The sequence below is a fragment of the Cottoperca gobio genome, chromosome 4, assembly GCF_900634415.1.
Source record: "Cottoperca gobio chromosome 4, fCotGob3.1, whole genome shotgun sequence".
Lineage (NCBI taxonomy): Eukaryota > Metazoa > Chordata > Actinopteri > Perciformes > Bovichtidae > Cottoperca > Cottoperca gobio.
Window position 1 is genome coordinate 4088580 of NC_041358.1, and position 68295 is coordinate 4156874.

At 40.3% G+C, this 68295-nt stretch overlaps 5 protein-coding genes across 13 annotated transcripts in view; 1 reads left to right on the forward strand and 4 right to left on the reverse strand.

The window, feature by feature from the left end:
- Nucleotides 1–4291: 4291 nt before the first annotated feature.
- On the forward strand, nucleotides 4292–16018 carry LOC115006713 (glomulin-like). The gene is made up of 18 exons (XM_029429140.1): nucleotides 4292–4330; nucleotides 5095–5220; nucleotides 6056–6166; nucleotides 6243–6351; nucleotides 8857–9103; nucleotides 10031–10121; nucleotides 10218–10384; nucleotides 10504–10557; nucleotides 10649–10679; nucleotides 10790–10879; nucleotides 11546–11587; nucleotides 11687–11760; nucleotides 13795–13879; nucleotides 14044–14153; nucleotides 15125–15188; nucleotides 15263–15395; nucleotides 15492–15586; nucleotides 15670–16018. Exons 1-18 carry the CDS (start codon nucleotides 4292–4294, stop codon nucleotides 15763–15765), a joined length of 1764 nt encoding a protein of 587 aa, XP_029285000.1. The 3' UTR covers nucleotides 15766–16018.
- c4h1orf146 (chromosome 4 C1orf146 homolog) lies at nucleotides 15975–17878 on the reverse strand. Of its 3 annotated transcripts, none has more exons than XM_029429143.1 (5): nucleotides 17812–17878; nucleotides 16956–17049; nucleotides 16471–16642; nucleotides 16273–16351; nucleotides 15975–16160 (listed from the first exon to the last, which is right to left on the reverse strand). In XM_029429143.1, the coding sequence occupies exons 2-5, from the start codon at nucleotides 17029–17031 to the stop codon at nucleotides 16053–16055; spliced, it is 435 nt and encodes a 144-aa protein (XP_029285003.1). In that variant the 5' UTR covers nucleotides 17032–17049; nucleotides 17812–17878; the 3' UTR covers nucleotides 15975–16052. The 3 variants fall into 3 exon arrangements, with proteins under 3 accessions (XP_029285003.1, XP_029285002.1, XP_029285001.1); XM_029429142.1 differs by lacking the exon at nucleotides 17812–17878 and adding an exon at nucleotides 17398–17795; XM_029429141.1 differs by lacking the exon at nucleotides 17812–17878 and adding an exon at nucleotides 17287–17793.
- A 48-nt stretch (nucleotides 17879–17926) lies between these two features.
- btbd8 (BTB domain containing 8) lies at nucleotides 17927–41563 on the reverse strand. 5 transcript variants are annotated; one of them, XM_029429137.1, is made up of 20 exons: nucleotides 41113–41480; nucleotides 40862–40958; nucleotides 40405–40523; nucleotides 37535–37714; nucleotides 35504–35628; nucleotides 35032–35146; nucleotides 32672–32761; nucleotides 31821–31901; nucleotides 31644–31740; nucleotides 30680–30768; nucleotides 29521–29623; nucleotides 28851–29033; nucleotides 28592–28762; nucleotides 27387–27561; nucleotides 26433–26494; nucleotides 25078–25615; nucleotides 24346–24433; nucleotides 23050–23174; nucleotides 21081–22964; nucleotides 17927–18866 (listed from the first exon to the last, which is right to left on the reverse strand). In XM_029429137.1, the coding sequence occupies exons 3-20, from the start codon at nucleotides 40506–40508 to the stop codon at nucleotides 18367–18369; spliced, it is 4710 nt and encodes a 1569-aa protein (XP_029284997.1). In that variant the 5' UTR covers nucleotides 40509–40523; nucleotides 40862–40958; nucleotides 41113–41480; the 3' UTR covers nucleotides 17927–18366. The 5 variants fall into 5 exon arrangements, 4 of the variants coding, with proteins under 4 accessions (XP_029284997.1, XP_029284999.1, XP_029284995.1 ...); XM_029429139.1 differs by lacking the exons at nucleotides 40862–40958; nucleotides 41113–41480 and adding an exon at nucleotides 41509–41563 and having other exon boundaries at nucleotides 27387–27516; XM_029429135.1 differs by lacking the exons at nucleotides 40862–40958; nucleotides 41113–41480 and adding an exon at nucleotides 41509–41563.
- Nucleotides 41564–43053: 1490 nt separating this feature from the next.
- On the reverse strand, nucleotides 43054–54773 carry ephx4 (epoxide hydrolase 4). Its single transcript, XM_029429787.1, has 7 exons — nucleotides 54169–54773; nucleotides 52145–52230; nucleotides 50041–50198; nucleotides 48421–48549; nucleotides 47967–48070; nucleotides 46325–46473; nucleotides 43054–43942 (listed from the first exon to the last, which is right to left on the reverse strand). The coding sequence occupies exons 1-7, from the start codon at nucleotides 54409–54411 to the stop codon at nucleotides 43702–43704; spliced, it is 1110 nt and encodes a 369-aa protein (XP_029285647.1). The 5' UTR covers nucleotides 54412–54773; the 3' UTR covers nucleotides 43054–43701.
- Nucleotides 54774–55851: 1078 nt separating this feature from the next.
- Nucleotides 55852–68295, reverse strand: part of brdt (bromodomain, testis-specific) — a 17912-nt gene continuing 5468 nt past the window's right edge. For 2 of the 3 annotated variants that reach the window (XM_029429910.1, XM_029429911.1), the window contains exons 2-20: nucleotides 67974–68241; nucleotides 67633–67770; nucleotides 67151–67289; nucleotides 65027–65148; nucleotides 64292–64642; nucleotides 64080–64208; nucleotides 63458–63655; nucleotides 63179–63360; nucleotides 62790–63079; nucleotides 62557–62664; nucleotides 61842–61973; nucleotides 60128–60183; nucleotides 59863–60040; nucleotides 58836–58906; nucleotides 58376–58439; nucleotides 58176–58282; nucleotides 57278–57486; nucleotides 56824–57049; nucleotides 55852–56726 (exon numbers count right to left, since the gene is read on the reverse strand). In XM_029429910.1, the coding sequence (XP_029285770.1) occupies nucleotides 56661–56726; nucleotides 56824–57049; nucleotides 57278–57486; nucleotides 58176–58282; nucleotides 58376–58439; nucleotides 58836–58906; nucleotides 59863–60040; nucleotides 60128–60183; nucleotides 61842–61973; nucleotides 62557–62664; nucleotides 62790–63079; nucleotides 63179–63360; nucleotides 63458–63655; nucleotides 64080–64208; nucleotides 64292–64642; nucleotides 65027–65148; nucleotides 67151–67289; nucleotides 67633–67770; nucleotides 67974–68165 (2958 nt within the window). In that variant the 5' untranslated portion in view covers nucleotides 68166–68241 and the 3' untranslated portion in view covers nucleotides 55852–56660. The remainder of the gene's footprint in view (nucleotides 56727–56823; nucleotides 57050–57277; nucleotides 57487–58175; nucleotides 58283–58375; nucleotides 58440–58835; nucleotides 58907–59862; nucleotides 60041–60127; nucleotides 60184–61841; nucleotides 61974–62556; nucleotides 62665–62789; nucleotides 63080–63178; nucleotides 63361–63457; nucleotides 63656–64079; nucleotides 64209–64291; nucleotides 64643–65026; nucleotides 65149–67150; nucleotides 67290–67632; nucleotides 67771–67973; nucleotides 68242–68295) is intronic. The other variant, XM_029429912.1, reaches the window with a different exon arrangement.

Below are 68295 nucleotides of genomic sequence, written 5' to 3' on the forward strand. Positions count from 1 at the left end.
CTTGCATAACTAAACATAACTTCAAATACGTTTTCCTGATGATATTTGTGCTGAAGTATTTACATAGAGTGGTATTTACTACTGAATCCCAAATTCAGACTATGAAACATTTTCAGTAATTTGAGATGATTTAGATCAAGTAGTAAAGCAGCAATCACAAAGCAAATCTGGACTATACAAAACAATATATCTTAAAATCAAATTCATGTGCCGGGCTCAGAAAGCAGCGGTGCAGCTGAAGCAGGACCCCTGAGAGAGGCCCTAAACATGGCAGTGTTTCTTGACAAGCACAGCAGGGCCTGGGGAGGTTTTGGGCAGACAGGAGAGCTTGCAGCAGCGTGCAGAGGGAGGCCTCCGGGGAAGCCGCCTGGATAAATACTTCACTTAGAACCTCTTGCTCTCTAAGAGGTCACCAAGGAAATATGCGATGGAAAGGGAAAAATGGAGAAGCTTTATCTCGCTCTCATAGGATTGCTGCTTGTTTGTGTACTAGACTGCTCCATAAATAAATACTGCACTATCTGCTGCATGACTGAAATGATACAGGCAACCTTGTTCATTCCTGTTTTTTTTTCTTCTGTCAATCAAAGAACAAATAATGCCACTGTAACTTGTGTTCTATCAGGACATATCAAAATGTGATAAACCTTAAGCTACATACACAAAAAGCAGATAGTGTACTATCAAAGTTTCAACAGAGAAAAGAACATTTACAAATGAATAAACTATGATCCTAAACTCATGTATTGGAACTGGGACTTATACAAGACCATCCAGCAAATTAAATATAAATGGAAATGTGATATCAGTGACCTGAGATACATGTATGCCTGAACACTGCCGACCGCTCCCCACATGCCTTGACAGCACACAGACTGTCATACAGTATCTTCACCTAACCTGAAGACTGCTCAGGATAATTATTCAGGGAAATGGATACTTAAGTCAGGGCTTACAGATAAATGTACTTGCTCCTCTAAGATAAATTACAGGTGTAAAGCAGCGGATTGTGGGTCACATTTCCAAAGGAATATTGTATCTCTTGAAACAATGATACAGGTTGCAATATAAATTCAAAGCCTCACTATACAGTATGCCATTAGCCCCTGCTGTATGTCATTTAATTATCAAACCAAGAGAAAACACCTCAGCCAAACCAACAAATATAGTAATTAATTACATAAATAAATAGAAATATATAAATAAAGTATACAACAAAGTAAAATAACAGAGACATTTCAAACTCAGAAATATATATTTTTCTTTGCATTGTTATAGATACTATGGAAGAGTATTAGTGCCAGGCAAAAGGGAAAACATGAGAGGAAGAATTTCTTTTGTTTTTTGTTTGTTGTTGAAATGTAGTATTGTTGCCAGGCATAAGAACACAGAAATCAGAGGAGGAGGATTAGTTTGAATTTTGTTTTTGACAATAAAGTTGAAATGACAAGAATATATACAAACTTTGGACAATAAATGAAACTACTAGCGTTATTATTATTCTTGAAATGCAAAATCAATAACAAATGTTCCTCCTCTAATTGTTTCCCTTATGCCTGGCTCTAGTACTTAATTTGCAGTAGTAGTGTGTAATGTAGATTTAAAGTTTAATTTACTGGTCACAGAGATTAAGATTTTACAAACATTATCATAAGGTATCAGTAATAGTAATATAACAATACAAATGTGACACTCTGGAGGTGGTCATTCCGCATCCTGAGCACGTTTACTTTGATTTCAAACCCTTATATTGTCAGTCAATACTCCGTGTGAGTGACGGCGTCCTACATTAACACACAATCGTCTGCAGAAGTTCAAAACGTTTGGGTTTTTTCACATAGCAGATTTCTCTATTCATTTGTTTTCTCTACGCTCTTTGCAGTGGTTTGAAGTGGGCGGGGCATAGTGGAGGAAAGGTGACATCATACTTCCTGCACTAATCAGGGTTTAGCAACATCTGAATCTGATGACAGTTGGTGGGTTGTTCGGTCAAACTATCTAGTCATGAATAACAATGTTACAGAGAAATACTTTAATTATATTTAGCTAATAATTCTTCTGTGCTTTTAATTTATGTATAAAATCTTAAGTATTGTATACTTTAGTATAACATCTGAAGACTTCTTTTACGACTGTCTCTGTATCATAAGGTGTTGAACCCACTGGTCTGGCCCTCCAGACGAACAGTGCCATCCTGAGTTGGAAAGTGATCACTGCTTTTTACTCACTCATCCGGGCATTTGGAAATTCTTTACTGAAAAATTAATATCAGCAAATCAAGCATCCGACATCTTTACTAACATGGAGCAGTGATCTGTCATGTAAAGCTGAACTTGTTTTTTCTGGCTTGTTTTCAGTGTTTTAAAAGATAAAACAATAAAAGCGGAATTAATTCCATTCCAATAAAATGTTTTATTTTTAGACCTCAACAGTCATTTAGCTGTAAGTCAAAACTGATGGTCCTCCCTACACATGGTTGCTTTCAAACTATAAAATAGAAATGAATTTGAGTGTGAACGTTCATTTTCGACCCTGGACACAGTGGGGCTGTTTAAACTCAAGGCCCACTTACTACCTTCACCTGGAGCTTTCAAAAGTCTTCCTCTGTAAATTCAATGAGCACAATTTAATTCAAAATCATTAGTATTTCAATTTCCTTCAAATAATTAGCCTCCAAAATCATTAATCTGATTTGCTGTATTAGATGATCTGCTGTATTTCAGCAATAGAGAATATAGAGGGACATAAATAATATTATGAACACATGCTGATCCTAGATGTTATTTACTTTTGTATTTCCAGTACACAGGATCCACTGTCAAGCGAAACCTCGTCAGCCAGCAATTAAGAATGACAAAATCAGGGACAAACAAGGAGAGAGCTGCAGTGTGTACGGTGTTTGCTCTGTGGCTTTTGTCTAAGGCTTTCATCACACAGCAATACAGAGAGCAAACCTGAGCGGCAGATGTCGGCTAAATCCAACCGTTCAAACACGTTTCTCTCCCTATTCATCTAAAATCAGGACTTGAGCTGCTTCTTTACTGAAGCTGTCTGGCTGGAGCAGGAAGTCAGTGATTGTACTTCTATTATATTACACACACGCAAATGGTGGGGGAAAGGTGATCCGAGCCTTTGAAGCCTTTGTGCTCACACAGAGGAGCAATATGTTGTCAATAAGCAATCATGGTAAGGCATTCCTAATCCATGTGCTTCTCTGTACAACAGGCTCTTCCATTTAATTATGAAGAAAAGTCCTCACAGGTGGATTTATTTGTCTACTATACTGTCGAGTCACAATGTGGCTCAGACCAGTGCTGCTCATGGTGCTCAACAACGGTTAGCGCTCATGTAAAGTTTACTTGAAAAACAAAACATTGGTAAACACAAGCTCATGTCAAGGTGCTGACAGCAGGGATCTTAAAGGGATCATTCTGTTAGTTTGAAGAGGGGTTGTATGAGCTACTTATCCATAGTCAGTAGAGGACGGTGGGCACGCCCCCAGTTTGGAGACGCAGACAAGAGGAGCAGCTAAACAATGTACTGCTGTGGACGGGGGCAGCAGCACAACTTCTTTGAGCCACATAATTAGTTTAAGTGTACGCTACATTTAGAGCATTTTCACCGTGTTACCTTGCCGTCAGACAGCCCTTTCTGACGGGGAACTGAAGATGTCACCTGTGCTCTCTTTAAAGCCACCAGACTCCTTTGACAAAAACATTTAACGTGGAGAACACAGAGGTTACTGGTTTACGGCTGGCTCGTTAGTTAGTGTGTGACTTTGGTAAATCCAAACTAACCCTTTAAAGCACCATTTTCCTATATGTTATAATAATATGAAAATATATGAATTTCTATTTTGATCACACCCTGTGTTTAATGGCATATCTCCTCCTACTGTGCAGGATATTAGACAAATATGTCAATGAAAAGATGTGTAAGTGGGTAGGAGAGCGTGCCAGATAAGCACAGGCAGGGTGTAATAAAGTTGTGGTCTTTATTACTATTCATGCATTTGACAGAACTGAAAGTGTTATTGGACTGGGTCCTTCCAGACGGTTCCACGTTTTCTGTCTCCACACACAAGTGCTCTGGTTTAATCCTATTACACGTCGAGCACAAAGGGAGATAAGAGGTTTATGTCGGGGTTCTTTACAGAATCTCTCTCTCCCTCGAGACAGCAGGAGCTACACATTTGGTCATTTTGATACTGGTGCCGACACTATAGCCGTCACAGAATAATAAAGACATACTGATAATGGGATTGCCTGCGAGGACTGAGGAGACACTGACGATGAATGAAGATCAGGTGAATGACATAATTCGGAGATGGGTAAGTCAACAATATTCTATCACTCAAATACAATTTAGCTGAGGCCATCATAATCATTGTCACCTATCATGATAAGGGTTAAAAAATGTGGACTTTGACTATTATACTTTTATATATTATGTCATTTGATTTGTATTACTGATGCATTAGTTGAAGAATGATTTCACTGTTGTAGTTGGTTGAGGTGGAGCTCATTCTGAACAATTACCTTTTTTTGTATTCATTATGGATTATGCTGATTATTTTCTGCATAAATTATTCAATTGTTTGGTTTGTAAAAACTGAGAATAGTGAAAAATCCTTTCAACATTATTATTATTTAAAAATAAATTAAAATAAGCAAAAATAATTTTAAGGAAAATCTGCAAATATTCAGAATTTGGGACCATGACATGTTTTTGCTTTTTAATGACTTTACTGATAATCTTATAGTTCAACTCTGTTTTGTGAGCATAAATCTTTATTTGTAAAGTAAGTAGTATCTAAAGCTGTAGTCAAGTATAAAGCATAATATTTCCCTCTGAGATGTATTGGAGTAGAAGAAGAAAGTGGCAAGAAAAGACTCAAGTAAACTACAAGTACTCCACAATTGTACTTGAGTAAATGTACTTAGTTACATTCAACCTCTGCCAATCAAAATCAAAATAAAACATGTCAGTAAAATAATCTAGTTAATATTTGTTTCTTATGGTTTATTGGAGGAATAGAAAGATGCTGACATTTGTTGACAACTAACAGGTGTTCTGCCTCCATCTTGTATTTAGCAAAATAGTCCAGAAGACGAGTTGAAGCCGGAGGACTACCAGCAGTTCAAGAATTTGGGATCTGCCTGTCTCTCCGAGGGCGACGGTGCAAAACTACTGACATTCCTTCAAGATGAAAAAAACCAGGTATTTCTCCTCCACCACCAACACAGATTTGCACCATCTTCTATCCTGACTAGTAGTACTGACACCATACACATCTGAAGTGACAGTGACATTCAGTGTTTATCTGTCATACAGCACTAAAAGCACAAACGCAGTCACACTGCAGCCTCCTGAGCAACAACAGACACATCGCTACTGAAGCGAACAGCAGCTCCCGAGCTATGCTGAACATTAACATGCAGCCACTGCTCTGTGCCTGCTGACCTCCTGACCTGGAGGTGCAGGGAGGAAACAAGCAGATATTCAGTCTGATTTCTCGCTCCACTGATAACCCTCTTCAATACGGCACTCCTCTAAGTGCCCTTGGGTTGTCCCATCTCTCCACACTTCCTGCATGTTGTGTGCAACGTACTTTTAGAAGCATGTGTCATTTCTTACTCCGTCGTCTTTCTGAGGCCAAAGGAGTCTCCAGGGGTTCAAAGGATTGATTATCAAATGAGAAATCTCCGGCTTTGAACATGGACATAGAGAATACAACTTGGACATGGAGGGAGAGGCTTTTTAAAGCGAGAGCATTCAATAGAAGCTGCATGCCCATGATGTAGTATGTGGCTGTCACTTTTCTTTTGAGAAAGGCATTAGAGCCTTGTTGGTAGATAATTAGTCTGAACTAGTCAGTGCACTCCAGTTCAACAGAACATGCAAACAATGTGAAAATAGACTACACGTTAACCATTTAATAAATGTAAATAATGTTTGCATAATAGATAAATGTGTATGAATGAATATGTACATAACATCCACTATTACACACATAGGTTATAAGTATAGTGATTGTTTTCTCTTGCCCTTATAGGGGATCGTGAAGTCTATGGGTTGTGTTCTCATGGCACCGCTTGTAAACAAAGTGGTTAAACAAGAGAAGAGACTTGATCAGTGCCAGGCTGCCATCACACACCTGACCAGGGTGGGTACAAACAATCCATCTACAGAATGACACATTGTCCCTATACATCAAGCTTACTGTCTGTTCTGTTGTGTAGACTTGCAGCCCGGATAAACTCCTGCATAGCTTACATGAACTCATTGAAGACATTGATCCAGGGGCCATTTCTGAGACCATCTTAGCCCTTGTTCCACATCTTCAAACAGGTAACACAAGACTTGATGCGCTGCTATTACCTACTCACACGTCTTTAACTAGCAGAGACATAATACAGTCATTGACCATTGAGAGAAACAATATATATCCACGATTCACTAACTTGTGTTCCCAAGATATAATATCTTACCTCAATTTAATTCACTCGTTCCCATGTTTTGATTAATTCACGGGCACACATTAAATAAAACATTTTGCAGTGCACAAGGCCAAGTCATAATTCCAGCCGCCACCTGCGGAAGGCACTTCTCGTTGGTTGTAGATAGATATGGATAGAGACTCTTTAATGAAGCTTTACTTTAACTTGGGGATGAGTTATCAAGACACGTTACAAACACTTGCTTTGGTCATTTATAGTAGTGAAGGTGGAAAACTAATATGAATACCTCATTTTCTGACACAGACATTTTTGTCATCAGAGCAACTTATCTAAAGTGAGGCATGAGGGTTCACATGTCTTTTCTATGAAGCATGTGCAACGTCCGGGAACATTATCAATCATGTAGCTCAATGGATGTGTGTATTAGTAGAGGAGAGGGGTTTCTGTTATTAGCTTGATTTAACTGGGGTGGATAACATGATAGAAACACCTGTCAGTATAATGCAATACAATTCATCAGCAGCCTCCAAAATGACCATAAAGGTGAATCAACACCTTTCAACAACAATTCAACTTCACCTTTGTAAAGAGAGGATTTATCGCAGGACTGTTGTATTAGTTTTGGCTTTGAAGCTAATAGCCCGGCAACTGAGTGTAAGTCTTACTCCCTGTCTGTATAAGTCTTACTCCCTCTCTGTATAAGTCTTACTCTCTCTATATATAAGTCTTACTCCCTCTATATAATCTTACTCCCTCTATATATAAGTCTTACTCCCTCTCTGTATAAGTCTTACTCCCTCTATATATAAGTCTTACTCCCTCTATGTATAAGTCTTACTCCCTCTATATATAAGTCTTACTCCCTCTATGTATAAGTCTTACTCCCTCTCTGTATAAGTCTTACTCCCTCTCTGTATAAGTCTTACTCCCTCTATATATAAGTCTTACTCCCTCTCTGTATAAGTCTTACTCCCTCTATATATAAGTCTTACTCCCTCTCTGTATAAGTCTTACTCCCTCTATATATAAGTCTTACTCCCTCTCTGTATAAGTCTTACTCCCTCTATGTATAAGTCTTACTCCCTCTATGTATAAGTCTTACTCCCTCTCTGTATAAGTCTTACTCCCTCTCTGTATAAGTCTTACTCCCTCTATATATAAGTCTTACTCCCTCTCTGTATAAGTCTTACTCCCTCTATATATAAGTCTTACTCCCTCTATGTATAAGTCTTACTCCCTCTCTGTATAAGTCTTACTCCCTCTATATATGTCTTACTCCCTCTCTGTATAAGTCTTACTCCCTCTATGTATAAGTCTTACTCCCTCTCTGTATACGTCTTACTCCCTCTATATATAAGTCTTACTCCCTCTCTGTATAAGTCTTACTCCCTCTATATATAAGTCTTACTCCCTCTATATATAAGTCTTACTCCCTCTCTGTATAAGTCTTACTCCCTCTATGTATAAGTCTTACTCCCTCTCTGTATAAGTCTTACTCCCTCTATATATAAGTCTTACTCCCTCTCTGTATAAATCTTACTCCCTCTATATATAAGTCTTACTCCCTCTATGTATAAGTCTTACTCCCTCTCTGTATAAGTCTTACTCCCTCTCTGTATAAGTCTTACTCCCTCTATGTATAAGTCTTACTTCCTCTATGTATAAGTCTTACTCCCTCTATATATAAGTCTTACTCCCTCTCTGTATAAGTCTTACTCCCTCTATATATAAGTCTTACTCCCTCTATGTATAAGTCTTACTCCCTCTATATATAAGTCTTACTCCCTCTCTGTATAAGTCTTACTCCCTCTATATATAAGTCTTACTCCCTCTATGTATAAGTCTTACTCCCTCTCTGTATAAGTCTTACTCCCTCTCTGTATAAGTCTTACTCCCTCTATATATAAGTCTTACTCCCTCTATATATAAGTCTTACTCCCTCTATGTATAAGTCTTACTCCCTCTATGTATAAGTCTTACTCCCTCTATATATAAGTCTTACTCCCTCTCTGTATAAGTCTTACTCCCTCTATATATAAGTCTTACTCCCTCTCTGTATAAGTCTTACTCCCTCTATGTATAAGTCTTACTCCCTCTATATATATATAGAGGGAGTAAGACTTATACGTAGAGGGAGTAAGACTTATACAGAGAGGGAGTAAGACTTATATATAGAGGGAGTAAGACTTATATATAGAGGGAGTAAGACTTATACATAGAGGGAGTAAGACTTATACAGAGAGGGAGTAAGACTTATAAGTCTTACTCCCTCTCTGTATAAGTCTTACTCCCTCTATGTATTCCGGGATGGCTTACTGGTTATCAAGCCAATAAGAAGAGGTTTGGCTCCCCCTGCTGTACATTAATGCAAACAACATTATTGTGTCTTGAAAAGTGCTGCTTCAGCTGGATGACAGAAAGGCAGCTTGTATGGGCCTGGCTCTCGCCGCCCTGCAGAAGCAGTTGTCCCGCCTGCCTGTGCCTTACACCCGGCAGCAGGAGGAGGCTGATGAGTACGGTCTGTGTCGCTGCTACAAAGCCTTGGCTGTGTTTACAAAGCCCTTCATAGAGGAGGTGAAGAGGAAGAATGGAAACCACAACACCTCTGAGGATGAGGAGCTAAGGACTGAGCTTCTCAAGTTGTAGGTTTTTGTTTGAGTTAAAAGCAGAGCACTTTCACTTTTCTTTGTTTATCATTATTATTATTATTATTATTTATTTGTGTTAACTTCTTGCATTGTTACTTATCTTGTAGTGTAGTTTTTTCTTCTATGGTAGTAAAGAAAACCACCTTTCGTTTTAGTATGAGGTTAAGGGGAGACACTACAGGTGGATAGGGTTTTTATTTTAACTAATAGATATCACCATGACACTTCCCAACTTAATTACTTACATTAAGAAAATTATATTTTGTATTACAACTTTTCTGAAATGGTAGGTTCAAATATACAAATTAGGCATTATCTAAGTAAATGACCTGTAAAGATGTGCTAATTTTCATACATAGCCAGGTTCAACATACATTTTGTTCACATATTAGTGAAAGCTTTTTTAAAGCCCTCTGTAAAAACCTTCACAACATAGAGAATGAAACGTAAAGTTTGGTGTATGTAAGTGCTACTAAAGTGAAGATTTATGGCGCAGATGAGAAAAATTCATTTAGAGAAAAAGGCCTTTAAATATATGTATTGTAAAATCCCATACATTTTGCAAGAGACTATGAATAGGTTAAAACATTTACTAATATATATATCCCCATGAAGCTTCCTCAGCTGATTACTTACATTAAGACAATTAGTTTTCTAAAATGTTATGATTAAATATGCAAATGAGGCATTATCTAACACTAACTTTTGGGGAATTTAGGAGAAATCTACAGACGCAAATAAACAAAGTTAGTCAAATAAATACCTAAATGTGTATATTGGATGTTTTGAATATGTATGGGAGCAAAATAGCTTGAAAGAAAACATGTTTTTGCCTGTAGTGTCTCACCTTAAAATAAGAATCGTGGAAGTAGAAGCACTTATGATAAAACTATTGTAAAGCTTGGTTATGATTATCTGCAGCTGCATGAGGAGCTTGAGGGAGCCTTTGCTTGAGGCTGAACTGAACCGGGACAGACAATCCTCACTGTGGCACTTTGCAACAGAGATAATGGTAAGAGCGAGTTTTTCTTCCATTTCTATCAATGGGAAAGCAGTCGAACAATGGATGGAGTCTATCGTGATTAAATGTCCCTGTGCATCAATGCAGGTCACACTTCCTGCAATCCAAGAGTCCTTGTCAGAGATCCTGTTCTTCAGCCCTCTGAAGAAAAGCTCCCAGATGGACAGCAGTGAGTCCAAGGAGTCCAGAGCTTGTCTGGCTTATCTACTGTTTGTCCAGCTCATCACCATCGACAGCTTTCCAGCAGTATTCAGGTGAAAGTCATAAATGTGGTCAGACTGATGTTGCATTCACTGACAGTCACAGAGGAGACTGTTCATGTTTACTGTCTTGAGACAAACCATTTACATTGTACTGTTTCCTACTGTTCCAGTCCAGTATTTGTTCTTCAATGCAACATGGAATACACCAATCAACTACTCAGTAGGTATGCAGTCAGTACAATATCAACTGAATATAGTTATCGTTTTTAAATGGTTGATTTTATAGAGCAATCAATAATCTTGTTTCTTCAACAGCAAAAAGGAATCACACTTGCTCAAAGGACTGGTGAGAACACATCTGCATGCAGAAACAGTCTTAGAGATGTAATCAGTCAAAGTACGAAAGCAAAAAGTTGAGGTCATTTATTATGGGCCTAATTGTGTATTTTCCCTCAGGCACTGTATACAAAGAGCTTGGAAAATGTGCAGGACAACGGCATTCCAGTGAGTCTACAGGAACTGAAGAGCTTCTATTGTGTACCACAGGTACGGCAAGCACCAGCCTCAGCAGTTTATCTGCAGGGCGTATACCAGTGATGAGACTTCTGATTCAAACCGTAGATGGGTTGTAGGATTGGGCTTTAACTTTACGAAGATTTGATAATAATGTAATTTTAAAAATACCAGTCTGCATGCTGATTTAGCTGACTCAAATTATACAGAAAGGTATATGAAACATTTCGGCATTAAAATGTCTAAAAATGACCAGACCTGTGTAATATATTGTTGAGTTGTGGTTTTACATAATCCCTAATGATTCCAACAATCAACCGGAGACATCTGTCATTTAAATCAAGGTTTTGGTGCGTTTCATTTGGTCACCTTTGCACATGCGTCAGCGTTGTGGTTGTCCATCCTAAATGTTTACTTTTTATACCAGTTTTAAGCCACATCTTTACATATTTTAACCGAGTGAAGGATTTCAGTCATCAGACGTCTGGATCTAAAGTTATCAGAGAAACAAGCTGAGCAGATGTTCGCAGTTAGGGGAGAAGCTGAAAACAACAACTCCCATGATTCCACACTACTTCACCATGCCATCAAACTCCTTCTTTTGTTTTGATTGAGAGACCTCTAGTGGAAGAAAATTACATATCCACTATTTCAGTCCTTTTGACCAATCAGTGACTTGTGTTGTGCTGAAATTCACAGAACCTGCGGCAAGTTCTTACCGACTGCCCAATGCAACATTTGGTGAGTATCCAAATGTGCTTGATGAGGAATGCATCTGTGCTACTTTGAAATATAACAATTTATTAAATTTGCTTTTTGGTGTGATCACTGCTTCCCCAGAGAGAATCAGGACTAAAGGTTTTACAGCTCTTCATCGATAAATTAGAGGTCGAAGCAAAGTACAAGTTCTTCAGGTGAGAGAATCATCAGAGACGGAAGAAAATATTAAACGCTCATGTGTGTCAATAGCACATATTCCACTGTCAAATGTATTTAGTATCTTCTATATATATATATATATACAGTATATCTCAAAAGTGAGTACACCCTTTAGATTTTTGCAAATATTCTGTTATATCCTTTCAGGGGATAACATTATCCTACTGAAACTTTGATATAACTTGAAGTAGTCAGTGTGCTGCTTGAATAACAGTATAGATTTATTGTCCTTTGAAAATTACTCAGTACACAGCTGTTAATGTTTAAACAGCTGGCAACAAAAGTGAGTACACCCCATAGTGAACATGTCCTAATTGTGCCCAATGATGTTGTTTTCCCGCCCTGGTGTCATGTGACTCGTTAGTGTTACAAGGATTCAGGTGTAAATGATAAGCAGGGCTGTTAAATTTGGTGTTTTGGGCACAATTCTCTCTGAATGCTGGACAACATGGCACCTCATGGCAAGGAACTCTCTGAGCGGCTGAAAAAAAGGATTATTGCGCTTCACAAAGATGGCCTTGGCTATAAGAAGATTGCCAACACCATGAAAATGAGTTGCAGCACAGTGGCTAAGATCATACAGCGGTTTTCCAGGACAGGTTCCACTCGGAACAGGCCTCGCCAGGGTCGACCAAAGAAGTTGAGTCCACGTGCTCAGCGTCATATCCAGAGGTTGGTTTCCAAAAATAGACGTGCGAGTGCTTCCAGCATTGCTGCAGAGGTTGCAGAAGTGGGATGTCAGCCTGTCAGTGCCCAGACCATACGCCGCACACTGCATCAAATCGGTTTGTATGGCCGTCGCCCCAGACAGAAGCCCCTTCTGAAACCGATGCATAAGAAAGCCCGCAAACAGTTTGCTGAAGACAATGAATCCAAGAACATGAGTTACTGGAACCATGTCCTGTGGTCTGATGAGACCAAAATAAACCTGTTTGGGTCAGATGGTGTCCGGCGTGTGTGGCGGCACCCTGGTGAGGAGTACCAAGACAAATGTGTTTTGCCTACAGTCAAGCATGGTGGTGGCAGCATCATGGTCTGGGGCTGCATGAGTGCTGCCGGCACTGGGGAGCTGCATTTCATTGAGGGACACATGAATTCCAATATATACTGTGACATCCTGCAGCAGAGCATGATCCCCTCTCTTCGGAAACTGGGCCGTAGGGCAGTTTTCCAACATGATAATGACCCTAAACACACCTCCAAGATGACAACGGCCTTGCTGAAGAAGCTGAAGGTTAAGGTGATGGACTGGCCAAGTATGTCTCCAGACCTAAACCCAATTGAGCACATGTGGGGCATCCTCAAGAGGAAGGTGGAGGAGTGCAAGGTGTCCAACATCCGTGCGCTCCGTGATGTCGTCGTGGAGGAGTGGAAGAAGATTCCAGAAGCAACCTGTGCAGCTCTGGTGAATTCCATGCCCAGGAGGGTTAAAGCAGTGCTAGATAACAATGGTGGTCACACAAAATATTGACACTTTGGGCACAATTTAGACATGTTCACTATGGGGTGTACTCACTTTTGTTGCCAGCTGTTTAGACATTAACAGCTGTGTACTGAGTAATTTTCAAAGGACAATAAATCTATACTGTTATTCAAGCAGCACACTGACTACTTTAAGTTATATCAAAGTTTCAGTAGGATAATGTTATCCCCTGAAAGGATATAACAGAATATTTGCAAAAATCTAAAGGGTGTACTCACTTTTGAGATATACTGTATATGGATGTTTATAGGTTATCTTATTAACTGAATACTCACATTTTTGGCACGTTTTCATTTTTTTAATACATTCATTGTCTAATCCAAACATTTTCCTACTTTTTAACAATACATCACACTTAATGTGGTCCAGTGTTAAAATATTGCAGCTTTTTATACAACTCCATTTAACAGAGATTTATTTATATTTATGTTTTATTTTTCTTTGCTGTTTCTTTTAGTATTTTCTGCAGCTACATTTTTTTTATTTTGGTCTGAACTCTTAACAAAAGTCATATTTTCTGTTGCAGGTGCATGTTGAAAACCAGCCACCATGCAGGAGTAGAGAGTTACATAATAAAGAACATCAGGAATCAAGTTGAATCTTCTATGGAGGTGAGATAAAAGAAGACTTGGCCTTACAAGCGTCATATTACTATGTTTAAGAACATGTTTGAAGATCCCGCCACTGTATTTAACCTTAGTCTTGTTGAGTGTAGACTGTGTGTGAACTGGTGATTTTATTTGAAGGTGTTTAATCTATGTTAACTCTCCTCCAGCCGGGTAATGCCAATAAATGGTTCCTGGGGGAGGAGCTTCTCTCGTTGTTGGGACTGGTGCTGTGTTTCCCACAAGGTCCTGAGACAGATTTGCTTAACAGTATGGACAGGTAAGTAACATGAACAACAGTTTAACACACAGACAGGTCTGCTTGTTTTACTTTTAACTACAGATAACTTACATTTGCCAAAGCATGCCACACATTTTTTGCCAGACTGGAGGCAATGCAGTCTGGGAGAAGTCCCTCAGTGACAGTCTGGCTATCTGAGAAACAGTCACCAGTCAGAAGTTCTTCAAATAGGGGCCTTATTTAGTCACAAACCACATATGAACAAAAGATGCGAGCTCTAGATATATATCTCCGGTATGTTTTGGCATAAATAAAATATATAAAAACCTAAATCTACAACTAAGATGAACCCTTGTGTCTCACTTTGTTCTGATGTCCTTAGAAAATAAAAATGGTTGCATCAAAAGAACGGCCATAAAATGATATACTAATGTTATTTTCCAATTTCAATCAAGTAAATCTTTTAACTAACAGATTGTTTGCAAAATGCCACTATTGTTATGAAAACTCAATTGTTTTCTGTATACTGATGCTAGGAGGATTATCTTTTCAGTCTGGGATATATCAAGGATTAGCAACATTGATATTATTTCTTTGTGCAGTGTCAGATAAAAAACTTCCATTTGTGACCTTGGAGGATAAAAATGTCCCCTTCCTAAAACTGCTATAAAAATGACTATATGTTAATATTCCTTTCCTTTCACTAAGTACATTTTTTTTTAACCAACATCAGTCCTGATCATAACTTCCTAATATTTATTCATTTATTTATGCCAGTTTGTTTACGTAATGACACTGTTGTTTTAAAAAAACAGAAGCACAAGGGTTAAGCTGAATAATAACGATTCAGATCTAATTTAGTTTCAGACCTCTGTTGCTACACTTACAACTTTCTTGCATCTTGGCTTTCCTACAGAGATTCAAAGACAACACTGTACTTACTGTCTGTAATTGTGAGAACTGGGACACAGACTGAGCCATTAAACAATATCCTGTCTTTGTTTCTCCAGGATAATGGAGAGCCTGAACCTTCTACGCTACCTCCTTATCAGGGACACAATCCTGAGGAGCTCTGTAAGTCAGTTTAATTTAATATTTTGCCAACCAACCTGGTTAATGCAAAGCTAATCTACTCCTCCTACCTTCAGACTGTGTGGGAAGAGCTGTGCAGGATCAAAGACGACTACCTAAAACTGCTGCGTGTGTGTATCAGCATATCGAGAGGATATTATGCCTCTGAACTAAAGGCACTGCGGGAGGATCAAAAGATGAAAGCAAAGGGTATAACTCCTAATCTGTGTAACAAAATGACATTGAAATAACCTTGCACAGATAACTGAACAATAGACTGTGAACTATCTCTATTTTCCTCTCCAGAAGCCAGAGATGCTGCCAGATCCAGCAGATTAGTCAAAAGCATAACAGTGAAACATGAGAAGATGTCCGACATGTCCCCCGAGGTCCAGCACCAGGTACAGAAACTGTCTTTCTAACTCTTTTTTATTTTGACTTTTCAAAATAGCTGACAGTTGACACATTGTTTCATGTGTTACAGGTGTTGCAGAGTGCTTTGGTGACATTTGACCTGATGGAGAGTCTTATAGTCCGTATCGAAGAGATCACAGAGGAAAAGCTGAAGATCCAAAACTAATTTGAGGTGCTCAAGTGTCACTTCAGCCGTTAGGTTATTTTTATAAACACTGTTTTATTTTATTTGCTCGGTTTGACTGATACAAAAAACATGTATTGAATAATATTTCTTGTTTTCTAAGCCAATGTCATTGTCAAAATAATGGAACAGAATGCTGATATATTGAAACACATCTTTTAAATTTGCTTTGGTATATTCACAAAGTAACGTTTGTACAGATTAGCATCAAATAAAACAAAACAATAAGTGTGAAGTGTGTGAAAAAATGTGAGATCATTTGCTGAGCTTTATAGAATTTCTCTCAGCATCTCCCACACAGGACTGCTTTCAATGATGTGAGCCCGAGCCAGAGACATCCGGTCGCGGATACTGTCTACATGGGGCTTACTGGTGGCCTGCAGACAAATGAGCCATAGCTAACTTCAAAGTATCACAAGGGAACAATAGCATGTCTAAGTTATCATCCAAAATGACCAAATAACTGTTGTGCACGGCCTCTATCTTTACCTTGGCAATTGTCAACATTCCTTTGACAATCTCAGCATTGTTTCGCACGGGCAGGATCCTGAGATTGCTGCCAAAGAATCTGAAAGAGACAAATAATGTCAATATTTTAATCACAACACCTACAGTATGTAACCAGTCAAGCAAAACAAGAGGGTAACTTCCTTCCAGGTAACAACTTAGAAAAGACATACTGCATACCTGTGTTGAAGCACCGACAACATTTCCAATTCCTTTTTCCCATTAAAGGGGGCAAATAGAAGTAGAAAGCTGTTGCGGTGTACTTGCACAAACATCTGTATCCTCTCTATGAGTCCAGATTCCTCAAAATGCTCAAGGAGGTCTTGAGGGCCAACCAACAGAAATGCAGTACCTAGACAAATAGTTATAATTATCAACTTTATTCAACTAAACAAAAATGGCATATCTTGTTTACTGTGAGTCTTACTTTGGCCACAACATCCATCACAGAATATAATAACTAATTAATAATTGTGGTCTGTTTTCAAGTTGAGGTAAGGATCCAATAGCAGGCTGCCTATACAAGTACTAGCTGTGTTTATGCCAAGTTTTTTTTATTGTATAATGTTACTGGGTTTAATAAAGTAAGTGTATTGATAGGGCTCTATAGGGTTCGTGTTAAAGATAATGGGGTTATCCAACAGCAGAAAATACAGCAGGTTTACCCGACAGAGGAAAAATATAAGCTCCGGACTCAACACCGTCTGACAATCTGATTCGGTGCCCCTGTGCACTGAGCATCCTGTTTGTGTCATGGTCCTGGTAAAACAAAGATCATTGCATTAACATAGCCTCTACATTCTGTTAAAGCCAGACACCGTTGAATGTGTAATATTTAATCAATTGTTATTAACGCACAATTTGCGTTTTGCTTTTGGTGGATTTGCTAAGCTAGCTAGATAGCTAGCAAACCCATATTCTACGTTATTTATTTAACCGACATCTAAAACCTACATTTTAAATGTTTGACAACTCAAAAGTTAACCCCTAATTTACCTGGAGTGATGTGCTGACTATAATTGTCGTTTTCCACTGAAGAGTTTCTTTGTGTGTTGCCATTACCAACTACTCACTAAAACGCAAATTAATAGTGCAGTTAATGATTACCTCGTTAGACTAATGTCTTCGCGCCGCGGGCCATTCGCACGAGACAGCCGGAGTATGTATCTTGAACGCAGCACGAGCGTCAGCTGTGTCGTGCGAACAGAAAACCACGAGATGGCGCTGCGGTATTATCTATCAACACTTGTTCTAGCTTCTCTAACGTTTTCGTGACAAAAGAAATAACAAAACAGAGGAAATAACTAAAATGCACATTGTACTTATTTTCCTCAGGTGAGCTGATTTAGTTATTTTGGTGTGGATACAGGAGTGCATTTACTAGTTGTGCTAATTTACAGCACTTACTAATTTACTAGTGTTTCTGTATGATTAAATATCTGTCCACTTGTTACTGTGTAAACCTTTCTACATGGCATTTGATCTCTCATAGCAGGATAAGCACAGGTGTTAAGTAATAACCTTTATGAAGGCTCCACTTCTGTCTCAGCAAGCACAACCAGTGAGCACATTTTAACTAATGATATTGCTTACACTTGCAGCCAGGTAACTCCCCCCCAAAATACATTCCTCTCACTTGACAGTGAGGAACACTTTATTTTTTTCAATAAACACAAAACTTTATTTTCAATTTGACACTAAATGCAAGCCAGCAGGCCAATACTATTTTTTCTTTAAGAAATTCCAGTCAACCATATTATCAGAAGACTGCCATGAGAAATAAATTATTTTTTTCCTTACTCTATTATTTTCTAGAGCTTCGAAGCAACATCAATAAAACAGTCAGACATACAAAAAATATCAGCATGCATAACAGCCCATTTGTGTCAAGAAACAGTCCACCGAGGGCATTATGGGGAATGCAACATTTCTGCAGAGTCCAGAAAAAAAGACAAAAAAGAGAGGGACAGCATATGATTGTAAATAATAATAAATTAAGACAAAGTTGATGTGAAGACGTTCAAAGTTCACAGAGAAGGTGTCAACTGTCCGGCAGGCCCTCCTCTGTGTGTGCAGTCAGTGATGCGTTTCCAGTTCCACAATGGTCCACTCCCCCTGTGGAGATGCAGCGTCTTCTGGGGAGAAGCTTGTTACTGTGATGCTGGTGGAGGAGTCCTCTATGGGCGAGATGAGCTCCGCCCAGCGTTTGAAGGTCTCCTTCTCTGGGGACAGGAAGCCCTGCGAGTCCAGGCAGTCACGTGACAGGGACAGTGTCTGCTTGATAAGGTACTGGGCCAGGTTGAGCTCCTCAGGCACAGGGTTTATGACGCCCAGGTTGGACTCGTGATCCGAGAGGAGCTGCCTGAGCATGCTCCAGTCCCGCTCTGCAAACTCATTGCTTTTGTCATCGTCCCCTCTTTGCTTTTCTTCCTCTGCCTTTAGTTTAACATTCCTGTCCTTGTCCGAGCAGTGCTCGAAGGCTTCTCCCACATCCATCTCGTAAATGGGAGAGAGGGCTTTGGATGGTCGGCGGTCATGTTTGCAGGTTTGATCCAATCTGTCACAACCATTGTCCCCTAAAAACAATTGACAATACTGCAAAATGATAAACTGATTCACTCCTCCACAGTTCTTCTTTTTAATTTCAGAGACTAGTCACTGCCTACTACAATAAAACAGAAATTACTGAATGTTTACCCTTAATGCAACTGTGTCCTTTAAAAGATGGTCCATAGTGAAGTTAGGTGAGGACCGCACAGTATGAAAGCAGTGACATTGATGGTCACACTATGGTGGGTTAAATGGCAACAACTTTACCACTTTTAAATGCATTAGTAGGAAATTCACCAAATCACTTCAAAATATGGATGTCAAGGGTATACAGTTGCCTTAAAGGTAATGCACAGAGGAACACTAATCTGAATGCATCTCTTTATCCACCTGTTCAAACAAAGTAAGCCATGCATTGCCAGCACCAGTGAACGTTGCATGTATCTGTAGGTAACAGTGATATGTTTTGAGATTTACGTGCAGGTCTTTGAAAGGGCAGACCAAATTAACAGACTTGTCACAAAAACCTAAAATGCAAGCAACAGTGCTTTACTTAGTAGCACAAAATATGGCACACCTCCAAGTTCCTTTTGACATTCTTTGTGTTTTCTATTTTTTAACAATTTCAAAAAGGCAAAAGATGACTTATCACGGTTTTATGTTGAACACAAAATAATTGCCATGTTTGCCTCGGGATAGACCCTCAGTAATGGTGCAGCAGGATTTCTTTTTCTGAATATGATAGTGAAAAAAGAGAGACATGGCAGGACCGTGACAGCTGCTCTAGAGACATCACATAGGTTACAGAGGAGGCTACTGACACGACACAAACCTACTGAACAGAAGCTTATAGACAACAAAACAGTCTTCTTTAAAAGTGGATGTCTATCTAGACTAAAGTGTACTGGGTGTGACAAAAGGTAATGGATAATGGGGAAAAAAACATACACAAAAATGATTGATGGAGGGGAATGACAAATTAATTTTAATATTATCATGCATGTGTGCGGTGCAAAATAAATAAATAAATACAAATACAAAACTCAGGTACATTCTCAAACAGAAATAAAAATATACAGCAGGGAGATGCAAGGGAAAACTTCCCCAGTATAACACATTTTTCTGAGAAGCAGTGGCAGTTTAGTGTCCTCTATTTTGAACCATCATGTTGTATTTTACCTTGAGATCAGGTCAACAGAAGAAAAACAAAATCCTTACTTGCTTGTAATTTAGCTGAACACACATTTTTAAAAAAGGTGCTACATATAGCATTTTAACATCAACTAATCTTTGAGTTTTTATTGTCCGATGCTTGTATACTTAAAGTAAACAAAAACACCATCACTGAGAAGCCAAAAGACAAATGAAGAAGAGCTTATGGAACTAGAAGTTTGTCTTTCGCAAGGGTTTAGTGAATGAAAAGCCAAACACACTTATCCTTTACAACTCTGAAGATGTTGGTACAAGTGTTTTCTTTTGCTTTGTTGCGCTTTATGGGAAATGTAGCCAATTTTTAGGAAACACAAGCTTTATCAAAATCATTATCAGTGGCAAGAAATACAATTATCTCAACGATGGTCCCTGTAATAGTAATAATACCAACAAACAACAATTAATTTGGCAATGACATATTGATGTTAAAATCATATTTCAAGCACCTTCAACTATGTCAAATTATCTTTGGCTTTAAAAAGGCCAAAGACTGTTCCACTGCATAAGAAAAATGACAAAAATAATCGAAAATCTTAATTGTATGTACATAAAAGTGCATTGGCCTTGTCACAAGGCAGATTCTTTTTGACAAAAACAATTTCTATGATCAGTCTTTGTGAAATGTACACTGCTTTCCCCTTTTTGTGTAAACTGAGTTACCAAGGCCTAAAGGAATCCGACTAAAGGTAGTTGTTTCAAATGTACAGTTTATTTGTTAAGATGAGACCAATCTCCATCTTTAAAAGGATATTAATGTTGCAAATTCAAATTTACAACAGCTACACAAGCAATGGGTTGAAATGAAAGCTATGGAAATATGATGACCACTGATTTCATTTGAATTTGAACTAGTATTTATAATTAGTTACTACACTATATCCTTTTCTGAAAGAGGGATAGGTACATGTTGGGTAAGATCTAGGAATCAGAGCAGAGGAGGATGAATCTTGCAGGGATAAACTATACCTTGGGGATAAAAGATGACTTTGGATTTGGGGTCTAGGAAGGGTCCGTAGATCATACATTACCTGCTGGAGATTGTGCAGCATGTACAGGAGAGTCCCCTGTCAGCTGAGGCTCATTTAAGTTTAGATGTAAATCAGCTTTCTTGCTTTCTGAGGGGTTGGTGTGATTTTTGCGCAGCCCTCTGTTGTATTGTTCAGTGTGCCGGAGATCCAGGTGGCATGGGCGCTCCTGGGGAGGGAGGTCTCTCGTGTCAGCATCCAGGAGAGGGCCTCCGGGCATCACTCCGTTAGTCTCCTGGATCTCTGTAAGGAATACAGAAGACTTTTCATCCAGTTCCTCGTCGTGTTTTTTGTGCGTCATTCCTGCACTTTCAACATGGCACGGCAGGTGGTCCTGTTGCTCGCTGGAAGGGGCACAATTGGTCTGAGGAGCTGTTGAGTCAGACTCAAAAACATCACAGGGAGTCGCAGCGTCATTGGGCTGTTGAGGCGGAGTTTGGACGCCGCCCTCTTCTGAGCCCAACTCCTCACACTCGTCAACGGAGAGCAACACTGAGCGACGAAAGTTAGCAGTCGACTGGTAGTCCGTCTGGTCGTTCTCGGGGTCCACGCCGTCATCATCGAAAGCTAGGTTGACGATCCCCTGAAAGTTTGGCGAGAGTTCAGTTGGCGGCAGTGGAGCTTGACCTGGAATCACCTCAACCTCAGACCTCTCATCTTCTGTTGCCTCTTCGTCTTCGTCTTCCTCCTCAGAGGAGAAGAGCTGGTGGTCAGGGACGCTTTTTACATTCACAGTGGCCTCAATCTCTGAGTGCTCCTCCTCTACATGGAGCTCGTCTCTGTGTAACCAGGAACGAGGACGTGGTCTTACTCCCTCCTCCTCGCTGGTGGTCTCCGCTTCTCGCCCACGCAGCCGCACCTCAACTCTCAGCCCTGCCCCGCCTTCGTACATCTTTAACTCCTCCGGGGTGCTCGTGTCACTGCTGCTGCGACCTAAGAAGTCATGACAGCGCATGGTGCCGCACTTGGAAACGCCTCTGTCGTTGGAGCAGTCGTCGTCTTGCGAGCCCCCTGCGTCGTAGTCCTCTGAGCGGGGCTTGATGTCGTCAGAGGAAGTGGTGTGTGTGCTGCAGGTCTCAGACTCGGGGCTGACCTGATGGTGGACGGCGCTCCAAGAGTCCTCTAAGGGAGCGTCAGCGCTTCCCATGCTGCAGGGCGTGTCTACGGGACGTTCGGTGTCTCTCGGAGAATTTGGGGAGCTTATCTTTTGGACTTGCCCTCTGCTGATGTGAGCAGGGATGACGCCGCTTGGAGACGGTTTCACTTTACTCCCTTCAGTCTGTTTGCAAGTGTCCGCCTTAGCAGATTTGACATAAGGGGTTTTGTTAGCTGCTTGTGCACTGTTAGGGTCGTCTGACGGTATCTCAGTGTTCTGCAGAAGCTGCTCAGATTGTAGTTGAAGGCGAAGTGGATCCCCTCCGTCCTGGCTGGTTGGCTGTGCTGCAGGCTGGTCGGAGAGCGCTGCCTCCATACTATCTTTATGCACTGCAACATCACCAGTGTTTTCAGCTGAAGCAAGCTCAGTTTTACAGTCTGAATTTTTACCATTCACTGTCTCTTTTCCTTTAGATCCTGATTTCTTGGCGGCAGCTGAGGTTTTTGAAGTTCCGCCAGATTTCGGAGAAGCTTTCTCCATAGATAATTCAGTAGTAGTTTTAGGCTTTGGTCCAGACTTGGCAGCCGCTACTGGAGATTGCTTGGAGGTGGCCGAAGAGGCTTTTGGTGGTTTAGCACTGGATCTAGCTGAGGCTCCAGTCGCCGAAACGGGTTTCGTGATCTTCTTTTTGTGAGCTTCACTGGCTGCTTTGTCTGCGGCTGAGGATTTCAACCCATCCTTACCTTCTTCTTTCCTGGGGGAAGCTGGCTTTTTGGATCCATGCTTAGAGACTGACCCAAAGACAGAATAGAACATTAATACATTGCTACAGTATATTGATAGACATTTGAATCAAGCAGACTTTGAACATCTCACCATGGTGCTCTGGTGTTCCTCTTCCCTTGGTGTCTGCTCTTGCTGTGGTCCCTCCGGTAGAAGCTTTTTCTGCCGCACCAGTCTTGACTTTGCCACTTTCTCTCACACTTGACTTATTGGTAGGACTGCGATTGGTTGATCACACATATAAAAAAATCAAAGTTAATTATTAATAAATACCTATGGCTCACATCATCAATAAAAGACATTTCTGAGAAGAGTCGCAGGGAAAGTAAACCATGAATTAGTATTTAGCACCAGTGGGGGGCAGCAAAGCTTTTCTCTCCCATGTTGTCAAGGACAAGCCTCTGAGACATGAGCTGAATATCAAAGCAAAGAATTTCAAGTAGTTACTTGTGTCCTTGTGAAGGATGTTCTACCTTTGTTTTTAACTAAATCTAATGGCCGGCGGAACAAGAGAACAGGGAGCACATTATCTGACATCTCAGAGGGTTTCACCCAGGACAGTTTTTACGAGAGTAATATTACAGGTAGGGTTTAGAGAATACATGATCATGTACAAATGATTATTCTCAATACCTAAATTGAGGTTAGAGGGGAATCCAAAGTTAACTGCTTTTCCAGAGCATCTTCCCTTTGAGTTAATACAGCTAACTTCAGCTCACAAATCCAGAAAATATAAATGTGGATACTATAGATTAACTGTTACTGGCTATCAGCTACTGTATGTATTGGCTAACTTACATGGTTGCTTTCCAGGGAGACTGTTAAATATTGATGTTTTCCCAGTTTGGATGATGCAGACTGTAATGGGGATATTTTTAACATCTTTGAAGGACAGATAAGAGGCTTGTCAGAAATTGATACACAGCTGCTTTTAACCTCCTGACAGGATAACAGAAATGTATCAGCCAAACTTCAGGATTTAGATTCTCAAGATCTCTTTTTGGATTACTCATAAGTTTTTGTCCTTGTGATATATCTTCTGAATTTTGCAAGTTGCGAGTCAAGTTAAAGGCCCTGTATCCATCCTATGAGTTCTTATAGGCCACAATTTGGTCATTTTGGTTGACATTTTAACACAGCCCCATGGTACTTGTTGGCTTGCTCCTTAAATCTTATAGAGACATTCTAAAACTTCTCTTGAGTTACATTTTTCAACAGCCTTGAAACAGTAGAATGGCATTTAAGGGTGGATCCACCCCAACAGGAACATCCAAGGGGAAGTTGACAAGGACATCACTTATTAACGTTACACATAGCATTTCACCAAATACACAAGAATCGATGAGAAAGCACACAGATAAGCAACATAAAGCTAGAGGTAGCGCTCACCTGCTGATCTTCGTTATATCTGATTTCTGAGGAGGTTTTGTCAGTGTGGGTTTCATCCCCGCCTTAGCTTGGTGTTTGGGCTTTGCACCTAAAACACAGAAAAGGAACCAAATACACAATCTTTGTAGATAAAGGTTTGTGAGGGCAGATAGTTTTGAGATGAATCAAACAAGACTAAATTTGATACATAAGAAACCTCGATTTACTCAAGAATAAACCAAATATTCTTCAGGGTAGCAGGCATACATAGTAGGGTAAAGTGATATTAGCGTGTGAGCTCACATCACAGACGTTTAGCAAGTCACTTTCAGGCTGGGGTACAGGGACAAACTTAAGCAGCGAACACTGAGATCAGTGGGTAATACCCCACCTCCCTAAATCCATCCTTTCCACAAAAGCTCAAAGTGATCAGTCACACCCCCCTCTGTGTGACAGCTGCTTAGAGCTTTGACCTCTGCTGTTCTGCTGAGAGTGTGTACACTGACCAGCAGACTGCCAAGGACAGCCGCATGTGCTTTGTTTCCTGATAAATCAACATTCATACATGGCACTGCCCTTGTTTTCCAAAAATCCCTCTTGGCAGTAACACAACATTCATCACACTAATAAGTCTTTCCGTATTCACATTTAGCTAATTTGCCGACACCTCAGCTCGGCTACAGCGATGTCCTACATCGTAAATGGTGTCAGTCACAATGATCAAATGTAAAGAATTCAATAAAGAGACTAAACCTGGGATGGAGTGGGTGTCGTTGCGAGGGCTGCTGGCGCCGTTCTCTGGCGAGGCGCTGCCTGATGTGGTTGAAGCGCTCAGCTGAGCTTGTGTGGTGCCAACAGTGCTGTCAGACTTTCCTGTCGAGCTCTTCTGAGCTTTCGTTACACCTGGCTGGCTTGTAGATGTGCAGCTAGGGGGAGATGTTTTAGGCCGTGCACCTGGGTTTATCTTCTTTTCTTGCTCTCTCGCCCTATGAGAGCTTCTGGGGCCATTGGCTACATCCCGCCTGGCCCCTGCAGCTCCTGTGCCATTAACGACTGGCGTGCCAGCTGATGCCGTCTTTGCTTTTGCTGGTACACTCCGGTCCCCTGGCTTCTTCACATTATTTGCCTTGGATGTGGGATCATCTGCTGGTTTGCTAGCTGTCCCCAGTCCATCAGACTTCATGGCTGACGCAGCACTACGGGAGGAAGAACTTGCGTTTGCGGACACCCTCTGCGTCCTGTGCACAGGAGGACTCTCAGGTGAAGATGAAGGGCATTTTACAGCCCTTGACTGCAGAATAAAAAACAACAACACATTAGTCATGTTAAACAGGATTAATCAGCAAATAACAAGAGCGTGGTCATATGACATTGAATAACATTAGTGCAGATTACCACAAGCTACTGGAGCATATGACTAAAATAAAATGCTGACTCACATCACCTGAACATCACAGTCTATTGAGATCTCTGTAGTCTGTGTTTATCAGACAAACACAGTCTGTGTATCCGGTGGGGTTTTATTGACTTGTCTAACAGTTGATTTCTTACTCTCAGATTTCTTTAATCAATAGTTAATGGGAAGAAATGGTGCCTCTTTCTTTCTACTTTGTGTGTCATTTTAACTTTTGCAAATGATCTAAACTAACTCTTGCCTTTCAGTGTCAGTGGAACAATCATCTGTGAATTGTGTCTTGCAGGTTCAGAGAATCAGCACAAAAAGCAGAAAGACAGCCAAAGTTCTTGTTTTGACAGCATCAAAGCACTTCCCGAGAGATCTGTAGGAGCTCCACTGCTCTTAACCACTCATGCCTAACATTTTGGAAATTCCTCTCTGGACCTCAGCCAGGCTTATTTTAGATCTACATCTGTTAACAGAGGCCCAGCTGCTCATTTTATACTGTATGTCTTTGCTGTGAGGGTGGGGCATTTATGACATATGGCATCTGATGGCCACACACACACTGTAATCACTGTCAGGGATTACACAAATGTACAAGGATATCTCTGAGATAAAACAGCCTCAGAGATCTGATTTACAAATAAAACTTTTTGTTTCTAAAACAACACTTGAAATAAAGGAACAGATGGTTGGATGATCATATTACCTGTGAGCTAGTGAATACAGGCTTTTTACCAAGTCTCCGATTGTCCCCTTTATCAATAGCATCTGTCGAAACAGGATAAAAGGAAGAGCGATGATCATCAATTAGACACTTAGTATTTTGCCTGCAAAACAGAATATTCCAATCCGAGAATATCACAGACGAAAAGGACTGCACCATTTTCCCTCAAGACACTGCTTATGTCCTTCTTTATGTGAGCTGGAGGAGCCAATCTTTTCATTCACAAATTTGCATTATTGTGTTTACTCTTTGACCATTAGGAAACAAACATTACACCAATGGATTGATCAGCCAGGCTATTCCAAGCAAAGCAGGGGTCCTTTCTAAATGTAAAACAATAACAATTAAAGAACCTAATGATATATTGTATTTAATAAAAAGCAAATTTACTCTAGTCACAAAAATACATTTGTTATGTTTGCAAGTGAGAATCAGGAATCAGATTTCACTGTCAAGAAATGTACCAGTAATAGGCACACGCTGATACCAGCCAAATAAATTATTCATGCAGTGCATTACAACACACTAGCTCAACAGTAAGGAAACTGCATGTTATTTGTATTTGTGGAAGCTTCCAATAAGACCCACAAAGACAGGAATCCAGCCTTTCACTCCCACCCATTGAAAACAAGCATGGCGCTTCTGGTGCATTTACCATGTTAGCGTACACTTATCTGCCCAAGACACTTAAAAAGGTAGCTCACATAAAGCAGAAATGGACACTAAATGGGTTGGCAGTGGCCAGGCAGCTGTGTAGAAAGAAGCCATTAGGTATTAAATCAGCCCATGCACCAAAGTCTTTGGTTCATGTCTAATGATGCAGAGCCACTGCTTCAGCACAGCACTAGGCTGGATTGGAGAGAAAAAAACCCACACATGAATATCCCGTGTGTGACTAGGAAAAAGAGAGCTCATAGCAAGGATTTCCTCTCTTACCTGCCAGTATCCTCTCTCTGTGTTTGGAAGAAAGGGTCTCCCATCCCTGCGTGTGGCGTACCGCGTAAAAGGTCTGAAGCAGGAAGGTCCACAGGCGACCGTGCAGCGTACAAATCTCTTGCCTGAACGGCTGGCGGTAACACAGAGGAGAGAGAGAAGAATGGAGAGGGGTGCGCTACAGCACAAGCGAATCAGCAGCTGCTTGAAGAACCTTTTACCATGGCAACAAATACCCCTCCCTCCTCCCCTTTCTCTGTCCCTCCCTCCCCCTCTGTCTCTGTTGCAGAATCCACTTTAGCTCCCTTGAGCGAAATCAGTGATGTCAGCGGCTGATGCCCATTCTCCTGTTTCCACGCCTGATTATAAAAACAGGGCTGGAAGGTTAGGGAGGAGCTATCTCCACCTCTTCCGCTGCACTGACGGCACACCCCTCACCAGCAGATACACAGCCAGATTAGTGAAGGCTGCTGGCACACGTCACAGTCTCCCTTAGTCTAATCCATTCTGCCATACTGTACGGTATTTACAGGGGTTATGCACTTTAACTTGTGCGGCCAGGTCCCTGTCCCCTGGAAATCATCTCACAAGCTTAACCTGCCTGCTCCCTCATTGTGTTAGTCTCTTAACCGTGTGACAGATACAATTTAAAATTCTCTTTACCAATATTGAACAAAAACTAAAGCTGTTTTTGTGCATTTGGCCCAGACAAAGAAAAAAAGAAAGAAAGAAAGAAAGAAAGAAGAAAAAGCATAGTTTCTTTTTTTAAAGGTAACTTTAGTATTTTTCACCCGCTCCTGTGTTCCCATGTTTTTGTGTCTAAATGACTAATGGGGACAACAATTTGTGAAATTGGTCCAGTATTGAGAGAGACCTCAAAGTCATTGTACGTCTATTCAAAGTGCTTGTTTTTATTTATTTCGACACTCTGAGCCTGTCAGTGGCAAAAACAAACACTTTTAGTTGACGTACATTGATGGAGCTGTTGCCCGTAAGGATTACATCTGCAGCGCTCTCATTTAATACTGGTCCAATTATTATTTTTTATTTACTTCCCTTCTCTAGTGGTTGAAAGCTCACGCAGAAGATTGTAAGTGGACATCGATTTCTTGATTGATTTTGTTGAATTACAACAGATTAGGTGTGAGCACAGCCCAGCGGTTTCAGGATGTGTGTTTTTAAAATACAAAGAATCTGCTTCATTTCACCTCCTCTTGTTTTTGCCCTCCCTGTCTGAGGAGGGAGTCCTCTTCCACGTCATCTCCACATAGGTAGTACACAGCAGCGAACAGATCACAGCAGTTGTCCACAGTCGCACCTTCTCTGATGGCTGAACACAGCTTCTTCAACAACGTGGGCTCGCGGGTAAACTCTTCCCTCTGAGAAAACCATAGAAACCTGAGCTGAATGTGTGTCGAGGTCATTACAGTAAAGCAGAGTGCATTAGCATTGGCTACATCACCTTACCCTGCGAAGGTCCTGGAAGGCCTGAGTGAGGATGACTTCGGGGAGATGCTGGACAATGACATGCAGGCTGCTCTCCTGCAGCTCCGTGGCAAGACCCCTCACCTGCTGGGCCCACTTGACTTCTGGGAGACTGCCAATCAGCTGCTCAGTGCCACAGAGCATGGTTACTGCGTTCTGCACAGTCTGAATGGAAACATCTATCAGCTAAAGAAACTCTCTACACTGTAGGTGAAAACACAAGATAAAGTGGAATGAACACAGTCCTCTATAAAAGCAGTCTTTTACTCCTGCCCAGGACCTATTGATCAGTGGAGGGAGGCCCAGAATTGTGTGGTTGGTTCTTGGCCAGTTCTGTGTCTCAACACTCGCCAAGAGTGAACAATAGTACATCTGTCTTGATTTACTCACAGAATGCGCTCCACCTCTTAGATAGTGATGAAAGACAGACTCAAGATTCAATTATCAATTAGAAGGCTGGATCCCCCGCCATCTGTCTACATCCACATCATATTCCAAAATGAGTCCGTCTTTAATAACTGAGAATTTAATAAAGGTCATCTTTGATTAGATTATGTTTGAATTTCCTTCCTGTTGAAAATCACTGGAGAATGGGTTGATGATATTTGTGCAATTACATGAATACAGTACGGCTGAAGAGGGAGGAACTCACCATGGTGTCAGTTACAGCTGTTAGACAGGCCATGTGGAGCTCAGGGGACAAGAGGGAAAAGTTTCTCTCACACCAGGTCTTCACAAAATGTTCAGCAACCCACCTGAAAATACACATCGTGTGTCTGGAGATTACTTTGCTTTAGGGAACAGGGATGGACATCGTTCACTATTTTCTAACAATTTATAGACCAAATGAGTCAATTCATCCAGAAATCTATTCATTAATCTATCTAAAATAATCTTGCAGCCCCATCGGCAGGTCAGACTTACAAAAATATTCAGTCTGACAAACTGGTGGAGGCCTATTCTACGTTTTCTGCAGTGCAATCCTGAGAAGTCTCAGGCTCTGAGGCTCAAAGCAGCGGTCGACAGAGCTTTGCTCGAGGGAACAACAGAGTGAGTGAGGATGAGAAGGTCAGTAACGCACTGCTGCACAGCGCAGCGCAGCTAGATTCAAAGACATAATCACGTGACTCATCAGAGACAACATGGCAAGGCCACACACACGAACCAGCTCACAGCCACGTTCAAACCATCCTATCCCCCCGACCTACATTCACACACTCCTTGCCCGCTGCAGTAGAGCAAGAGAATAGCTAATTAGCGTGCAGAAGAATCCGCAACAGGAGAACTCAAAGTGAAATATTCTGAGTTTGTGTGCACACAAATGAAAATAAAGGAAATGGATAAAAGCCGTGCAGCATACTGAAATATAAAGAGATGACAAACCGTGTGTCACAAGCCAGCTTCTCACTTCAGTGTACTAGTGTCTACGAAGATGTTAGAAACGCCTTGACCCTGAAGAATGATCTTAATTTAAAATTCTACTTTTTTTTAAGGTTAAACAACAAACTTCTATCAAGAGTTGTGAATAAAAGTGTCTTCTGTACATTTTTCTTTGTTTAAGATTTAAAAGATTGCAAATATTTTACAGGTGCATTGAATCCCATTAAACCTACGTCTACTTAATAACACAGAAGAATGAACCCACATGCTGGTTACCTAGCAACAAGATGCTGATATAAGTTGCAGTGGCAAGGCTGGATTGTGTTGCAAACAACTTTAAATGTCAAGTTTAACATCTGTTAATATTTTAGGACCATTAATTGACATGTATGATGTACCACGTTTATAGAAAAGCATCAACCAACACTCACCCCTTACACAGCATGTGGAGGTTGTGGAGGCCTAAGGCGTGCGTGAGGGACAGACACTCCAGAACTGTTCTCTGAACCCCGTCAATCGGCTGCAAAAACAGAAAGGGAAAAGAAGAAATGTTTACTCATACATTAATTTGTGAAGCTCGGAGGGCTCTGGAGTGAAGTATCCAGCACATGGTAAAGCAGGAATGAAAACGTAGGATGGGCAGGCACCATACTATATCAACAAGTGTAAAGCCAAAGGAATTACATTGGGATTTGTTCTTGGTGTTTTCAGCTGTGATACTCTACAAGCTGCTAGATCACTGTTGTTTTGGACTACAAGGGATCACTACACTGAGGGGGGAATTAACAAAAGTGATTAACCCTATGTATGCACAAATAAGACAAAAAGAAACTGTGTAATTCTAAAAGCACGGCGCTGCTCAACAAATAGCATCTCGGTACTCGTGTGCAATTCAAACTTATTTCAATTAAATTAGGTAATATGCATAAATTGGGTGCAAATTTATATCCTTTCTATGCAAATGAGCCTGATTGCAAAAACAGTCTGATTCACAAGGATCAGCAGTTACAGCCCAACGCAGTTACAGTGAACTTATTAGCGTCTTCAGAGAGGTGGCGGTAACTGAAACACATCTATAACACTTTCTACTGATCATGGCAGCACTGAACGTCCCCTCCTTCAAATCATGTGTGCAGTTGTGCGTTTGAAAACACCAACAGCAGCACTGACAGATATTAAAGCCCAATCATGGCTTCTCTCTGCAACGTTTAAATTCCTTGTCTGAGGTTTTGAGAAATGCCTATTTTACACTTCTTTGATGTGAAGAAAGTCTTATTGTGAAAGATGCGTTTCAATTTCACTTAAACCTACCTGGCATACATAAACATGTACATATAGAAATCCTTCTTTTCAGCTCTCATATTTGCATATTTGTTTTCCGTATGTATAGCTGACCTTGGGGAAGAAGCGGCAGTAGTCTCGGGTCAGAACCATCTCCACCACATCTTTCAGACCCTCTAAACCCAACATGTCTGCCGCCAACACCACCTGACTGTGGGACAGGAGACACCAAATTCAGCTTGTTTTCTGGGCCTGCATTCTAATTGTGGACAGTCTGTTCACATACAGTACCTGGCACTGGTTCCAGGTGGCAGATCCACAATTGCCCCATACATGAACTGGAGCAGGATCTCCATCTCGTCTGGTCCTAAACTGGAACAGTTAAGAAAATAATCTGTTCACAAGCCATGTTTCTCAAATTAAAAGGGATGGTTTGGATTCATACAGCCCCAACTTCAAACAATCCCAACTATCCCTTTAACATACAGAACTGTCCCCAATCCCAGTCTAATACTATCTTCATGAATCCAGGCACACAGTGTAGAATTACGTCTATACTGCAAACACAACTAGGAATGCTGTAAACAAAATCCATATATCATGCAGCACCCAATCCACGTGACTGCAGCCTGAGGCCCACGTCACAGGTTTCCCCCCCGCACGTCAACGCTGCAGCTCTCCATTCTGACAGCCACGTCTTCCCCATTACCCTCAGATCAGTGATGCTGAGGCGAGTGACACCTCTCTCCCTGGAGGGAAAAATGGGCTTCATTTGCCTTTCTCCGCTCTGAAACCAGACTTCGGGTGGTGGTGGGGGTGGGGGCTCTTCAGCAGGCAGCGGATGAGAAGACATTTATGTGCCTCACGTGAGGAAAAAGTTGCAAACCTTGCTTGGTAGATATCTTGGCGAGCCATTTCAGATTCCACTGGCAGTGGGTGATTGGGTATGTAGAGTTAAAACATGGCATTGTGAGTGAAGCCCCGTACTGTACAGAGCCACCTCTGTTGCAAGACAATAATTAATGCAGCATATGCAGTAATTCAGCTGTGTTGGTCAGGAATGAAATGTAGAATTGTTAGAGCAGGAGTGGAGGTGTATTATTGATCTGTGTGACCTGCTGCAAGATGATGCTGAGTCTTACCCTTGCAGAGTGATGCACTGTCTGGAGCTCTCCATCCAGCTCCCGCTCAGCATGGCTCTGAAGTACTGAGACCGCGCACACAGGACTGCCCTAGAAACCCAGTAAAGCAGGCAGTTGCATGTCAGATCCACCCACCACTTTAATATTTCACATGTCATCTGGCGGGCCTGCGTGTACTTAAGTGGGTTTTAAGTGACAAGCCTGAGGACAAATAAATATTGTCTGGAGACGGTGTTTTTATTCTCTCTGGCCTCTCAATATTGTACCATCACAGATATATCCTGTTTATAGTGCTTAATTAGCTCCAATAAAAGGCTGTTGATATTATAAATCTCATGAAAAGACCCAAAACAACAATGAATTGATCCCTCTAACATGCACTGTGTGCATCCAAAGTATTCCTCTGTGCCATGTTGTTAAAAGAAATCGATGACTCACTATTTGCTCTGGGTGAGTTAAACATGACACTGTAGTTTACTTTGTGTAGTGATGCAGCTGTTTAGTCTTTTTTTTTTTTCTCAGTCAAATCTACACACTAGTTGGTTTACGTTGTGCACACAGCAGCACAGACAACAGCATCACAGCCAAACACAATTCGACTTGAGTGAAGAAGACCTAAAGCGTGCAAAAGATAAAGTGAGATATACTGTAATTAATGGGAGAATCGTTGATCCCGATTTTGATCTCGAAAATCTGGCGCTCATTTTGACAGTTTTTTCATTTAACATCGAAATGAAGTGACACCCCTACTTACAAGTTCAGTTCTTAGAAAGAAAGAAAATTGGAATTAGCAAAACTCGAAATCGGCAAAGATCGGACAATCCAACGCACGGTGTCCTGCTGACAGAAATACTTGCCAGCTGATAATAGTCCAACCATGGAACTCTGTCAAATTCACTTTAAATCACCTTTCTTCCTCATTCTGATGCTCGGTTTCAACTTCAGCAGATCGTCTCGACCATGTTTACATGCCTAAATTGAGTTGCTGCCACATGATTGGCTGATTAGAAATGTGTGTTAGTGAGCAGTTAAACAAGTGTACCTAATGAAGTGGCCGGTATGTAGCATAATAAGTAATAACATTAGACCCAAGAGGCATAAAGAAGAGAGCTTATCTATTTCAAACAGTTACGTTCTCCACAAAGCATGTTTTGAAAGTGGGGTATTGGAGTAGTAGTAGTGTTTCCAAATAACATAACAATAACATTTTTTAATGGTATCTGCGCACAAACAGAGCAGAACATGCGGTGTTATACTGTATAGCATTGTATGAGCATTGATTACTATGCCAGTGACAAATCTCTCAAGCATGCACCTTCTCAAGAACAGGTGAAATGCATCAGTTGCTGTAAAGTTGCTGTAAGTTTGTTCAGGTAAGAAACTGCTGATCTACTGGGATGTTCATGAACAACCATCTCTAGGGTTTACAGATAATAGTCCGGAAAGAGAAAATATCCCGTGAGCGGCAGTTTTCTGGGCGGAAAAGCCTTTTTGCTGGCAGAGGTCAGAGGAGAATGGCCAGATTGGTTTGAGCTGAGAGAAAGGCAACAGTAACTCAAACAAGCACATGCTTCAAACTAAGTATACAGAAGAGCATCTCTGCACAACACGTCAAACCTTGAAGCAGGTGGCCTACAGCAGCAGAAGGCCACAGTGGGTGTCACTCCTGTCAGCTGACAACAGGAAACTGAGGCTACAATTGGCTCCGGCTATCCAAAACTGGACTGTAGAAGATTGAAAAACGTTGCATGTTCGGATGAGTTTCTGGATCAGCTGCAACATTCAGATTGTGGGTCGGAATTTGGTGTAAACAACACGAAGGCATGGATCCATATCGTCTTGTATCAACGTTTCGTGCTGGTGGTGGTTTAATGGTGTGGGGGATATTGTCTTGGCACACTTTGTACTAATTGCGCATGTATTGCTGCCATGTCTCTCTTGTAAAAGGGATATTGTATCTGAAGAGACCTAAATAAATGAAAGGTAAAGTAGACGTATAGGCGTTCACCTAACACTGTGCTGTTACATAGATCAGTGCTGCAGAGCAACCAGAAATTAGCCCAGCTTCCTCTGACAAGCTCTCTCTGACTGGCTGCTCCCCTGAGCATGAGCTGGGAGAAACCTGTCTCCATGGTTACCAACTGCTACTACTACCTCTGCATCACTAAATGACCACCCAGCGCTGCTTCACACTGACACGAGTCAACAGCAGAACAGCAGTGCGACCTCTGCAGTGTCCTGAGGTGATCATGCTCTCACTGTGCATGCCACCTATGATGAAAACAAGAAAGACAGAATGTGCTTTTGTATTGTATGTATGATGTACAGATGTACAGATGTACGAGTAAGAATAGCTGTACCTGTGGCAGGCGAACACCTGCTCTGCTACTTGGATGGTGATGTCACACTGCTCTCCCCTCTGGTACAGATCCAGCAAGTCAGCTCCGAGGCCAGAGGCTGGCTGAAGAACAGCGTCTGGAGTAAAGAGGGATAATGAGGAAGAGCGGGAGGGAGGGAGAGAGTGACGAGGAGAAATGTTGAGAGAGACACACAACATTTCTTTTTGTGTGCGTGTGAAAAAGCAGAGGTAGCCATCATTAAACCACTTGACTAAAAATAGTGCAAATAATAAAATAAAAAACCTTTAAAAAGTATCCGTGGCATGGCCATGCTCTAATCAGCAGTAACGACAACAGGGATCCAAATGAGATTAGCTCTTAAATAGATTATGTCAGAAATAACATGATGTGAAGAAGGGGGAGAGAGGGGGCAACTGATTGGCCACATAACCTAGAATAAACCCTCCATGGAAAAGCGTGTTCATCTGTTTACCTGAGTCAGTGGAACTATGAAGGTCTACCGGGTCAGGAACAGGCGGAGCACTATCTGGCACTAAACCCTCCACGTCTGGGATTATTTCAGGCGAGCGCATGCTCTGGTCTGCTGTGTACACTCGCCTGCAGGGGGGAAACTCTAAAGGTTAATGAACACTAGGCCTTACACACTTATTTAAATGACAGTCTCATTTAATGTAATGTGACTTCAGTGACACAGAAGGAAAGCCGTAAACCTAAACTGCGCAGGACTTTCTGTTTTTTCCCGGAGAACATTTTATAAAGTGACTGGCAGCCTTATAGTCACTTACAGCCTGTTACACTGTTACTGTTGCAGTACATTTGCCCTGAGTGCTTCTGTGATATACTGCAGCATCCTGGCTTGTTCTGCCAAGTGTGTTAAGCAAGTGAGTGAGTTAACTAGGGGTTAAGGCTCCGACCATGAAACCACAGCACTCCCGGTTCAAGTCTGTCCCTCTCTCCCTCTACAAGGGTTTGAAGAAAACCATGTTTACATACATCAAACCAATGAATTGAAAAGGAGTGTTGTTTTGCTATTTTGTGGAATCTGCTCTCAGCTATAAATACCACGGTTCAATCATCTATAACAATCTCACTTTTGAATGCACCACTGAAAAAGTTAGTACGACAGGTTCAAAACCACTTTTCTGCCTTACGTAACTCGACAGGTTTCATGTTGACAGGTCTCTGATGACCATGGAAATATCAAATCCAAGAATGCACGGGCTAAAATAGTGACGACAAGCAACAAAATGGCAGCACCCACTCTCTTCATCAAGAGTATCGATCCCTACGCTCTGGCACACGCGTCAGACTCCCCTCCGTCACGACAAACAGATTCAAACATGTGTGGATCCTATAGCCATTACCCTCCTAATCTCATGGGAAAGGACGTAGTTTGCACTTCAGGAATATCCAGGACTACATGTAGGATGATGTCCACGATGTTGCCGCTGGATGGTTGAGTTGACATATTTTGATTGTAATGTTATGGTGGTCATACAAGTTTATGTTGATCTTTGATAATGTTGTTGCCGCTGGACAACTTGGTTCGATGTTGATGTTGGTCATACTTTTAAGTAAGGGGTGACATCATGATGATTATTCTTGTTCAATGACGCAGTGCTGCGGAGTCTGCGTTACTATGTTGGGTTATTTCATGTTTCCTTTACCAATTGCCCTTCTGTAAAATGAGGTTGAGGTTAACTGGTATCTTTATCTAATCTAACTAATCAACGAATAAGTGAATTCAGATTGTTTGTTTTGCACGACAAACAGTCCAAAACCCAAAGATATTCAGAAATAATCACTGTACCAGCAAAGCATTTCTGCCTGAAAAGTTTTAACTTATTATCCAAATAAACTTTCCGGTGATTGACTAATCAATTTATCAAAACTAACCAAGTAAACTAATTCATGTTTAATACCTGTGCATGCCAAACAATGTCTATCTTACCTGGATACCTGAACTCAGCAATATTGCAGTTGCCATGTGGAAAAGGAGTTTGAAACAAACGTTGAGACGGTAGTGTGACTCTTCTAGTGCTAATTATAAACTGCTAATGAGACACAGACACAATCAGCGGATCAAAGACACTGCAAAGCCTGGATGAAAACTGCTACACTAGAAACTTGATGAAGATTATAAACACTCAAACACTTTGGGATTTGTGTGTCTCAACACTGACTCAAAATTGTGACGTGCAATTTATTATTGAATAGCTGCAGAATTTGCGATGCTCTTTGAAACAAACATACAAACACCAGCGAGTCCTGCAGATTAAAGATGCTGCGCTTGGCGCCCTCTGTCAGAGAGTCTGGGAAACTGTAGCAATAAGAGAGAAGGATAAATGATGTCTCTTATTAACATCCCCTAGTATAATTATGTTTTCATGTGAAACTATTGAGTGGTATTCAGGGGCAAATAGAAGTTGCCTAAATCCCCAAAGCAGAAAAAGAAACAGCAAATAGAAGCTGTAATTAGCAATCATTTGAACCCACTGCCTACCTGAGGAAATCTTTCAACCCGGACAGCTCAAAGCCAGACAGATAGATGGCGGTGGGATCTTTGTGCATCTGTCCCTGAAGTACATGAGGAGCTCTGGCCAACAATACGGCTCTGTGTGCTTGGAGCGAGCCTGAGCCAGCAGACAGAGAAACATCAGCCTCCAGCTCCTCCTGCAGCAACCTGGGGAAATGCATTGCAACACTTTATCAGCGGCAATTCCCTCAAAATACCCCTTTACTAACTGATTAAAGAAAAAACATTGTAGCCAAGTTGGTAAATGTTCATATTATTAGGTACATTTAAAAGCCTCAAAAGATTTAAATTAGTTTATTTTGGCCGTTTTCAACAAATTCAACTCAAATTTAAAAACAATAAAAACAATAAGTCATTTTGAAACAGTGCCAGACCAAATAATGTGTATGCCGTCTGAAAAGCTGTAGGCTGAAGCCATAGCTTATTACACAACCCTTTTTACAGTAAATATTTTTGTACAATTCTCATTCAATTTTGTAACTGAAAGGGTAAGAAAGAAACCCAAAAGGTCCCAAACTAAAATTCATATACACATTATCTTTTGCGACTTCTGCATTTTAGTAGTAATGGATTAATCAATTAATGGTGGGAGAAAGGGGTTCGGCCATTTGTTAAAGATTTTCAACCGCTCACCGTTAGACCAACAATTGCTGATATATTCACGCAGGTGTGTGTGTGTGTGTGTGTGTGTGTGTGTGTGTGTGTGTGTGTGTGTGTGTGTGTGTTGCTGTGCTACAACCATTGCTAAGTGCACGGTGCAGGGACTCCTTTGTATAAAATTGAGTTGCACATTAAACTGGGCCTATTATATTGCGTATGGTGGCCTAAAGTGCCATGTATAAACACAACTTTTTATAGTGCATTAAATACTACGTTATTAAAATAATACGTGATTTAGCACAGGTTAGCTCATGTGGATTCATGTAACAGCTAGACTATCATCAATCTTGTGTACATTGAAAGAGTTGTTTGTTATGTTCTAATATGTTGGATTCATGTTACTGTAATGTGTATTTTTATAAAAAAATAAACTTTCAAAATATTATCAAACAATAATTTGGTGGCGCCCCAGCAGTTACTCTGAGGACCCCTTAGGGGTCACAGACTGTTGAAGACACATGGACTAGTGGTTTTGATAGACCATTCAGTGAAACCCCTAATACACACTTAGTGTGCATACTTCAGTTTTATATTTGTTAACCATCTTATTTTTAAATATATTGTTACATCTATTAAGTTTATCACACATTTCCATTTCTTTTTCAAAACTAATTTTGAATATTTGATATCTTTGTTTTTGTAAACATGGAAATTCCTCTGAGTTCCTACTGACTCTGAACTTCTGGATTCAGTCTGGAATAATCAGATTTTAAGTTTGAACATTAATTGTGCAGTTTTAGTGAAAATAGACAATAAACAAAGGCTTTCTTAACCAACCAACATCTAAAATGTATGAAGTTCAAAGATCAATCTGACGGCCTATTTTTCTACTTCAGACAACAAGCAGAGTCCATTTCTTCTTCTCCATCATTATCTCTCGTCAGTGACTGATCTGGGTGACCCAGAAATAAGACGGCTAAAGGCCAATAGCGCTGTATGTATGAGTTCTAATGATGCTACTATGTCCATTGCTGTAACCCTCTGATGTAATGTATGAAATGAAATGTACGCAAATCTATGAACTACTTAGTGCAACAAGGAGACTCACACCCCCATCAACTAAAACCCAATGAACTGCACAGATCCACGTTCCTCATTGGTGAAGTTTACTGTAACTTTGCTCTATGCTAAGTTTTATATTCTTATTATCTGAGAGAACCCCCCCCCCCCCCCCTTGGCTATTGTAAAACTATCATATGTAACAAATGTGTGACATTTTATAAATTCTATTATGCATTTTGTGACAAAGAGCTGTATATTATTGCACACCATTTCCTAAACGGCTTTGTCTCCTTTTTCCTCAGTTAGTGAATTGATTTGCTTTGTCAAGAAATAGGCACGAACTTGCTGTTGGTCAAACGTGGGAGTATTTTTTACTCTTCTATAGTTTTCTACAGGACTCCTGGCCTTGGAAAAAGTAGCTTGACGAGGTTTAGATAAATAATAGTAGGTTTAAAGAAATAAAAAGAAGTAAAAGGTTAAGTTTCAATCATTTCTGAGTAACGCCATCCTCTTTGAGCTGCAGTTAAAAGATTAATTCAATATTGTACTTCCATAAAGTGGGGGGATTTAGAAGAGACAGATTAAAAAGGAAAGGTCAACATTAAAGCAGCAGCCGAGATATCCTGACTTTTTGTATCACTCATGCTTTTAAAACGCTAGACCCTAAAATTCCCATAATGCAACAAAATGGTTGTTCCCTCCCTGCCTCCTAAACGATGAGGTAAGTTTTAGAAAGCCCACACCTGGGTTATTTTCTAACTTTGGTATGCTCCTGCAGGGCCACAGATAACTGTTTTACAAGCCGAGTACTACTCTTTGTGACAAGTTAATTCAACTCAAAGAGTACAATTGTTGATTGCCCTTCTAAAAGTGGTCTTTGAGTTAAGATATATTTGTCAAACTATTGTTAAACATGTTTTATATAACGGCAATGATCCTGATTAAACTGGATCTACCAGCAAGTTCTTTATGCCACTTAAGTGTAACGATGGGAGAGTATTCACATGCTTTTAAAAGAAGTTGCAGAGAAGATCCCAAAATCAGAGTTTTTCCATTTGACAGTGCTGTATTGCGTCGACAGCATTGGGAAAACTTTAAGACACAGGTCTTTGTTATTGACATTTGCTATTGATCAATGTTTGTCCCAGTTCAGTGCATACTGTCACACACCCTACCTGTCCAGGTCTGCAGATAAGGCAGATGATAAACATCTCTTCAGCTGCTCTTTGTACTTGCGCTCTTTGGCCTGGAACTCTCTGGCGGCCTCTGTGGTGATCATGGTTCATCGGGTTCTCTAAACAAGAGAGACAAGACGGAGACCTCAGCCTTTTATATGAGTTAAGCAGCTCCAGAAGAAGTCAAGTACATGCATGCACTGAATGTGCTTGAAGAAAGAGCAAAAAAATAAGGCACAGATCATACATGACAAAAACATGGATATACTATAAGAAGGTATCACACGAGGAAAACTGGATAAAAACCCAGTTGCATGATGGGAACGTTCTAAAAAAAGACAAGTGAGACAGGTCGTCTAAAAATAGATACAGTTACATATTGCTGGAATACAACATGCAACATTTGATACAATTTCATGCTTTCATTATTTTTCTAATCATACGATGCCAACTTCACCTCACTTGACATTGGCTCTGCTGTCAGGACTGCAACACCATCTTTCCCCACACACACTGACTCACGTTCACCAGCATTGCAACCCAGAGAGGCGCTGCTGCTTGTCCATTTGAAGAAAATCAATTAAAATGGGAATGACCTCGACAACCCGACACAAACTCACTAACTATGCGACCAAGGAAATTGTGATTTAACCGTAACGGTATTAGGAAAACGACAATAATAGCTTCAATAATAGAAAACCGGCTTACCTTAGCTTCCAAGAGACCAAGAAACCACTGATAACATCACCAAGAATAACAAGCTTCTCTATTTTTTAAATAGATTGAATTAATTCCAAAATACAAACACACTCAGCTACATTTACACAAACATACATATGCTTACACATGCATTTACTCTTTCTCTGTCCGTCAGTACTGTAAGCATAATAACATTACTCTTATTTTGCTCTCGTGGTTAGCATGCTAGCGCTAGCTAACATGGGCTACCGTTAGTAGTTAGTTCTTGAACCTTAAACCCTGAATGCCTGGTGATAAAAATAGACCAGTAGTAATGAATCGCCGCCAATAACTAACTGTCTGTTAGTATGCAGAGCGGTAACAAGCTCAAGTATATAAATTAACGGGTAGGGCTGACCCACTGACCGATGTTGTTGACATCACCGCTGCACGCTGTTCCCCACCCACTACGACACGGTTTGCAAAACGAAGTAGGAGTAGCCAAATCGTGACGGGCAGGAACATGTGGTACATGCGCAGTGCAAACAAGGAAGGTGCCGTGTCCTCTATTGATGCTTTCAGGTGCTGCCCCTAACCTCGAAATTGTAATGACAAGTTGGTGGTGGTGTCCTTATCGCAGAGAGATACATTGTTATTTCACTTGGTATCAGGAAAGCAATGCCACTCAGATCTATTTTTAACATAATTAATTGAAGGAGATGGCACTCCAACATTTCAGTGGGATTCAATTGAATGGTTTCCCTCAAATCATAGCTTTTATTTCAAAAGTGTAATTTTCTTAGCCTCTCCTCACATGAAATCTCTTTGATGTTAAATCAAACATTGTGCATTTTTCTAAAATGATGTTATTGTTGTGTAAAAGCTACATTGAAAATAGACAACTAAAAAGTAAGAGTAAATAAAGTATCTATCTATCTATCTATCTATCTATCTATCTATCTATCTATCTATCTATCTATCTATCTGTCATGTAAACAGTGTCACACAATCTTACATTGCAGTATCATTCATTTCTTTTTGAATGGAACACAACAAACCATAAATTGTTTTTAAAAGCAAACAATAATAATGCTAATAAGGGGAAAATTGCCTTTGAACTCGATTCTGTGTGATTTTCTTAAAAAAAAAAAAAATAGATATAAAAAACGCCATAGAAATACTGACCTGAAAAATATGTGGTAGTGTAAATATTTCCGACTGACCCTGAAGGCAGCAAAAGAGCTTGCCCCTGACTGACGTTGATGTCATTGGCCTGTCCTGCATCATGAACCTTGTCAGCGCAAATGTAATGTAATGTTTGAATCAGCATTAGAGAAACAAACACAAAAGATGGCAAATCTGGTTGGATAGTGAGATCTACTGCAGAGACATTTGGTGCAGAATGGTACAACTTTATAATTAGGCATGCTTTATAGGGCTACGTTGAAACTAATGAGTTTGTTAATGGTTAATTAATAATGTATTAAATCTTTATAAATTATAGACAATAAACTACTAGTAAGGACAATATTGTATAATGGTTTATATTGTTAATTTTCTGTTTTGATACAGACATAATCATTCATTGGTTGATCTCTTGTGTTGTGTGCTGTCATAGCACTAAAACCTGTTTATGTAAGACTGATAAATACACACCTCAGTGTAATACCACATCATTTCTGTTGGCATATAACCATGTCGGGATGAATATGAATCTAAAAATATATCAACATGTTTGTTCTACAGAGGATACCCAAAATAACTAACGTCAACTGCTGTGTCACTCAGCTCTGTGCTATATTTAACAGTACATCCATTACTATTTCTGGTGTTTCATCTCTTCTGTGTAAGCGCTTGGAGTGACTGTTCAGAGACAAACACATAAGAGAATGATGAGGCCCACAGCACAGCTTCAAAAACACCACTGTTGTTATTATTATCTTAAAACAGGCCGGGAATGATGAAGAGCAGTGCAGTCCAACAGATTGACACTTAGTTTATTTATAAATTCAAATGGTGTAGACTTGGCTCAGTGAACTTCAAAATGCAGTGTGTAGGAATAGATACAAAATAGTACAATAGTCAACCATCACTGACATTTCTATACAGGAAGATCAAGATAACAACATTCTCTACATTTGAGTATCTCTGAGGAAAAATACAAAAAAAGAAAATTCCTTTCAACAACACTACCTGATAAAGGGAGTGGGGGAGTTATGGTTCCGAAGGACTGTGACCAAAGAAGAGTGGAGCAACCCGGTGAAACATACAAGTACACATCCCAGTCTCTCAGGACATCTCTACAACTCCTAAGTTAAAAGGCACCACACAATACAAGTCACAAGGAGATTCTGCTGCACATTTGTAATGCTGTAACTGACAAACTTTAAGGCGGATGTCATGTGCAAAAAACATCTTTAATATATGTGTCACACGTACTGCTCAGTGTCCTCTCCGCTGAAGTGTGCTTTTGCTTTACTGCTGATGTCTTTAAAAAATATTTGAAATGTGAAAGATTTAAAGAATTATCACTATGTCGCTTGGTATCACAGACATATTCCAGGCTTCCAGGTGTGGCAAGCGAGAGGGGGACGGGCCGGAGGAGGCCTCGCTGTGGATTTAGTTCCTGTAGCTTTTGCGTCCCTCTCCCTCCTTGAGGAAGGTCCATATGAGGGTGTTCACAATATCAGGCTGGTCCTGCTGCAGCCAGTGACTGGCCCCAGAAATGATGTTGAGACGGAAATGATTCCGGATGTAGAGGCGGCATGCCTCGGCCATTTCCTGCTCCATGAAGGCATCACGCTCACCCCACAGCAGCAGCACCGGAGACATGACATGGTTCTGGCTCAGCGGGAGAGAGCTGAGGGGAGAAAGGAGTGCATCCAAAATTGTTATTGTTTGAGGGAAAATATATCTTAAGGCTGTTCATAATGAGAATGTGTCAATGTGGATTTGTGTTGTTCTGCTGTGTTTGTAATGACTTGACCTGTTGGCAATTGGGTTCATGTGTGTTCAATCAAGCCCTATGTAACGGACTATAGAGCAGCCCACACAGGGGACTCATCAGGCATGTCACCGAGGAAAGGCCAACGTGGTTTGAAACATTTGCACTTTTGCAAAACTTTTAACTGTCTGTACAGCCCTGTAATGTACCAAATAGAAACATTTAAAATCCAGAATCTAGCCTGAATCTCTTTATTGTTCTCTGTGTGCAAGTCCTCCCTTGCTGCACCATACTTTTCCGCTACCACAACACAAGAGAAGACAAACAAAGAATGAAGTTTAACTCTTGCAAAACCACCAAAATCTATCTTAAAACTGAAGAAAACACTAATATTTCAGTAATTATGGACAGTAAAGTCAATATCTACAATCTAAGTTATAAATGGAATTTGTGATGTTGTCTGGTGACACATTTTAGAGTTGGTCTGAAGCTTTTATATTGAAGACATTAACATGTCACAGTACAGTGTGGTCGAATGGGCAAAGAAATGACGTCCAATGTTATTAAATCTCCTTCACATCGTTCCTTGACCTCATGACGTTTTCCATCGAGGTCAAGGAAAGATGTGAAGGAGATTTAATAAGAACTTAATAAAAGACAACTGTGGTGCTCAGAGAATTTGACAGCACTTACACTAGGCTACGTAATAATGCAACGCTAGATGTTATTGACGTGCGTCCCTATAAATGTTGCTGCCGCAAGGAATTGTGGGAGAGCATTATCACCTTTCCTTTTACCCTCAAATTGCAAAAACTAACCCTAAAATTAACCATTGGAGGTTAATGTCTAACCTCAAACCATCTCAAGAGAGTTTTCACACATCGATGTTAACCATGTAGACACAACCCTTACCGAAAGGATGGTCCAGTGTGTCTTATACTAAAGGAGGTAAGAAAGGAAACATTGAATCACCTTTCCTTAGTATTTAGAGAAGTGGACCAGCTTTTATCATGGGTGCCACTTAACACTTCCAGGTCCTTTCACTCAGTTAGGCTGACCGTCACACTGTCACACTGTCACACTGTCAGGGCTTACTGGGACACTTGAATTAAACAGAGCCATTGTTAATATTATTAACAACTTTTTCTACTATAACAAGTCAAATTGTCTGCTGTGGAAAAGACCTTTCTGAAATGAAATCTTCAGAATTCCCAGTTTAATGTGCCTTTGACACTAAGTGGATCTACATGTAAATGGCTGGATGTTGCTGTGTGTTCATGTATTTGTGTCCCCAGTGCTTTGGTACATGTGCGCTTGTGGAGAGACCAATTAAGCATAGGTCAGTGATATTTCTTTTATGCAAGCATATAAAAGCTATTCTGAGATAACTCTTTGCTTGAGAAGGAGCAGATGGCGTGCTCAGCCACGCATTACAGTTCACATGTCAGAAATACATGCACTGATATTTTTCTTTGATATGATTTGTGCCGATCACTCTCTGAGCCAGCTGGTCAGTGTTACGTGGTGAATGTAAATATCAATATTTAACAGAGGGGGAGGATCAGTTTCTCAGAGTATAGTGTGCTACTGGACTTGGATTAAATGAGGACATTATATAGGGTCTCTATATACACTCGATATATAACAACGCTTTTGAAAAGCACACATCATATAGACCAAAGGCTGTGTTATCGTAGCACTGTACAAAAACAAAAAGCATGACCAAACACAGACACTGACTAAAAGGTTTCTCAGAGTAGTGCAGGAACAGGGAAATGGTCTCCTATGGCAACAGCATGTGTGCTCCTGTAGCTCCTGAATAATGTCTAATATGACTTTAATTTGACTAATAATACGTACATACTTTTAGTTAGGTAACATTTTCAATAGAGTGCTTCAGAAAGAGTCCTAAAACACAGAAATGAAACAGCTTTTTTGCAATTCCAGTTTCCTCGTCTCGAAGTCGATGGGTCTTTAATAGGTTTTTAGTTAAATGCCTGAAAAAAGGTCAATGGTTAACTCAAGCTTTTAACGTTTTGTTCTAAGACATAAAATATGTCAGTAATTACCCCACTCGTGAATTTTGAAGCTTTTAAGGGTCTTAAAAAAGGAGGTTGCTAACAAGTGGCTAAGTGAGAGAGGTTGTCTCATCCCTGCAGGACCGTTACTTATAATGGAGTATCTTCATATTCCACCATTGCTTCTTTTTACTTAAAATAAAGATTGGAATACTTCTTTCAAATCTCTATATACAATTTCTGAAAACAAATCATTCTTGATGAGTGACCTGTTCCCCACCTGAAGACATTCCTGTAATAGTTGAGGGCTCCAGTGAGAGCTCCCGGCTGGGAGAGTGCATACATATAGGCCTCCAAGTCCTCTGCAGTGAGCCATCGGCCTTTCCTCCCGATCCCTGTGCTGCGGCTGGTGAACAAGGCCTTCAGAGCCTGCAGCAGAGACAGCAGCAAACACTGGGGTCAATTTATGGGACTGGTACAATTTGATCTAGAAAACATTTAGAGAGGGACGTCCATGTCACACAATGTCATGTGTGGTGAGTCAGTAAAGGTACTTTGTGGTGAAATCACTTCTCATGACATGACATGACATTACAGGTCATTTAGCAGACGCTCTCATCCAGAGCGACTTACAGTGAACTGACTACAGGGACAGTGCCCCTGGAGCAGCTCAGGGTTAAGTGCCTTGCTCAGGGGCACAATGGTGGTTCTGTTTGGAAGCCGTACCACTAGACCACCTGACCATCAGCAGCCCTTCAGTCACAACTCGGGCACTCTGACTTACTGCCGGTTCCACAGAATAACATGCTGTGCTTTTACTAACTGAAAACTCCAACACGGACATAAAGGAACATTATCCAATTTTATATACAAATCTTTTAGATTTAGATTTTTAGATTTAGTTAAACATTTTGGGAAATATGCTTATTCGCTCACTTATGAAACTATGAATATGAAACTACTGTTAGCAGTTAGTTTAGCTAAAAGAAGGGTATTGATTTGATATATGATATATTAAGTGTTTATTTGCCTTTACCCCTGCCTCCAGCCTTTATACTGAGCTAAACTAAGCTAAGCTAACTGGTTTTATATTTAAAGATCGATATGAGTGAGTGATGTCAATCTTCACATCTAACTCTGGGCACATAACCAAATAAGTAAATTGCCCAAAATCCCCCCCCAAAAAGTTTTATTTGAGCTAAGAAACACTTAAACCTTTGTAAACCTGTACTGTGCACTTTTGACACGATAACAAAATTGAAGATTACTGGATTCCAATGGCACATTTTACTATAGATAATATAATATAAATAGTATAGTTAATTTTTACAATTATTGTTTTTATTTTTATATTTGATTTATTATTCATTTATTATGTATTCATTTTTTTATTTGTGTTTTTTTTTTATAAAAGAAGGATTGCAATACAATGTTTTGTGTTCTTTTAAAATGATGCTTTACAATAAAAAGATTTTGGGGAACAAAACAACAACATTACTGCCTCATTTATGACAAAATGCTGTTATCCAATTTAGCATATGATTTGGTAATAATCTATAATTTCACATTTCCTCCAGGATTAATTAATCCTTTTGTTTATTACAACCTCTTTGACAGCAGGATATGTTTTAGCCTGACACTGTAATAACATGCAACACACACCAATGTACATGCATATGAACACACATGCATGCACACACACACACACACACACCACACAAACAGAGACGCAAACACACACACACACACACACACACAACACAAACAGAGATGCAAACACACACACACACACACACACACACACACACACACACACACACACACACACACACACACACAACACACACAACACAAACAGAGATGCAAACACACACACACAACCTTGACCTTGAAAGCACATAAGCCCACACAAAACAGACCACCTTGAAATCATTGATGGAGAGCATGAGCTCCGGGAAGCGGGGCAGCTGGAAGAAGAAGAAATGGCTGGACTTCAGCAGCTGGCTCGGGTGACGCAGGGCGTAATCTGGGCAAGAAGAGAGAAGAGAAGTTTAGTTGTTCGATAGGCCAAGTTTTGCACCCACTGCGGAGTCGTGGACGTGATAACCTTCGATGACTGCCTCTCTGTTTACTCCAGTTAAACCAGCTGTTCCAGCTTCACATTAGCCTCCTGTAATGAGCTTCTCATCATCTTTCTGTGAAGCCAGAGGAGGATTGGCCAGATGGATGCAAACATGGAATTGAAGTAATAATGCTTCTTAATTAATGATAATAATTATGGTAATAATCCAAGAGCCAAACCAGAGTCTCTCTAATTAGTATGAAGAAAATTGCTTTTCTTTTGCAACACAAAGAATACTATGTGCACAATCATACCTGTGAACACAGAAGGATGGGGGCTGTTTAGAACGATGAGTTTCGTCACCATCTCTGGGTAGTTAATGGCAAACAGCCACGCTATGGTTCCACCCCAGTCGTGGCCAACGAGGCAACATCTGTTGTATCCTTGGAAGAAAAGCAAATGAACATGAGACAGGGCTTTGCTATTGTTATTTCTAAGCAAGCCTGGATGTTCGTGCCAATGTTGTACTGAATATTAAGGCATGTCAGAGCCCAAAAATCAATACTGTTCTCACTTTTTTATTGCTGGCTTCCTCCCTCAGAGGACATTTACACCCATCAAATGGATGTATTTCATGCTAACAGCCAACAGCCAAATGCAGATCAAGGTCAGGACATCCGTCTGAAGGATCCTGATCACATTACTGTTCTAAACTAATCCTCTTCCCTATGCTCGCACCGTTTACAACCACTGGTATGAATCACAGTGCCTCATATGAACATTGATATAACATGCACTTCAAAAGGGATTGTTATAAGTCAGGGATTCACTTGACAGAGGGCCATGGATGTTTCTGCTGACGGCCTTTCAATGTTCAATGCTACTTGCCATGCATGGTTAAAGGCCAAACCTCTGATTTGTGAGGCACCATTAGTTGACTGTGATGTGAAACTGTAATCTGGACCATGTGGGCTCTAAATGTGAGTGTAAAGAGGGCTCTGTAGTCCAATCATATGTCAGTTTAAAGCAGTTATCATATGATCAATGCAAGCGTCCCACTTCCACTCAAATGACCATTGAGTGAATCCTTTGCATAGCAGTATGCATTAGCTCCTGAAAGCATGTCAAGACATTAACTATGACAGCTTGAACAATGTAGCAAGCTACAAAACACTAGCACAGCTCTCTCAAAAGCACTTTCTAGGATATGTACATAATAAGGAATATGCTTAAGAATATTTCCAGGTTCCACTGGGCTGGACTTTCACTGGGTAAAATCCTTGTTAAACAGACTAGTTGAGGCATTACTTAAAGCTGCACTGGTGGAGACCAAAGAGCTAAAAGAACATTTAATTTAATTTCATGAACACAATGCCAACTTTGATGCATGTCTGCTCAATGTGTAATTAGGCAACTGCTGTTTTGCTAGCATGTTTTATTTCAGTGTTCCTGTAATTAGCACTAAAACAGTACCCTCGCTGTAACACACTTGCATATGAGGTGAGAGGTGTGAAGGAGAAAACAAAGACACTATCTACTATAGGGTCCTTGGAGTCATCAGAAACTAACATTTCAATGCTAAACAGATTATTGTATACAGTATTTAAGCAGTGCTAAAACTAAAACTGTGAAATGCTGGTCAACAAGAGAGTAACAATTTTGTGGCCAGATAATCATTAAGTGGTGTGTGCAGACAGCCTCAGGCTAGCCTCCTGCTAGTGTTAGCATGCAGTGTGAGCAGGCTGTGGGCTCTGTATCTGCACAATGTCCCATGTTCAGTAGAAATGAGTCACAGGACGTTTGTCATGCCATGCTGCAGGCCTGAGGGCTGTGCACAGTTTAAGACTGATAAACAAGTATATTTTTTGACTAAAGACGCTGTCAAAACAGTTCTCTTCAGATTACAGACACACAGTTCTCCTGCCTTCCCTCACCTAAGTACTCCACAATGTCCTTGACGTCGGTAACCAGGAACTCGAAACGATAACTTTCAGTGGAGAGCGGCAAGTCTGACTCCCCGTAGCCCCGCATGTCGACGGCCACCACACGGAATTCACTCTTAAACTCGCGCAGCTGGTAGCGCCAGGAGAACCTGAGGAACATAAATAAGATGCAAAGATTACTTGTCTCCTTCGTTTCTTTTAATCACTTTCATACTTGAAAATACATTTCTTGATTTGTTTCTGGCACCGCAGTTTATCCGTTTAAAGGGGCACTCCACCAATTTATGGCACCAAATATATATATACACCAAAATATGGCACCACCATAAAGTTGGGGAATTTGCAAGAGATTTCTTTCTTGACCGGTGCAGCAGAATTTGAGATATCACGACTTTCAAGGCCCCCAAAACCCTGGGGCCGGTTACACAAAACACCTTAGGTTAAGATTTTCCTTAAAGTACAATTTAAGATTTTCTGAACATAAAGGTAGTTGCACAAAACACCCTTAGTCTTCTCCTCAGGGTTTCCTTCAAATGTTCACCTAAGTATTTACGGTTTTCTCCTTATCTTGTTGTTATACTTTAGGAATCCCTTAAAGTTAGGTGCAAACCGTTGCACAAAAGACTGTAGCAACCAAAGTAAGGAAAACAATTAAGGTACTTCTGACTATCTTAATCTCAACATGAAGAATAACAAAGAACAACATTCATTGTTTCCTGTTTGTGGATGCTTTTTAGTGTGCGCTCTCTTCATGTATTCCTCCAGAAGTATAGTCTTTTCCTCCTCAGACCAATTTGTTTTTCTTGTCTTCTTTTCTTTTGCCATTTCTTTACTATCCAAGGCCAACTTTATAAGGTGATCACAGGTATCACAAGTGCAAGCAAAGAAACTGTCTCCATGGAAACTGCAGAATTGTACCACAGTAAAATCTCTTTCAATGCAGTAAATGCCTTAACGTTTGTCCTGAACTAAGGAAACCTTTTAAGGGATTTTGTGCAACACTATTAAGGAAGTACCTTAAGTGTCCTGAAAGAGAAAACTTAAGGTTTGCAAAAGGCCCCAACACAGGCTTTGTGTTAAACATTTGGAGACTCCGAGCCAACACATTATATGTGTTCACAGGCTGAGTATTGCTCCCCGTGACGGTTACACTGAACTTGTTGTGCAGAATCAGTAGAGTGCCCCTTTAAACTTACAAACTTACACAGCAAAATTTTAAATAGTAACAAACTAATCTCAGAAACTTTTTTAAAGCCAGCACTCAGCTTTCTCTCCAGCTGAGTAAAGGTCACTTCAGTATAATAGAAGCTGGTTAAGATTCTAATCCGCCCACTGATCTTGTGGACTGGGATGACTTCCTAATTGAAGACCTTGTCTCCTAGAGGCTCCTCATCAGGACTGAAATCCTCCTCCTCCTCCTCCTCCTCCTCCTCCTCCTCCTCCTCCTCCACCAAGATGCAGAGCCCTGACTGTGATTCTGATGAGTCAGTATAAGATCCCAACACTGAACCCTCAGATCTCAGAATATAGATGAGGTTGAAAGCAAAGAAGTAAGCCTCCCTCCACCCTCCCTCTGACACACGCATACACTCTCATCTTTCTCATTTCTGAGCGGGAATTAGCACATTTTCAGAAAGTGTTAAAGAGTTCTCTCCATCTGTGTCACTCTCAGCACAGTTCATCATTCCCGTGAAGAATAGGGGAAATGAAGCAGAAAGAGCTCCCCTCTTGCGTTAATTAATCCCTGTCCTGTCAGCAGTTTAGATAGTATGTCAGAGATATGGACATGCTTATAGCTCTTGACAACCTCTTTGACCCCAATCCAGGAGCACCGCTCAACACCACTTTTTCATTTCATCAGGAGGGAGAGATCTTGAATGCTTTGGACTCTTTTCCCCCGACGGCAAATTATGTCTGTGAATAAGGACTGCTCGCTGCATGGCGTGGATTGGTCTCTGTGCTCCGGGAGGAAGACCGCAGAGATTTATCAGCACGGATTAAATGTTATGGAGCCAAGGAATTCTCAGAGACATGGGAAATTTTAGAGAAGTGACCTATGTGGCGCTGTTCTGCCCTTGATTTCCCTTTGACCTACCAGAACTCAGGGAAGCCGTGTAAGAACAGCATGAGTGGCTTTCCTCTCTCTCCAGCAGCAACATAGTGAAACCTCAGGCCAGACTCCTGGTGGAAAGAAGACACACAGGCATTTATTCATAAACATTAAGCTGGCAGTGTTACCCACAGCCACTTAGTGGACACAATAGAACAAGTCAGCATTTTTAGATTTAAATAAGTGGACCATAATGTAATTATCAGAAAAACAATACAGGGTTAGGGTTATTTACTTACTAAATAACAGTGTATCATAACCATGCAAGATCGGTGCATGTTGGATGTTTCACTCTGCTGCACTCAACAGAATCTGCTGCTGCTAGAATATTATCATCTTGTTTATTAATTATTATTATTTTCCCTCCATTAGAAATGCTGGTATTGGAAATATATACTATGATTGCGGGTGGCATTTGTCTCGTTTCATTTATGTTGTATGATGAAATGAGCAAACAAAGTACATGTATAGATGAAATTAGTCAATAAATAAAAAGTTATTAAAAAAAAAATGAAAGAATATTCTCTTACAGTTACAGTAAACTAAAATACCCCTTCCAGAAATGTTTGCAGACATATAAACACACCCAGCTTTGAATGATGAGTTGTGTCCAAAAATAAATGAATCAATACACTATTCTAACATTCCTACGATGGGTTTGTTTCATAGTTCGATAGACAAATCCCATAAAACAGAAAATGTGCTTGTTCTGAGGTTATTTTGAGAGATGTCGTTTTAGCTCAAGGACATGATTATTAGTCCGTCTCCTACTGTAAATGTTTGAAGATTTGGGTCCCTTCACTGATCACATCATAAAGCAAATAGACTCGGGAGCAACTTAGTAATGTGAGTTCATTTAGGAGCCCGTGCTCTGAAAGAGGCTGTAACTAGTTTATTTGTGATTTGTTTCTAAATACTTATTGAACATCCCCAGATTTCTTCTCTTTTCTTTGTCTGACTGATTCCTATTTCCCTTTACCTGCATGTATCTTCAAACAAACATCAGTCATCTTTCTACAAGTTGTGTGTGTGTCTTATCATGTAATCAAACATAAGGACATGATTTATTGCTCTTACAAAAAAACTCCTGTACTTTTAGATGCAGGGTTTTTATATGTTCATGTTGTGGTATTGCTACGGTTCTTACCTGAGTAAATGATATGAATGAGTCTTCCATCACTGACACTAGCATTTAGTTCATGTAGGTTATTGTGTCCAGTGGTGGAATGAGTATTAATTATTTTACTTCAGTACAAATACTAAAACCACAAGTAAAGGTCCAGCATTCAAAATCTTACTTCAGTAAAAGTATGTAGGCTAAGTATAATTAAAGAACATGTACTTAAAGTATAAAAGTACTCACTATACAACCAAATGGGCTCTTAAGAAGTTACATATATTATAATATCACATTATCTTTCTTGATGCAGTAACATGTAAGGTGCATTTTAATGTTGTAGCTGGCTGTAATAGAACTCATTTTATTCATTTTTTCTACTGTTGGATGGTTTAGTTTACTGTATAATAAGGCATTGTATTACATTAACTCACATGTTTTTAAAAGTTTTATCTGCAAAGTCACTCAAGTTATATATATTTTTTTAGTAGAAGTAGAAAGTAGCATACAATTACCAAGTAAAGTACAAGTGCCTTAAAAAATTGTTACTTTCCATCACTTAAAGGCATGCCTTGGCATTTAATGACATAATGCTGAACACATAAGGTTGTTGCAGGCTGGCAGGCTGCTGCATGTTGAGCCGGAGGAGCTGTTCTTTCAGCACCACCTGAGCGCAGCAGAGCCAGCAAAGCACCGACAAAACGTCTGACAAATAAACAGACGCCTCACGATCTGCTCAAAGATCAGGCCTGTTTGTGTTTGCACGACGCGACACGGCAGGCAAGGTGTTGTAGCATTTTACATGTGAGCATCCTACATGCACGAGAGGCACACACAATGGGCTTTCCCCCTTCCCAGACACCTTCCATGTCCAAGTGCATGCGAGTCTTACCTTGATCCTAACATAACAGTGGGTTCCCAAGGACGTGTCATTCAGACAAGCCGGGGGAGTTTCACGAGTCACCCATTGGAAGGTTGTTGTCGGCCTCAGGATGATGTTCCACCAAAGTTTCAGGAGGGCTACGATGGTGCAAAGAGCACAATAACCGTATATCAGCGACCAATACCCCAAAACTCTGATTTTCAGCGCAAGTCTCATTAGAAATAACAGCAAGTTGTGGAGCACTCTCGCCATCTTTACATTGCCGCAGGAAAATCAATCCGGATCAATTTCTCTATTGATTTCTTTCTGTTAATCGCTCGTTTTCTGCTTAAACACTGCTCTGCACAATGTCGTTACCAGCAGCGCTGTACGCACGACTCTGAAGGGAGGATCCCAACTAACGGCTGAATGGGACGGTGGCAACAGCATCACGTCAGATTTCACGCTTGCGTGTGACAGCAGTGGGTTGTTTCAGCAGGAGACGGTGTTGTTGACTATACAAGGCAAGTCCGAAATGAAGCAATAAGCCACTCGATGCAGTGCTTTGCAGCGATTTGAGCTGAGAGGCGCTGTGAGGCAGCGGGGCTTCACGCCGCTGTTATGGCAACAACGCTGTATTTAAAAGCATGCACGTGCTCTTTATTCCGATTTAATAAATGAATTATTTCGAGGTAATTTCAATTGTTTTACCAACCACTTCTTGAACAATAAGCAGCTGCTACGCGATTTAATTAGCAGGCATGACTGGTGTTTTTCGGGCAGCGCATTAATATTGTATCAGCTGTAATTCGGTCACAGGTGCGCTTTTATCAGGCACCGTAAATCGGACACAGCCGAGCAGGTCAATGGTGTAGTTAGATAACACACATAATAAACCAGTTAACGTAATTCAGATTAGCCTAATCCCTCATGTGACTGGATAATAGATTAAGACCTTTGTACTCTTCAACGCCGAAGTATGGAGCCACGAAGCTGACCAAATGAGGTATTCATTAATATGTAATACTGTTACTAAATAATGCAAATGATGTATACAAAGAACGCTTTATACTTTCACTTGTACCATCAACTAGTTTATTTAAATGATCTAAAACCATTCAGATAAATGACAGAACACAGGCATACAGGAAGAAGAACTTTGCTCAACGTTACCACGAGGGGCAGTCAAAGTCAACCATTTTCAAAACATTTTCTTGTGGCAAAGAACTATGGCCTCATGCACAATTGATTTGCCAAAGTAATTCACAATAAAGAAATGATCGCGATATAATAGTGCTATCAGTCAAATTCATTTATTGTGTGTTTTGCCTAACTTTTCTTTGCATATAAATGACTCAAAATATGAGTTTAGGGAGGTGAAGAGTCTGTAACCATAACTGTACTAAAGCAAACAAAAAGACCAATAACACCAATGGATATTATCATTATTAAATATATAATTAATATATCAATATTATTGATAGCATGTTAATAATATATATTAATATAAGTAATATATATATTTAAATATTCTTTAGTTTTTAAATATCACGGTTATCGTCAATACCTGAATAACGCAACACTTACATGTTTGGGGCTGTTGGGGAAATCTGTATCAGACGGGCCGCTGTGATCTGCACTACACTGCCATTATAAGTAGCTATAGGGATAAAGTGATGTAACAATAAATAAAGTAAAAAAGAAATAAAAAAAAACAGAAGAAAGAAACTCTTATTTATTTAGCTTATACAAACTAACATACAGAACATTTTGATAATCTTCAAAAGCAACTTTGGATCAGTCAGAACTGTATGAACAACAAGTGCAGTGTGTAAAGTTAACACAATGTATGGTATTTTCAAGTAATACAGATAAGGAACTGAGATTATTAACTTCAATTCAACATTGGAAACTTTGACAAGGATCTGCCAACCTTTCTTCAAAATGTACTATTGTGCAAGAATAGAAAGTCATGCGTGCATGTAACAAACAGCATTTGGTCTACATTTAGTATATTTGAGTCAGGATCAACTGAAAAATGGTGGCACGGGTTCATCAAATTGAATAACATAACAGAAGAAATAAATAACACTACACATTTCAGCAAACAAGACAAGGTGGCATTTGAACCAGTGTATGCATGCATGAATTAGCTTGTCATACACAACTGTCAGCTGAAGGAAGACTCATCCAAATGTGAAAAGAACAGAAAAACACGCACAAAATATTGAATTTTGACAGTGCACCCCCCCCATCATCATCATCATCATCATCATCATCATCAGTGCGTAGGTACAGACATTTAGCAACTTTAGCATTTGTTTCAAATACAAATTAAAGGGCAAGACCCATTTATATTTTATTAAATGCTTTTTTCACAAATAACTTTTTTTTCTTCTAGCCTAAAGAATGGTTGATGTGAGGTTGTTTTTTGTGCCTGAGAAAGAACCACCACCTTGAGTTATTCACAGAAGTCTGGCACAGAGGGATATTCTTTCCCCCAAGTAAATCCCAGTTTCTTTTTAGTCCAGAGCAAGTTCAAATGACGTCATGATGTCCCGCTGCATAGACATGTCAATACCAGACATCTATAAAGAGAAAATAATCCACAGCATGCCATTAAAATGCCATTTTACCAATACCAGAAGAACAAAATGACATTGAAACATGCATGAGGGTACTCACGGCCTCCCGCCTGCGACGCTCTTGCTCCTTTCTGCGAGCCAGCTCTCTTTCCCTATCCACTGGAGACTGTGTGGTTAGAGGTTGTATTTCTATGGGAGACTTTGGCTTTTGCGGCTCAACATCTTTAGGAGTGTCTTGGGAAGTTTCTGTACAAATGCTCTCTGGTGAATCAGGTTCCTCCTTAATAGGTTGTGGATTTGTTTCTGCTTCACATGGGCCTGGTAAGCTAGAAAGAGAATGTCCTTGTTTATTGAAAGTAGCAATCTTTAAATCACCCACCAAGCTTTCACAGAGGAATGCTGCTTTTTTCATCACTCAAAAACTGGGATTCGGACACTTTGAATTATGCTGAAAAATTTAGTCTTGGCATCTTTTAAACCTAGTGTCAGGGCAGCAAAGATTTGTCCTAAAATAATAAAAGTTAGGAAGCAAATCTGATGCATGTGACAAATACCTGCTCTTTTCAGGAGCCTCCCTCTCCTTGCCGTCTTCAGTCTGCTTCTTCTTCAGTGCTTTTTCACGTTCTTTTTTTTGGGCAGCCTCACGGAACTGCTGGAAGCTCTCCTTTGAGGACTTGATTGCAGTAGTAGTGACGGACTGCTTCACCAGTTTCGCCCATGACTCAGCATTTTTCAGAACTATGTCCTGAACAAGACAAATCACCTAAGCACCATTATAATACTTCAGACGGCAGTTTTAAACGTGGTTAATCTTGTGAATTCAAACAAAACTACTTGGTTAGGTTTAGAAAAAACATAATCATGGTTTGGGTTAAAACAAGTATTTGTTTGTTTGTTTGTTGTTGCCATTTGTTTGTTACGCAACTTAAGTTACGTACTTCAGTACGTAACTTTACTTAAGTATTTACTGCAAGTTACGCAAATAATTCAAACGTCGGTCTCCTGGGTGAAAGTCCTGTGTTCGTTTGACCAATCCATCTTTTTTTTGCTCTTTTTTCTACGACACCTCCTCCTCCAGTCATATCTTTTAGAGGTCGCCGCTTAACAATTCTGAACCTCTCTGTGGTGCTCCAGTTGACCAATAGATGATTTACAGCCTACTGAGCCAATTGGGAGGTAACATAGGGTAATACCACCTCAAATCTATGGTCTCGATGACAACCGATAACTGACATTTAATCCGCTGACAACATTCAAATTTAAATGTGGTGGCACCAACTAAGATCAGGTGCGTCTGTGTCCATCTGCCGTTTGGTGCAGACAGACACAGAATTAATCCTTTTTGGTGAGACCCAGCCTCTGCATTCTGATCTGCAGAATCATTCTTCAACAGTTTAGGAAAAAGATGTTAATACTTGTTTGTAATAGTAAACTCTGTTAAACATTGCTAACCTTTTTGGGAATTTGTTTTTTTCCCTCTTCAACAGATGCGCTTGATGTGTTGGCGTCAGGCACATTTGTCAGCAGACCATCAGGAAAATCCTCAGGGTATCTGAAATCTGGCATAATCACATTACAAATGAGTATTGCTTCATGATTAGTCATTTTACTAAAAATAGTGTTGTCAAAGTAAGGGCCGTTTAGTGACTTACTGCACGTGGCCTCATCTTTGGACAGCAGTGGGCTGTCTGTCAGAGGGGACAGCACCGGGACCGGCTGAAAGGGGAGATTTAGTTTGAACACTTAAAATATTTTATGTCGGGAGATTACTGCTGATCTACTGGAGAACAATGAAAAGAGTTACTGCTCTTTAAGTAAAGTCAGCTTAGGCCTTTACAATCCTCTGTAACTGCAACTTGGGCTACTGTATGATATAACATGAACTTTACAACTACCACAATATGTTGTACACAAGTGTACACATAGAACCTTTGCTGCCAAACAAACTGACCTGTGTGATCTCATTAAGATGTCATTTAAAGTACAGTTCAGAGCTGACGGTCCATAACAAGATGACTCACAACAGGTGAAGGTGAAGGTGAAGAGAACTTTTATAATCTTACAAAGCAATAAAAGCCAACAGCATTTGTGTTGGCGTTTCATTAGAAGTACCTCAAATCTGGTTGTAGCCCAGTCCAGCAACACTCCTGGAGATGCCATGGGGGATAAAAGGGCAGACAAATCTGTAAAACAGTAAAGAACAGATATTGCTCTTCAACACATCATGAACATGCGAGAGGCAGGGAGCTACTATGAGTTTATAAAAACTTAGCAAGAGCTAGTGTACAGTAAAATCAACTGAGGGAAAAAGAAGCATGTGATGGAATGCAATAGGGGAAGTGATGTTCAGCCCCTTTAGAACTGAGAGGAAGTTAGCCAAGTGAAACTTCACAAACTTCTGTGTCTGAAGGACATTGAGCATATGGGACAATTAATTAACAGGGAGCCTGAGGTGAACAGGCGTTGGAAGAGGAAGGTTCATTGGTTGTGGAGACACATCAGAGAGGGAGGAATAAGGAATTCCAATGACAGGTATTAGTTAAAAAATGACACAGCTGACCTGTTAGTACAGGGTGTTTGGGAGGTATCCATGCTGATGTGGCACTAGGTATCAGATGTTGCTGAAAGGGACTCCTACTAAAGACTGGGTTAGAACGAGAGGATAAAGTACACTAAGATCTCCGCCAGGTGTGTCTCCCTCTCCCCTTCCAAACAAAGAAGAGTTGAATCTCACTCACTCGCCCTCCAGGCTCCCTTACAGTAAGGATGAAGATAACAAAAACAGGGATTTATTCATCTCCGGTTCCAAATGTGACCAAACTTTGATATGGATGTCAGTTTTTGTTGCAAGCCCAAATGTGGCGTGCAACAGACGAGGTGAGGCTTGATTTGAGCCTTTTGCTGCAGAAGCAGTTGTTGATCACTTGCAGCTTCTACCGGCTGGTTAAGTTGAGTGAGAAGTAAAAATTGTGAATTACCCCAACCACAAGAGGTCCTTGAGCATACAGTCATAAATGAGCACAACATTATTATTAATAATAATAACAATAATCACAATTTTAAATATCCTGTAAATTGCCTTTATTTTTTGGGACAAATGTCAACTCCTTCTCAGTTGAGGGACCAATGTAAGCAGTACCTGGAGGAGACAACATCAGCTCATCACAGATCTGGTCTGCATTAAGATGTGTTGAATGGCCTTTGAATTCTGCTACCGGGGACTGCACGGGAAGAGGCGGACAAGGCTTGACTGAGGCTTTTGTCAATTTTTTTGTCTCAGACATCTGCTTGCCACAGGCAGTAAGAGTCACCTTAGACTTGAAAAGAAATGACATTCTTACTTTTCATTGTAGATCTTACCATGAACCTCTTGATTACAGTAAGCCAATGCTGAGTGCATTTACCTTCATCTTAACCTTTTGGCCAGAGTCTTTACTTTTCTGCTTCTTTGTTTTTGGCACTGAAAGACATGTACATTAATAATTCAGTCTACACAGCCAGGCATTATTATTTTTCATATATCATTCATCACAACTTACCTGCTGATACACAAGGCAACATCCCAACCCCATCAAAATTCTGATGATCCCATTTCTTCTTAATCATACATTGTTTGAAATGCATTTATTTTCTCAACAGGACAATAGTGTCTATTTGCAGAGCAGTGACTGTATGTGAATAATATACAATGTCTAAGGTCTGTAACTTGATTTTGTTGATCAGTCACAGCATAAAGCTGCTGCACAGAAAGTGGAGTTGGAGGAAAGATCACAGAAAAAAACGTTCCATTCAAGACCTCCATCGAGGTTAGAACAGCACACTCAGTCAAATAGGTTAACAGTGAGCATGGTTGTGTAACGTAAAGAGCAGCTTTGGTAATCTGCAAGAAATACCACTAGGTGGTAAACACTGAAATGCAACTTAAAGGGTAGGTTCAAATTATTTTCAAGTCCGTCTTCAAACGGCACTCATATGCCTACAAGTACTAGGGGTGTCACACATTTTGATTCTAAATCTAAAAATTGTTATCGTTATATCAGTTATCGGAATCAAAAAGCAGGATCTGTTATTCTCACAGTATTTTTTGTCTCGCCAGCGACACAACGCAGCTAAGAGAGACCCCAGCACAGCATACAGGGTGCCTGCAGCTCAAATGCAAAACAGGTCGAGGATGACAGAAACAGAACTCAAAAATCCTCCTGCTTCCCTGAAGTCACCGTGTGGCAACATTTTACATTCCCTGTGCGTGATGTAAACAACGAACGGATCGTGGACAGAAAAACAACAGTTAAGGATCTGGTAGCTCTTTGTAGGTAAACTGCAAAGGTTATTGTTATTACATTTTAAATAAATGATTTAAATTCGACCATATGGTTTTAGTGTGACTCCCAAAAACATGTGGTGGATATATCAGCTCGATACCATGTACGCTATCTGTTTAAATGTAAATGACAGTTATCAGGAAGAAAAAACAACGATCTATTCAGAATCCAGGTCTCGAACAATGGCATAGCATCAATTCTGAAAAAAATGTTTCAAATGGAATCGAAGACTTGGAGAATCGTGACACTGCTAATAAGTACAGTAACCATTTTTGCTTGCTGATATCATCCCTCCCATTCCTACTGTACCTTAGGAGATCCCTTATTTGTGTTGCGGTGTAGGGATAGTAACACAAAAGGAATGTCATACTAAGAAGCCTACAACTCAGTGACCGACTAACTCAGGCTGCTGACTCCTCATTAACTGCAGCTTCATTTGGAAAATTACTGTATTCTTTCAGAAGAGAGACTGTGGAATTTTTCTCCACAATCACATACTTTAGAAACATGTAGGGGATCTCTTAGGGGCCGGTAGTAACAGAAGGAATGACTACAGCCAGAACAAACTGTTTCAATGTCCATATGAACATGCGAGTATCGTTTTCAGACGGATTTGAAAACTGCATACCACTGTGATACTACTGTTGGTTGTGGTTACAGGTGCAACAGAGCACACTTCTGTCCACACGGATCAGTGATGCCGAGTGAGGCCAGAGGTGCCACAAACATGACACTTTCAACAATGGAACACTGCTATTCAGTCTATTTGTTAGTTTTTGCCTCTTTTGCAGCTAACCTGATTCAGAGTCACTGTTATCACTGCTAGTGCTAGAATGACTGCTGCTGCCAGAGCTGGATGATGAGCTGCTGCTGCTGCTTTCACTGAGGCGTGGAAGGAAGCTGAGGACAGGAGCCGCCATGACTTTAGCTGTTTGAAAAAATGAATGAAAAAAGTGTTATTTTTACACTCCATGCCTTACATGTGGATGCACAATTAAACCTCCTTTACACCTTGCATTAAAATGCATCTCGTATCCAGATTGATTTAACCAGATTACATTTACATCTGGTATTAATATTGAGATGGGATTGAAATCTGATCACTCTGTCCCGCTCAAACAACTGAACATCACATCCTGCTCTCGTTTGCCTGGTCTACACGTTGCTGTACCATTGATGCAGAGTTCGCTGGCAGTTAGCAAACGAGCTGTTTGGTGCCTCTCGTCTTGACTCCATCCACCAGTGCCTTGAATATCCATTTTAATAATCTTTCTTGCTTAGCTCTCCAACTGGCTAATGGCTGCCTCCTCACTGGTTTGGAACAGTCGCACGTGAGTACGCATTTCTGCCCACGCAGTTGTTGCATGTGGCTTGAAAACGCAATGGCATTTACACTTATGTTCCCAATGCATCCCTGACCACTATCAGAGGTGCTGTCAAATTACCCAAAACACATTTTTTTGTTTAAGGTGTAAAGGGGTATTACATTTTTTATCAAATTCAGATCCTACCCAATGGCTTTTTATTTATAATCAAGTGCTGCTCTTTAATGGCAACCTGAGATGCAACGACATTCTTTAGTTTCCCAGTCTGCATTCCTGCTGTGGCCAGCTTTGTTTCTGCAGGAGGGAAAAGAAAATAACCCTCCATTATCAGTGCACATTTTACTAATTAAATTAGATTTTTATTTTTGTATTTGCTGACAGAGGTAAGCTTAAGCAAAGCAGGATTGAGCTTTACTTACTACGAGCTTTCCTGTTGCATTTCCTCAAACATGCTGCAACAAACCTCTGCAGGGCTCTCAGTGTGGAAGGCTTGAGCATTTCAAAGTCAACCTCAATCTCCTCTAGAGTGGAATCTCGCAGGCAGGACTCCCTGGCATGAATGATGTTCACCAACTTGCCCAGCTTGTCACCAGGCAGCTTGTCGATGTCTAATTTCAACTGCTTTTTCTCCTGGTAAGTCACTGGCATTGATGGGACCTCATCCTCACACGTTACAGGAATTCCATTAATATTGTGTCTGTTGCCATGCCTAGACAAACAATACATCCAAATGTTAGCACCTGTGGAGTACTCAGCTCAACATTACTTGTATTAAGTATAACATATAAACCACATTAAAGACACTTACATAGTAGAGCTCTTGTGGTTGGCCATTTTTCCTACAATAGATTTGTATTTTGAGGATTTGTGCTTTAGTCTAGCGATATCCTTTTCTTTGGCTCTTTTTTCTTTTTTCAACTTTGCTTTCTTCTTAGGTTTCGTCATGGGCTCTTGGGTAAGTCTCTTCAGCTCATCACGGACAGCTTTCAACTGAAAAGCCAGCCATTAATGAGCCAATTAGGTAAAATGCACCAGTGAATAACTTCTCAAAAGCCATTTGCACGGTTACTGGCATGTATATACCAACCCGTTCCTCTAGATTGGCCAGCTGAACGGACACCACTTCTGATGAACCCTCTGCCTCTGAGGAGCTTTCACTTTCAGAACTGGCTGAGGTTGACACACTTCCAACTCTGTCTCCTATTCCCTTGTCAAGTCGCCGATTAGGTATGGAACAAACATCTGTTCCCTGGGGAACCTTCAAATATCGTGCCTCAAAAACTTCCTGTTGATACAAACACAAATGTTTTTTAAAGAAGTAATACAAATGATAATTATAATAATGCTTAAACTTCGAGATGGACTCGATCGAGCTACAGTTGGTACCAGTGTTAACTATATAAAGCCCAATGGTGTGGAAATGATGCGTTCATAGATATTGAGCAACCTTACACAACGGACATCTTTCACTATAGTTTTAATGTCTACATCTGTAAAATCTTAGACAATAAAAAAAGCTGCAGCAGTTCATCGAGGTAGCCGTCACGCACAATGTGGGTTTCAAATTCTTCCAAAACTGTCTGCAAATGTTTTATGAAGAGGAAAATACATTAAAAACACATTCATTAGGCCTTAAGCATACACAGGATGCCTTTTGTTTACAAAAACACTCCACATGGTACCCTTATTACCAAAAGATAGATCTATACCTGGAGTTTTCTTGCCATGTAGACCACCTCGTGCGAAGGTGGATTGTATTTGTAACAGTTGGAGAACATCAATCGGACATCAGCGGCAACTTCCTTTGCATTTACATACTCTCGTTGATCCATTTTTTTCTGAGAAAATAACACTTAATGGAAAATGTATCCGACTCATATTGAAAATAATGTTATATACTCATCATCAAAATCTTTTTTACCCTGATGGTGTTCAGGTCCATCGGCTGCTTGATGATGTCATGGTAGTCGTGCAAGCCCAAAACAACTGAATCAACAGGGGTATAAAAGGGCCATGCATATGCATAGTGTCTCTTTGACAGCATCTCCTTCAGGATATCATGACAGTACCTGAGCTGCTCAGACATTCTGACCTTCTTGCCCTCAGAGGTGGGCAAGTCTTTCTTTGGAGGTTTAATGGGCCTTCCACTGCCTCTCCTGGACAATAATGTACATGGTGCTGAATGTTCCTCAGCAAGGGATACCTCCCTACTGCTGATGACGAAGGTGTTGGAGGATGTGGGGCCTGCTTTCCTCTTAAAACCTTTTTTAATCTGGATATTTAGAAAAAAGGTTGCACATAAACAGTGAATCACTACATACATTAAACAAAGCAGTGGGACAAATAATTACCATAGTTTTGCATTTGGTCAAGTATTTGTCCAAATTCTATAAATGATCCAAGTTTTTGAAACTAACACTTTCACCAATTTCATGCAATGGAGAAAGTCAGTCTAGTATGATACATGATGATTTGTTGCACTACTGTATCCGACTCCAATGTTTATTTAAAAATGATAAACTATGATACCCAACCATAGTAACAATCTAGCCAAAAAGACAAACAACCTATATTCTGCAAGTTTTAACACCTTTTTCATGGTTTAGCATCAGTATGTATACTGTGCAAGTTGCTTGCAAAGCAATCAAATACTTACTGTTGCATCAATTTGTGCAGAGAGCTGGATGGGCGGGATGAAGTGAGGCACATCAGGAGGAATGACTGTCACAGTCTGCTGGAGAACAACTTCTGACAGAAGCGCTCTGTGCTTTATTGCACCTGCATGACCAGCGATAAATGGAATACATGCACAAGAATCAGATACCATTTTAAAATGGAACTAGAATTACCACCCTGGGGTTACAAGCCTCCACCAACAAGTTGTATGAAGCTTTTTTACCATCTTTATTCAAGAGTGGGTTTTTCCATTTCAGAACATGCTTCCTTGATTTCATGTTCAGATTTTGTAATACTTTCTACCAAAACCATGATCTCACACTCGCCTAGCCCTGGCTTGTGCCTACATTTCCTCTGCCTCTCCTCAAACTGCATGCTTGCACTCAGATATATTGTTGCTTGCACATGCTCACACTCAGGCAGCTTCTGTGGGCACATAAAATGTCGGCTCTCGGATTTCTTCGCTCAGATTTTTTGCGCATTAACCCTGTCAAAATTCCCAATGACCAATGAAATGACCCCTACCTCATTGTGGGTGTGTTTGTTTTACTTTTAGAGCGACCCAGATGGGTAGTGACTCCTTAACCAGGTTGATTCATCCCCCTCCTGCTGCTAGACTTTATCATACGTAATTCCCTGGTTTTTTTATTTTATAATAAGACTTTTGGAATAAATTGACAGTTAATATACATCGCCCGTACTTTTATTACCGGTAATAATAATAATAATAATAATAATAATAATAATAATAATACATTTTATTTGTAAAACGCCTTTTATGGCTAAAAGCAATCTCAAGGTGCTTATTAATTTACTATAATAGCTATATCGGCCTCCCGTCAACGTAGCTATTTCATTATGCTACAGGAGAAGGGACAGCGTTGTTGGTCAGTGGAGAAAGCTACAGTTAGCATGTATCTACCAGTGAGAATTGGCTAATGCAGATGGGGAGTGACGGCAGTTGTAGGTGGTTTATGACTACAGCAGCAGCAGCAGCAGCAGCATACTGTAGTCAACAGGAATACCACTGACAATCAATAACATTTTACACCACGGCACCAAGTTCTCACTCACTGTTGGAAAAACAGCAGTGCTACAGAGTTATTGTTAACTGTACATCAAGCCAGCTGAGAACTTTTCATCATGAGTGCTAATGTTTAAGCTTGGAAGGGAACTTTAATTAATTAATTATAGCTACAGCGAGAGAGATAGCTTAATGCATGCAGACCATGAATGTATTAACGACCGCGATGGTTACTAAAACGGTTTTAGCTAGCATCCGAAAGCTAATATCTTTCCGTGTCCAGCCGTCAACGCAAAAATAAAAGTTAGTTCCAGTGTATCTAATAAAGTAAAATAAAAAGTACAGGCGCTGATATGTATATTAACTGTCATTTTATTCTAAAAGTCATATAAAAATACATTTACATATATTTATATTACATGTATGAATTACATATAAAGCCTTTGAGGGGGGAGGGATCATTTAATTGGTCAACACTGCACCTGGCATTCTATTGGTTGGGGCATTTTGACAGGGTTAATGCACAAAAAAAGAGCAGCGAAGAAATAAGAGAGCAAACGTTTCACATGCACACAGAAGCTGCATGTGAGGAGAAGGCCTGAAGCTGGAGCGCAGGAAATCTGTGCAAGCAACAATATATCTGAGTGCAAGCAACAATATATGAGTGCAAGCATGCCGTTTGAGCAGAAGAAGAGCAGATCTAAGCACAAGCCAGGGCTATGACAGTGTGAGGGAGTGTTATTTAGGGTAAGCATTACAAAATCTGAACTTGAAATCAAAGCGGCATTTTCTCCAAAAAACACACTCTTAAATAAACATAGTAAAAAAGCTCCATATAGTTGCAGTTTACATTCATGTCAGTATTTCATTCCATTAGACATTTGTGTGAAATTGGATAATGGCCAAAAACATGTTGTGAAGTGACTTTGCCCTTAGTGCATTTGCCTGTCAATGTCAATGTCAAATACTATAGATAATAAATATGTCTACAACAATCATGAATCATGGAAAGGAATGTTAAAATCCAGTTTAAACCAACAATCTGACATGCTAATTAAAAACAAAGGGGGCGGGGGGTACCTGTATTTGTCTTTCTCCCTTTAACTGGTTCCTCTGAAGTGACTGCTGTAACGTCACACTCTTCCTTAGGCATTTGGGACAGTTTCTGCAAAAAAAGCTTCTCTAGGGTCTGTGCCATATACACAATGTCATCTCCAGGCTGTGAAAAGAAAATGTACATAATAAAAGCAGCCAATGTAGCTTGTATTTTTATGCCAATCCCGTTTGAACTGCAGAAATAATCTTCAGTACTGCAATAGCCTAAAAAGAAAAAATGTCATTCTATGTGGGCGAGAGTTTGAACTCTGTCATTTGCATCATAGAATAATAGACCAGCAATAAGGATTAGGGAACATTATGTCAGTTCACAGACCTACTTTGCATTTACACAATTACCTCAAAGAATTTCTATATGCCCATTATTTCTGTGAGGCCAGTTTGAACTGCCCTTTGCACTTGTATGCAACCAGTGTGTTAGACAACACCACAAATAGTATTCTTACCCGATTGTACACATAGCAGTTGTTGAACATGGTCTTGAAGTCTTGTATACAGTGAAGTGCTTGCCAGTAGTATTTGTTCTGAAGACGCTTCTCAATAGTGGTCAGATCCATAGGCTTTGTAATAATTGTATAATAATCCTAAAAAACAAAAACAAATACACTAGCATGAATACACCAAAATCTTCAATTTCCAAATCGCAGGCTAATGGAACTTATCTACCAAGACAAAGTCTGTTGGATGCACCTTCATTTTAGTTTCAAACACTGAAATACTAGTAAGAAAAAGCTCAACACATTTTAGAGAAGGGCTGTGATGCTACAATACCAATCGTATTACTTACGGGGAGACACAGTGCCACTGCATCAACAGGCTGGCGGAAGGGCCATGAAAAGTTATGCTTCCATAAAGCTTTGATTGCCACCTTCTCCAGGTACTGTAGTTGATTTGTTACACGTCCAGGGCTCTTAGGATTTATGACCTCCGGCGGAGGGGGGTTTCCACTCACAGTGGGACAGACTTTTACACCAGACATTGTTTTGTCTAAAGGCCATGAAAGGGGAAACAGTCTGTAGAATGCTTTGCGGCCTTGGTTTTCATCACACGTTTTCCTAAACAAGGAGTGAAGAGTATTTTTTAGGGCTTCTGTAAAAATGTAAATTGGG

What these genes read in the sequence shown, in the direction of transcription:
- LOC115006713 (XM_029429140.1), top strand. Translation starts at nt 4,292, where the DNA reads ATGAATGAAGATCAGGTGAATGACATAATTCGGAGATGG. An exon ending in AAGTTGAATCTTCTATGGAG is followed by an intron (nt 13,880 to 14,043) that starts GTGAGATAAAAG and finishes ACTCTCCTCCAG; the next exon opens with CCGGGTAATGCCAATAAATG. An exon ending in ACACAATCCTGAGGAGCTCT is followed by an intron (nt 15,189 to 15,262) that starts GTAAGTCAGTTT and finishes TCCTACCTTCAG; the next exon opens with ACTGTGTGGGAAGAGCTGTG.
- c4h1orf146 (XM_029429141.1), bottom strand. Translation starts at nt 17,349, where the DNA reads ATGGCAACACACAAAGAAACTCTTCAGTGGAAAACGACAATTATAGTC. An exon ending in TTATATTTTTCCTCTGTCGG is followed by an intron (nt 16,643 to 16,955) that starts GTAAACCTGCTG and finishes CTATTTGTCTAG; the next exon opens with GTACTGCATTTCTGTTGGTT. An exon ending in TTGTCGGTGCTTCAACACAG is followed by an intron (nt 16,352 to 16,470) that starts GTATGCAGTATG and finishes TGTCTCTTTCAG; the next exon opens with ATTCTTTGGCAGCAATCTCA.
- btbd8 (XM_029429135.1), bottom strand. Translation starts at nt 40,508, where the DNA reads ATGATCACCACAGAGGCCGCCAGAGAGTTCCAGGCCAAAGAGCGCAAG. An exon ending in TCATAGTTCCACTGACTCAG is followed by an intron (nt 35,147 to 35,503) that starts GTAAACAGATGA and finishes TCTTTACTCCAG; the next exon opens with ACGCTGTTCTTCAGCCAGCC. An exon ending in CAGGTGTTCGCCTGCCACAG is followed by an intron (nt 32,762 to 35,031) that starts GTACAGCTATTC and finishes CTGGGTTTCTAG; the next exon opens with GGCAGTCCTGTGTGCGCGGT.
- ephx4 (XM_029429787.1), bottom strand. Translation starts at nt 54,411, where the DNA reads ATGGCGAGAGTGCTCCACAACTTGCTGTTATTTCTAATGAGACTTGCG. An exon ending in GGACATTGTGGAGTACTTAG is followed by an intron (nt 48,550 to 50,040) that starts GTGAGGGAAGGC and finishes TTTTCTTCCAAG; the next exon opens with GATACAACAGATGTTGCCTC. An exon ending in TATTACAGGAATGTCTTCAG is followed by an intron (nt 43,943 to 46,324) that starts GTGGGGAACAGG and finishes TTCTCCCCTCAG; the next exon opens with CTCTCTCCCGCTGAGCCAGA.